A 55,620-nucleotide genomic window follows, 5' to 3' on the forward strand; every position below is an offset into this window, starting at 1 on the left:
GATTGAAGTTGCTCCAGTGGTCATGACTTGCATGGTTGTACTGCCGCTCGAATCAGCGTCGGAGAGTAGGGACTCTGAGTATTTCCTCGAGCTTTCCCCCCTTGATGCCCTTAGCGAGGCTAGGGTGATCACAGGCTCGTACCTCAGGTGCTCTTGTTCCTTTGACAGAGTTAATGCAGGGGCGGAAGCCACGGCAAAAAGATCTCTTGCCTTACTTCGGGTTATGATGCCCGAAATATCACCACTTGCGGCGATGATGTTCTTATTCTTTGCTTTGATTGCAGGAACAGCTTGATCCTTTCTTGATGCCATTTGCGTTTTTTGATGATTTGAGGATAGAGATGAGAGGTAGAGATAGTCCCACTGGGCGTGCCAAATTTGTAAACACGAGAAATTCCTGAAACAAGAGACAAGAATACGTGTACAAAATATATTTTTGTATTAATGATTTTGGGGTTACAATCTCTTTGTAATTTGATCCTCTGATTCTATCTTCGTAGGGTGTAGGTTTGTGGATGAGTTGTTGATCCAAAGGGCCGTCGGGGCTTAATCTAAGGATGAACAGTTGATGAATGGATCTTCAAGGGGCGTTGGGCTTGATCCTGAAGAATGGGTGTATGAGTTTGTTGAGGTTGTTGATCCAAAGGGGCCGTTGGGGCTTGATCTTAGGATGAACGGATGATGAGCGATGAACACTTTCTTCAAGGGCCGTCGGGGCTTGATCTTGAAGGATGAACGGATGATGAACGATGAACGAAGAGTGCTTTCTTGATTCTTCGGGATTTGCTTGAGAGCTTTAGAGTTTCAAGGCTTCTTCCTTTCTTCCTTTCTTTCTTTCTTCCTTCTTTTTTTCTTTCTTCCTTCCTCCCCCAAAATGAATGCCTTGGCTTCCTATTTATAGAATTCCAAAACTTGATTTTTGGATTTAAATAATCAGATGAAATAAATCATTTCTGCCAGGTATTGACACGTGTCCTATTTGATAACTTTTCCAATTTATTTCGATTTTTCGTTGAGTCACACGCTACATGTAAAATTTATGTGATACGTGAGCGTTGAAATTTTAATTATTGGTCAACATTCATTTCACCGAAATTTTGATGTCTACAATTTTCATTTGAAATAATTATTACATTCTAACTATTATTTAATTGGTACTTTTTGTTGTTAATTAATTTGTGCGCTAATGTTATTTCCGCTGCATATTTTTATCATGTAAAATTTTTTTATTTGATGCAGTGTGTAATTGTTACAAATAATTTTATTTTAATTTTTCCACCATGTCTTGGTTATAAAATTTATTTCTATAGCTAAGATGTGGCTCACTCCCTTGCTTTTGAATAGTCTTTATTCGCGAGTTGGGGCGTGACAAAATCAGCCCAACTGAAATGGCCCAACCAAAATAACATTCTGATTTGTCAATTTTACCCCTAATGTTTTAGGTTAACTTGTCTTAATTAATCCTTAGTTTAGTTATTTTGAAATCAGCACAACTGAATGGAAGGCTTCTTTTTTTTTTTTTTTTTTTCCAGAGCAGTTGTAGAGTTCTTCAATCTTTTTCCCATAACTCGTTGAAGGTTTTGAGAGTCCATTTTGAAATTCTAATCGTCGTGTTGTTCGTTTCTATTAGTTTAGGTTTTTCAAAATAAGCCTAGTTCTTCAATTCTTTTTCTAAAACTGGTTGAAGGTTCTGAGATTCTATTTTCAAATCCTGATTTTCGTTGTTATTCATCGTTTCACTGGAGTTCGGTAATTTAATCATCGTTCTTCATAGTTTCATTAGAGTTACGTTTTTTGTTTAGAGGTCATCAGCACTATATTACAGATTTGAATGTGATTTTGTTGTTTAGTTTTGCAAGTAATTTGTTTTTTTTTTTTTGTTTTTGTTAATTTGTGTTCAGATTACAAGATATCAGTTAGTTGATTCCTATTTTTGAAATTTTCAGTTTGGAGCTTACTATATTGAAGAATAGCACGTAAGTTTTGATTTTTTATTTTTTATTTTTGGTTTATATTGTATGTTTTTTTTTTACATATGTATTGGTTTTCATTTTTCATAAATTTTCTATGAATTAATTTTTGTACATTACACTAGTTCTATTTAATATTTCATAAATAGTAAATGTAGTATTATAATAGTTTCTGAAACAGTGATTATTATAGTAATTTTCATTTTTTTAATTTGTCTATGATTGTTTGTTTTAGAAATAGTGTTAGTTTTTTGTTCTTTTATCTATATTGTTTCAAAAAGCAGTTATTGTTTTGTTTTACAAATATTGAATTTAGCTTTGCAACAGATTAATAAACATTTGGGGTTGTGTTTACATTTTATTGTTGTTTATTATTATCTACATTAACTATTATGTATTGATTTGTAATTGTATTTTTTTTTTATTCAATAGTTATGGAGAATGATGAACTAGCACAATTTACATGGTTTATCCGTCATTAGTTCTATTTCATCAACTTCTACATTCGATCAAATTTGTATTGATCTTTATTATAGGTTTGAGGGTTTGAGACTTGGTTGTTTTGACTTGTGGTATGCTTTGAATAAAGATCCTACTTGTCTCTTAGATTGTGATGCCGATGTTATGAATATGTCGATAGTTCTTGATGTTGTTGGAAAATCCATCGTAGAGATATTAATTATGGATATTGTGATGGTTCTATAGTTCAGTTACCTTCGGATAACGTATCTTCTTCATGCCATATGTCAGACTGTATGATTATTGTTAGTGAAAATGATCATCTAGGGAAGTATGGTTCTCATGGAATCCATAATTAGATGTCATGTGAATGAGATGGTTACATAGTATCTGAGGGACAAATTTTTAGGGGTGGTTGTGTTGACTTTCAAAATAAATTGAAGAAGTTTTCTATTGAATGTGGTTTTGATTTGAAGTATTTGAAGAATGATAAGAATCGCACCGGTGTTGAGTGTTCTAGGAAGGAATTTGATGGTTGTCATTGGCGTGTTTATGCTTCCAAGTGTGATGTTAATGACTTTGTCATTATTCAAAAGTTACATAATGTGCATACATGCAAAGGTATGATTTGAAAGAAGAAAAACAAAGTTGTTGGTCGTTAATTTGTTGGTTCTCTCATCGAGGATAAGGTTCAATCAAATCCTCTTATAAGCCAAAGGAGACTATTTCAAACTTAAAACAATTTTATAGATTAGATATTGATTATGCTGCTGCATACTTTGGCAAAGAGAGGGCAGTTTTTTAGCTAAATGGTGACGATGTTGAATATGTCTGTTCAAGCAATCCTGGATCCGTGTTTGAGCTTGACGTTGTACCAAAAACCAATAGATTTCTTCTTTTGTTTGTTTCTTATGATGCATAGAATAAAGGTTTCATCTTTTGCCGGCCGATATTATTCATGATGGTATTTTTATCAAGAGCAAATATAAGGGCACACTTTTATCTTGATGTGCAAAAATAGCAATGGCAGTGAGTTAATACTTTCTAACTTTATATTCGATATTATTTGTTTTGTGTTTCTTTAGTATCTTGATATGCAATAACATTTCATAAATAGTTGAAGTACAGCTTAAGAAATAGTTCCATGACATTTATACTAGTAGTTCTATTACAGTTTCATAAGTAGTTCACACTTGACTTTATGTATTTCTTTTTGTTGTGCATATATCTTTGATTTTATTAATAAAAGGAATAAGTTGTGTGGAGCCAAAAATAATCAAGAAAATTATGGAGGCAACACGTGGACTTTAGGGTAAAAAGACAAAATTACCCTTGAGGCACACCGAGATGCCTACATGCATGCAACGGACAATAACGGCTCAATCAAGGTCAAAGGTGGTCAAAATGGTATTTATTCAAAACTCTTTCATCACTCCTCATCAAATCATCACCCACAAGATAACTCCCAATTATTCTTTTCAAATTGGGATTAATTACCAAATTAATTGCAAGATATTATTTGACATAATATCTTGCAATTATATTCAAAATACCACCAAAAGTGGCCGGTCCCTATTTCTCCAAATAAGGTTGGTCCACACCCTATATATAGCCCCATCTTCACACCAAAATGCAAGTCCAATCTCTCCCTAAAAATCTCTAAACACTTTCTCTCTAAAATTATAACTTTGACATCAGAGATTCTTTGGCCAAAGCCCCCCTTTCATCATGGGAGTGTGAGGCTCTTGGCCATAATCTTAGATGTTATTATTTTGCAGGTGCATTTTTATTAAAGGAGAAGAAGGTGGAAATTTGCATCCACCAATTGGTGCTTTCATTGTGAGCCTTGATTCACATGCTCGAAGAAGAATCTTGCATTCAAAGTTTCTCATTTCTTGTTCATTTGTAGATTTTTCGTACATTCATATTCTTAGATTTTTTTTATAAAAATTCTTTGATAAAACGTAAAAGAAAAGTACAATGACTAGAAATTTGAAAACCATAATGAACGAAACTTCCTATATTCAAGGATTTAGACCACGACGATCCACGAGGCTTAATGCAATGACAAGTGGAGTGGCACCACCCCTATGGAGTACCACCGTAGTAGCAACCATAGCAGCAGCCCTCAGTGAAGCACTGCCTACGGTGAGCAGTCCACCTTGCAGCAGCACGCCCAAGCTATGCCACAAGGCAGCTTGCCCAGATTCAGCAAGCCCAAGCAGCTGCGATAATTGAAGCAACCCAGACCTCATGGGCCCAAGGCCAGCACGAGCCTAATGAGTTCCAAGGCCGAGCCCAAGACCAGAGGGCCTAATTCGCATCACTCCAACCCACACAGGCCCAAGCCCAAAGCGAGCCAACCTACGTGCGCCCCATGCGGAGTAGCCCACTTTTGTGGCCCAGCCCACTCCTATGGCCCTCTTAGCAGCCCAAACCGGTCCAAGACTAGTTCAATCGTCCCGGCTTCAGATTTCTGGATCGACGATTGAATCGGGGGTATTTTAACCCCATTTTTCTGCAGATTTAACATTTCCTAACTCAAATCTCGTGCCCACAGTTCATTACACTTCCACTACTTAAGGAGACACATATCGTCCAAGCTCTTCCAACCTAAATGGTGAACCACACTTGTCTCGACAAGTCATAGAGTTGACAATCGCCCTCGCACAACAAATGACCTTGGTGAATCAGCTCTTGCAGCGCACCGAGATGCAACGTGCCCCAGATGAGATGTCCCGAAGTAGGACAAGCGCAAACGACAAACCTTTTCAGCAGCGTCCTGGCAAATAGCCACTCGACCAGTCATGAACCGAGCATTCTAGCAATGTACACTCTCGACTAGGCCATCGAGATACCGTATACTCTCATCTTAGCACACGAGGGAGCGTGCACTCTTAGCTAGGCCCACGGATGAGCATACACTCACGGTTAGGGCCACACTCTGATAATCAATATGAGCAACATTCCAGGCAAAGTGTTCATTCGAAGCTAGGGTCGCAAAGACCATTATTCACCTTACATCTGAGTAGGCACCACGAAGGACGGAGAGAAGTAGTCCCTCAATCCGGCTCAAATTCAACCAGCAACTTGCGAGGAATTCGCTTGCCCGTTAGGAACGTACCACAAGCACGGCAGCCGCGGCATAGACGAGCCAAACACATAAAAGAGCAACCAAGAGCTCCACTACCCCCTAATAAAGGACAAATTCAGGAAGAAGTAGAAAGGCTCATAACCAAGCAATTACGCGATTTCTAACGCAACGAGGTCATTGATGAGGCACTACAACGAGATATGACCAACATAAGCAGGTCATCCTTCACAGACGAGATCAAGCAGGCAGAGCCCGCAAATTCAGTATGCCACATTTCTCATCCTTTAAATGAGATGGAGACCCAAAGAGGCACCTAAAGCACTACCGTACCATAATGATCCTTTATCGAAACAATGATGCTCTCATGTACAAAATATTGGCCACCACTTTACAAGGCGAGGCGCAAGATTGGTTCTACACTCTGCCGCCACAATCAGTCTGGAGTTTTGATGAGCTTTCTTTGGTTTTCACCAAGTAGTATTCATCATATCGCTCGATCAAGAAGAAGTCTAATCACTTGTTCAACGTGAAAAAAAACCCAAAGTAGTCGCTCTACAACTATGTGAAAAGGTTGAAAGTAGAAAAGGCAAAGATAGTCGGATGCAATAATTCAATAGCTAGTGTAGCTTTCCAATAAGGACTCCCAGCAGACCACCCGTTATTTGGAGAATTGATCATGAAAGAAGATCTAACTCTGGCATACTTTTTTCACTCTGGCAGAGAAGCATGCACTTTGGGACGAGGCTCGCCAATGCACATTCAAGGCAAATTCGAGCGATCTTAAGTATAAAGTCCCCCACTACTCTGAAGGAGATTCAACGCCTTACCAAACGAGCAGCCATACTTAACCGTTTACCCTTGCGATCCACCGATCAACATGAGCCTTTTTTTTACTCAATCGAAAAAAAAAGCAACAAGACGAATAAAACGACGAGTGCAAAAAAGCATTCAAAGACTTGAAGAACTACTTGATATCACTTCCCTAATATCCAAATCGGAAGCAGCGGAGCACTTATTTACATGCTTGATGGTATCTGAAGTAGCAATAAGCTCTACCCTCATACAAGAAAAGCCGGAGGCCCAACTAACTGTATTCCACAGTTCAAAAGCTCTCCTTGATGTGAGAACCAGCTACCAGAAATTCAAAGCTAAGTTTAGCAACAATTGTTGCAACCCGGAAGCTCAAGTTATAACTTTAGATGCAAGCAGTCATCCTTATGATGCACTATTTTACCCAATCCAGACGCACGACGATAAAGGCGTAGACATTGGCAAATCCAAAGTTTTATAACAAACACAATAACTCAGCCCAAAAGGCATGCCAAGGGCAGACGAACACTAGAAGGATATACTTATAAACAAGTTTTTTCCTTGTCACCCCAAAAGATTCTACACATGAGCAACAGATATCGGCAGTTAAGCACTACCTCCTGCTGCGTGTGACACGGCCCTAGCCGACCTTTGCTCTGAACTCTAGAGTCACCCAATACTGGTAGTTAAGCATCTCCTACTGCATGTAATATGGCCCCAGCTTTACGGCTCCCTACCGCACATTCATGCCAAACCTAGGCGATGCAACAAAGCGACCGAACGACGCCTCAAAGGCAATCAAGCATGCCCTAGCCTCGCCTGTTTCACCCAATGGAGACTTCTAGCATTTGCATGTCGACTGATGCATCGAACTACAAGAGCTCAAAAGCAGGCTGTGGTCCTTGTCACCACAAGCAGTTTGATGCTCGAGCAGGCAATCACTCTAGTCTTTAAAGCATCTAATAACGAAGTAAAGTACGAAGCCCTACTAGTAGGCCTACGAATGGCAAAAGACTTGGCGGTGAAAAAGCTTGCAATTCATTCTGATTCCCAACTAATCACCAGCTAGACTACTAGGGAGTACACGGCAAAACATCCAAAGATGATGCAATACCTAGAGAAGGTATGAAAAGCAATTTGAGGTGTTTCAGACTTACACCCTCACTCAAGTTCCATAAGCAGACAATGCCCACGCGGACACGTTAGCCTGCCTTGGTTTCGCCCTCGACCACCAACTCAAATGCTCTACTCTAGTGGAATATCTAGACAAGCAAAACATAGAGGTGAAGCCAGCAGCCGAGGTATCACAGGTTAGTATAACTCCAAACTTGCAAGATTTTTGTATAGACAACCTGGTCAATGGCACACTCCCCATGGAAAGATTGGAGCCTAAAAAACTCCAAACAAAGGTAACACGTTACTACATGTGGAACGACATTCTCGTTCAAAGATCCTACACTAGACCACATCTCTGCTGCCTAGTACCTCCTGACGACCTAAAGGTTCTAAGTTTAATCCACAAAGGTGTTTTGTGGAAATCACTCCGGAGGCCGATCCTTAGCACGAAAGGCTTTTAACGCAAGCTACCACTGGCCTAGTATGCATCGTAAGGAGTTAGTACAAAAGTGCGACCGCTGCCAGCACTACAAGCCAGTGCCAGTACTGCCTCCCAACGAACTACACCCACAGACGAGTTATTGGTCATTTATGCATTGGGCAATCGACCTGGTAGGGCCAATGCCACCCGCTACTGGGGGTAAAGGCATAATGATCGTGGCAACTGATTACTTCACCAAGTAGGTGGAAGCAAAGCCCATGACAACCACAACTCAGACATACATAGAGTGCTTCATATGGAGAAACATCATTTGCCAATTTGGCATCCCTCAATCCATTGTCACAAACAACGGCTCGCAATTCGTAGGGAAAGATTTGGCGAAGTTCTTCCAAAAATATGGCATCAAGCAACACATGTCCACGTCAAAGTATCCCCAAGGCAATGAGCAGGCCTAAGTATCCAACAAGACGATTCTCGACTACCTCAAGAAATCCCTCACCAACAAGAAAAGAAATGGCCAAATGAACTTCTCAGATGTCTATAGGCGTATCGCACAACCAAACGATGAGCAACCGATGACAATCATTTCTCTTTGGCATTTGGTTCAGAAGTAATCATTCATCCCAATGTCATTGTGCCAAGTATCAGCACTCTACTGCCAAGCATCGAACAGAAAAGAAAAAAGATGGTCACAAACTTAGATCTGGCAAAAGAGAAACACAAGAAAGTCATCACTCGCATTGTAGCCTACCAGCAGCAACTCTTCTCTAGCTATAACAAAAAGGCCAGGATCCGACAGTTCCAACCTGGTCATCTAGTCCTAAGAAAAGCCTTCATCACTGCCCGCAAAGAAGGCACCAAAACGATGGATCCCATATGGGAAGGTCCATATAAGATTAGCACAGTAGGCAGCAAGGGTAGTTACACCCTTACCGCCATGAACGACAAAGAGATCGAAAAGCAATGGAATGCCTACAATGTAAAGAAGTACCATGAGGGACCTCCCGTTACATCAAAGCCTGAAGACTCAAGCAGCTCGACGAGCACACCTCACAAGCCTAGGACTATCCAGTTGTTATGTAGCTCCTACCTTACAACTAAGTTTTCGTTCGTTTCACTCGTTTTTCAATGAAGTATTCAAAAGTAATCTACAACTTAGCTCGGCTGCATACTTACAACAACTGATCACTCCTATACTACAAAAGAAGACCTGCGCCCATCTTAGGGACTTATCGCAGGAATTCCACCCTTTTGGGGACCAATCATGCTTTTCAGTGTGAGAGGGTAAACCAATTCCTCGACAATCACATGGGTTTGCTTTCTAATGCGGGAGGATAAACTTTACACTCCGAATATCAAGACGTGGATGAGTCGGGCTGCCCTGGTGTAACTAGGTGCAAAATGGCTTGCGCCAAGATTCCTAGAAGTAGCCACAATGGTCTTTTTGAAGGCTTGGCTAACTGAAGGATTTTGGGTCTCTTGGCCTAATCCATGGGGAACCGAACCTCAAAGACGAAGGAGGCACATTACACAGAACGGCATATGTCCACTGCCGACATGCTACTCTGTCGATAAGCTTCACCTCTGCCAAGTGCAGAATAATCGTTTAGATCTACACTTATTACTAAAGTGTTGCGATACTTGCTACACAACCCATGGAATTGGTTACATAAAAAGCAAGGAGTTCTCTCGAACCTTTGCTTACGAAACTCTATACAACCGCGTACTTTAGATACGAAAGGTTAGCAAATTTCATGACCCAAAAATCTTTAGTATGTTGTGATACAGGCCACACAGCTCAAAGATTAAAGAAAGCCAAAGTTAATAGCCAAGTGGTCACACGGACTCGTTTGCTTCTGTAAGTAAAGCACTTAGCTATCGACTCTATGGCTAATAGCTTTGCAAAAGTTCTACACCAACACCTACAGCTGTATAGGCTACGTGGGCCTGTATGCTTATAGAAAAGCAGCACGCCTGCCACTGGACTAAAGGTCAAAGGTTGGGCGTAAACAAAAGAAGCGAAGATGAAGAAAAGCAAAGAAAGCAAGTTTATTAAATTTTATAGCAAAATTGATAAACAAATAGCAAAGGTCGAAGGAGTTCAAGCAAAGCAAAAAACAACAAGGAAAACAACGAAAATTCTAAAGGCTACCTAGAAGACTACTCTTCAGCAGCTTGGACATCCCACGACTACTCGGTCACCACACCTTCATCAGTCACAACACACTCAGTAGTGACATCATCAGGCACTTCAGCCCCAACTTGTCCCAACTTAGGCTCTAACTACTTCACTAATGGAAGCCTTGAGAGTAAAGGCAAGCAAGTCTTCCAAAGAAATATAGAAGGTCTCAAAGTTTTTCCCAGCAAACTCAAAGTTAGATGGCCTACCGAAGAGATGATATACATAACCCAACTTGTAGAAATTAGCCTAACTCTAAACAAGCGAAGCCTTGAGCCTAGCCTTCTCACACTTCAGCTACTCGTTCTCCTATAACAGACCAATACGAACACACTGCAACTCATCCACTTATTTCTTCATACTTTCGTTGATCTTCAGTGCACTTTGATGTTCCAACACTTGGGGTTCAAGCCTATCGACAATCTTCTTGAAGTGGATCACTTGATTATAAGCAGCAATCAGCTCTTCATCCTTCGTGTAAGCAGCTAAATGAAGCTCAGAAATGGCACTCTTAAGATCATTGAATCTGAGGTATTAAACATCCAATCTCCTGCTGTACACTTTCATACTTAACTTGGATTGCGTCAAGCCTAGTCTTCAAGTCAACGATCTCTTGACGAACGGTATCAAGCTGCAGAAAAGTAAAGGTAGAGATATTAGACCCCTTCAAAGCAACGAGCTCAAACTCTAACCTCTTGATCTTCGCCACCTCCTTAGCAGCCTTGTTATCCTCTTAGTCAAGAGCATAGACTCGACTGCCAAAATCACCGTTTTCTGCATTATAGCAAGCAGAGCAGTCCTTCTATATTCGGTTGTATGCTTCGCAAAGGAACTTAGGCAAACAACCCTTTTAATTCCGTCAAAAAGTTTGGCACACGCATCCATGTCTTTAAGTAGATCTGGTTTCAAGAGCGCACAAATCTCAACAGCCTCCTCAGAAACAAACAATGGATTTCTCACAACTGCCTACGCAAGCAATCTTCTATTTCTTAGCAGACAAATCAGTCTCAGTAGTAAGGGGAGTGGGCCTTGGTGCCACTTTAGCAGCAGAGTCCACCTTATAGCTAATAGCAAACCTCTCCAAAGATGAATCGGTATTAGCTCCCAACTGCCAACGCTGAGAAATCCTATCAACAATCGTACTAGCCATTTTCGGCATGGCAGGCACCACAGGCTCAGATCTAACATCCTTATTTTTCTTTCCATTGGAAGAAGTCAAGTCAATTACAAGCCTCTTGGTAGCAAGCAGACCCTCACAAGCAATGGATGAAGTCTTCCATTTTTTCTCAACAGGCATCTCTTGAGCAGGCTGGGAATATCTCTTCTTTCCACCTTCATTCATAGTAAGTTCCACGACAACGATCAAACGAGCCAATGCATTCGCATTGATCTTCTTTATCTCCTGTCTCAGGAGCAACCCATATATCTCCCGGCGAAGAAGATTAAGCAGCTAATGCCATTTATAGTACTCAGCAGGTGAGCTCAACCCATGCTAGCTTTTCCCTTATTTTTTCTCTCAAACCAGCAGGCATAAAGCCTGCATGCCTAACATTCCAGCAGCCCATGAGGCCCGCGACCTCCTCATTTCTCTCTATTGCCGGCCTGGCCCTCATCAAATCAAAAAGCCAAAGAACATGAGCCATGTGGCTTGCCTAGCACCTTAATCTGTGGCCCTATCCACATAGCTGCCCTCAGTTCTAGCCAAGCCGAGCAGCCCAAGCAACGGTCTCTGCCACAACACTCATCGGCCCATGCTGAGCCGACTCCTAGCCCTACCAGCCGATGTGTCGCACCTACCCCGATGGTTACCCTGCAACAGCACCATCCAAGAAGAAGACAAAGAAAATGAAATTTTTCTTACCTCGATGCGGCGCGAAGAAGACGAAGAAAGCAACGAAAGACCGTCCTTTGTACGGGCAAGTGTAAAAGATTGCTATGAAAGAGGGAACAAATATCCTATAGCCTTCTCTCTCTTATAGGGTAGAATATATTGCTCTTTGAAGTTGATTTAACTATCTACTTACGATAGACTTAAATAGAATTTAGAAGTAATTTATTTTCCTTTCCTAGAAGGATCTAATTTCCAATTAAAGAGGGAATCAACATCAAAATAGAAAATAATCCTATGTTTCCTAAAAAAAAAAAAAAGATCTCTACACCTGCTACCCTTTCCTGTGAGCAGCCCAATAGGTGTGAGGGCATTTGTGGAGCCAAAAATAATCAAGAAAATTATGGAGGTGACACATGAACTTTTGGGTAAAAAGACAAAATTATCCTTGAGGCACATCAGGATTCCCACGCGCATGCAACGAACAATAACGGCTTAATCAAGGTCAAAGGTGATCAAAATGGTATAAATTCAAAACCCTCTCATCACTCCTCATCAAATCCTCACCCACAAGGTAACTCCCAATTATTCTTTTCAAATTGGGATTAATTACCAAATTAGTTTATTAATTACAAGATATTATTTGAGAAGAGAATATTTGGTCAAACTATTCATACAATTTGTATCCAAAGAAAAAAAATGAGATGAAGTTGTTATTGAAGGAGGGCATGCATTAGAGGATTAGTCGTTTTGATGTGGATGTTTTTCAAGTTAGGACGGAGTGGAATTGGTTTGTTATTTGTCTGGATGATAGGACATGCCCTTGGGTGCAATGGCAACATAATTGTTTCCCAAGTTCTCATGCATTGCAAGTGTTGCAACATGATAATCGTGATGTATTTGAGTATGTTGATGATTACTAAAAAGCAAGGTTTTTAGTTTGTTATGCATCCATTTTCTAATTTGGATAAGCAGAATGTTGATACTATCATAAATGGTAAGAGGCCTTCGATTACGAAGATTCCGTCTGGATGACCAAAGAAAAGTAAGATTATATCTATTGGCAAAATCAATGGGATTAAAAAGATTGTCACTTGTAGCAGGTGTGGATCTTCAGGACATAACAAGGTTTCATGTAAAGTTGTTATACAAGACGATTGATTTTTTGTTTTTGTTTTGAGAGACGGAAGTTATGTAACAGATTTTCATTTTGGAGATTGCTTATTTTGTTTTCAATTGAAGTTTTGGATTATATAATTCTGGATTTAGAATTTTGTTCAAGTATTACATATGAATGCAATGTTTAAGTATTTCCAGTTTTACGAAACAGTGTTTTGAGTTTAATAAACAGCTAATATATAGATCCATCTATAAATATCTAAGTTTATGGCTTTGTGGTTTCAATATCTATTTACTAGTTTGTTTATGTAAGTATATGTGAGTTGCATTAAAAGTTATAAAGTGAATCCAAGGTCTTTGTGGTAGGCAGCTATGTTGGTTTTCAATCTTGATCTACTTGATCTTCCTTTTTAGCTAAGAGAAAATGGAAAAAAAAGCCATGGTTCGACTCTTCATCAAACTTCGGTTGGCCAACAATTTAGTTAGATTTAAAATTAGTTGATACTTATGTGTAATGACTTTAATTTTAAAATATGTTTAATAGGTGGTTTGATTTTGATGAAACATATTTTCCAGTTTAATAAATAGTTGTTAAATTTTATGAAATAGTGTCTACAATTTCAGAAATAGTTTGTCTATGAAAGCAGAAATAGTGATACTTAATTTTAGAAATAGCCATGTTTATGAATGCCGAAATATAAATATTAATTTGCTATATAAATTTGGCCATTTTGTTGTTCCACATACATTCATACAAAGTCAACTATATTAAATTTTAGATTATATATATATATATATAGTTGCATCAATCATTTTTTTACAATAACAATGTAATATATGTGAAACCACATTAAAACTAAACTTGAACATTAAGAAGTAAATGCACATCGGAATTACATAAAATCCATATTATGAAATTTGATTCTAATGTCTAATGCTTGTCAGTCTCTGTGAAATTTTGGTAAATGCTTATTGTTCATTTGTCCAGCTGAATTCATGGTTCATCAAATTGGTGACGATATATTTGCGTGCTTTTATAACTTGGTAACTTTTTATGTGTCCTTGTACTTTCTGGTTCTTCATGAGTTGATCAAAGAAGAAAAAAGAAGTTTGTTATAAATTGGTAAATGCTTATCATGTATAACCCGCAGTCTGACTTGAATTTACAAATATATTCAAGTTATAAATGAATATGAGGATTGAAGAAATGAAAGCAAGACCAGTTAGCCGATGCGTCCAACACGAAGTGAATGGGTACGCTTTATGGCGGCAATATATATATATATATATATAGGTCGAGGCCCACTCAATCTCAAACAGGGCTTTCTAAATTCTAGATTTATTCCCGCCAAACTCACTCTCTGTCTCTCTCTCTCGATTAAGGTACGCTTCTCTCTCTTCTAAATTATAGTTAAGTGATCGATCCAAGAGCTATATATGGTTACAGATTCAATTGTTTTTTTTTATTCTCTATATTGGGTTTCGATTACTAGAAATTAGGGCACAATATTGCATTCAGAATCGTTGAATTTACTTTCATGTGTTTAAATGGGTATTACTCTAAACCCTAGCTCCTGGAATTACCGGGATTCACATTCTTGATATGTAATTCTGGCAAAGGGTTGGTTGAGCTTCAAATATTAAATCTCAAACTCTCAACGAGCAAGGTCAAATTCGTTTAATTTAACCCGGAGAATTCTCAAATTTTCGAAATTGGATTGTCAATTTGGAAGAGTTGAACTGACGGGAGGACAAGATTTTTGTGGTGCAGAATTTAACTGGCTGGTCATTTGTGTTTCGGGTTTTGTTTCGCGCGGGTTATTATGAAATCTATGTTTTGGGTAGAAAATTGCTGGAAACAATTTGGATAATATGTGTGAGAAAGGGCAGTGTAGCTTTCGTGTTATTCAAACGATATAATCTCTTGTTTCATATGGAAGAAAACGAGAAACGAAAAATTACACCAGTTAATTAGTTCTTTCTTGATATCCTATTTTGTTGAAGCCTGAAAAGATGCATTATTGTCTGACTTACGAGAAGGACCGTGTGACAGTAGGCTAAAGATCGGTGAAGCCAAACTAGCATGAAAGCTTCTAGAGAAACAAACAGGAAGGTGGTAAATGTTCCTATAGAGGGAAGAGAACGTATAGGAAGTACTATGAGAGAACAGAGATTTACAGGGAGAAATACCCGAGTCTGCCCCAAAGCAACAGGTTGGAAATCTCATCTGAGTATTACGTTTGAATGCTTTTAACTTCAACCGTTAATTGTTGTATTTTCTTGCATGTACTAGATTTGCCACATTATATTAGCTTACCAAGTAATTCTAGACAAATCTCCTCCGATTTGATTAGCCTTTTCATTTCCTAAGATATTGAATTTTTAGTTGCCCCTATCTTGGGCATTCCTTTAAGTTAGTCGCATCTTATATTTCTTAGGGAAAGGTGGCAATTTCTTGGTTGAAATGGACAAGAATGCCGAAGGCATGTGTCTGGAGCTTCCTGACATAGGTGTGCCTTTTTTAGGAACAATAAAGAGGCTGCCTGTTCTTGAGTGTTATCAAGGGCAAAAACTTATTCCGCAGTCAAAGATCAAGTTGCAGCTTTTCCCTGTAAATGAAGCCACACGCATAGGATTGGAAAAGGTAGATCATAAATCATGAAGATTTGAAAAATTAGAACAGCACTGTGTATTTGCAAGCTAGAAAGTTTGTCACTTTAATTTCTAAGTTTCTTTTCTTTTATGTCATTTTCATTCTTAGGATGGACATCATCCATATTTAGAACTCATTCTTAGACCACAGAAGAAGATTACTTCTGTACTAAAGCACCTTAATGACAAGTGCCAGATCAAGCATTGCTTTGGATCAGCCAGTTCTATTCCCATATAAGATGCCCGACAGTATGTCTAGTAACAGAAGATGGACACTGAATGATGGCAATATTAGTGCCGGAGCTGTCTATGCAGCTTTTGGAAGCCCTGCAGTTTTTCGCTTAAGGTATAAGTCTTCCTCTATTTTCTTTACTCAACGTGTCATTAATTTTTCTGACTTCATATGCTTTCTGGTGATTGTGACTTTAATGAATTGCGTTAAGCTGGGAATGCAATATATAGACGTGATGAAATGTCGGATTGAGAATACAAGTCTTGATAAATATTCTGTCCTTTTTTTTTTTTCAAAATTTAAAAGCAGAGATGGAAAATTTGTTGGGTAGACATTTTGAAGATTTACGCAACATGTATCTTTCATGGGTTTTAATGATTGTATGAAGTTTCTCTCTTATTGTAATTGGGAGGATATTCAGAGGAGGATGGGTAACCATGCTCAGGAACCACTTTTGATTGACAGTGTAACTAATATAAGCATTGGAGGCCTACTTTCTGAAGCATCCTTACAGGCCAAGTTCAATAACAGTAAAGAAAAACAAATTGGGAAAAATGAAGGCTTTTTATCCTACTGAAATAAAAAATGATTCAAAGTCATTTGTTTCGTGGGATTGTCCATCTATGAGCATTGGTGGCCTCATGTCTGAAGCATCCTTGCAGGGCAAGCTCAATGGATTTGATGCACAACCAGTTGAGAGGAATGCAGGCTTGCCACCAACTCAAGGTCAAATGCCATCCACTCATGACTCATGCTTATCTATTTTTGATGCCGAAGAAACTTGCCATGCATTTCCTTCTCAAAAGTTCTCTTCATCGGGAAAAGATGTTCTGGGGTTTGGTGGAAGTCGTGGATGTTTCAACCAGAATCCTGGTTCTAAACTATTCAAGTTCCCTGATGCAGCCAAGGTTTGCTAAGTTCTAATAATGCATTTCATTCTGTTATTGCACGTGTGCTGTTTAACCAGTTGTGGCTTCCGTCTCTTTTAAATAACTATGATTTGAATACCAGATTTTTGGATTGGTATGACAATAGATCGTCCTATTCTACAAATATTATAATTTGGATTTTAAATAAATATGAAATTGTTTTAATTGGTAGTCAGAACATGTCTTGAAATGAACTGTGCTGAATCTCTAGTATTTTGAAGTGTTGAAAGTTTCGGAATGTCTCGACATTGAAGGGTGTTATAACCTTTGATGTGTTGGTTAACTGAGTTATCAAATTTCTCCGTCATTTACTTTTTTATATTGTTAAGACTTGAAGAACCTTAATCATCTGTTTGGTTTGGTAGACCTTTCTAAATTTTACTGATCAGAATAAGACTATTAACATCAACAGATTGCTTGGGGTTTTTTTAGGGTTGTGCTTTCCACACACCACTTTTTACTTCATACGCACCCACTTAATTTACGGCCGTCGGGTCGACTGAATTAAAGAAGATCAAGGGACATAAACTAACAAGGGGCGTGTGGATAGCAGATCCCTTTTTTTAATATATGTGTAAGACCATATGGTGAGGCAATTTTAGGCTATATAATTCTCACTAGTATCTTACCAAAGTAATTAGTATAAGGGCTTTGTCAAGATTTTAAACAGCATGTAGCTGTGTTCCTTGCCGGGGGATATGGACACGCTTGGCCGTTTCAAGCCGTTGAAGTAAAAAACAAGCAGAATCTCAGTCGGATGTTTATTGCAGGCTAACAGTGTTGCTGAGCTTTTGCAAGACCAGCGTGGTTGTCAGGAATCGGATACAGCTCTCATGATTTGTTTGCGAGTGAACAACGATGAAAGAAGTCTTGGGCTGTCAGGCATCAAATGGGTATGTGAATTTCTTTTCGAAGTGATTGTTGCTTGGCCTCCCTTTCTCTCGGAAGCTGATCACCGGAAAGAGTGCAAGCAGCTGAATTTGTGAAGTAGCAGAATACTCAGATCAATACTTTGGTATGGTTCTGGAAGTTCGCTAAATTTATTTGCATTCACACTTCTTATTTCATTTTTTTTCCTATATTAGCGCGAACGACTTTATTCGAGCTCGACTTGGGAAAATGAGGTATCGTTTGGTATGCAGACGGGACGGGACGGGACGGGATGGGATGGGACGGGACGGGACGGGACGGGACAGGACGGAACGGAACGGAGCGGGAGCAAAGATGCCCTCGGATGGAAACAAGGAGGAAGAAGGAGACGGAGAGGTTATAATTTTATGTTCCACGGATGTGGAACGAGTCGTTCCAGGGGGGTGAGGTGGAACGAAAATTCACCCAAAACTCGTCCTGTGGAACAGCTCGTTCCACCCGTTTAAGGCGTACCAAACATGGGACGGAACGTCTTATCCTACTCTGTTCCGTCCCGTCCCACGTACCAAACGGTACCTGAATTTTCGATGACTTGATTTGCTGCCGAAAGCACTTTTAGATAACCAAATGAGCTTCTGATAATGTTAAAGATTCGTTTTTTTTTTTTTTTCCTAACGGAGAAAAGGTTAAATGTTTTGTTCTAGCAAACACTTGAATTTTTGTTAAAATTTTTGGGACCATTTGGAAATACTTCTTCATAAAGCACTTTTGCTTGTCAAAGCTTTGACTTACAAAGTGCATGTCAAAATTTGTAATCATAAACAAGCGCTTGGGTTTTCACAACCAGGGCTAAATCTTATTTACAGCCAGAGGAGGAGGCGAATAATAATCAATGTGTACAGGAATTAGAGTCCTGCTTAAATCACAGATGTCTTCCGTTGCTCACTGGTATGTCAAATTAAAGTGGGGTAAATAATAATTAACTCATCACCATCATCAACTGTATCATTCGCTCCTCGTTCAAAACCATCGGGAGACAAATATAACATTAATAAAGGATAAAAGGCTCATTAACAATCCATCTTCTCACATGTATAATAAATTTGACCTCTTAACCCCATACATGTATGATTTATTTTTCTGTTTACTATAACAATATTGACCTAAAGTCACAATTAAAATGTGGCGCAGACGAGTGGGGAAGCACACAATCGAAATAGGTTGGCAAGTAATCAACAAAATGCCTCACTTAAAAAAATTGATATTGCATGCGCTGTTTTTTGGATTCGACGAGGACATGCATCCACCACTGCTTAATTAGTTGCGCCCCAAGTGAAATAACTTTCTAGCATTGCCCCCGGTGAACACGCGTGTTTATTCTAAAACCACTTCAAAACAAGCTTTTGACATGCTTCGGATAAAATGATTTATGAACAGAAGTATTTCTTAGAAAAGCATTTTCAAATAAGTCCTAATGGAGATTTTTCCCCCCGTGTAAAATTTGTTTTCCTTTTTTTGGGTAAATGGAAAGAATAATGTTATTCATACCATGTTTTTGTACCGCATTTCCATGTCATCTTAGATGACATCTAATGTGAACAGCCACATCATTCAAATTAATCAGATCTTTAAATTTAGTTAAACATAATTTAATAAAATAATAATTAGGAAATGTTGATTAATTAAATGATAATTGTGGTATACGAATAGTCTTTCTTAATTATTTGCTTATTAAATAATGAATTAAATTAAAAAAATCTTATTAATTCAAATTGATGTAGATGTTCACATCAGATGCCATCTAAGATAATATGAAAATATGGTACAAAAACATGGTATGAAGTGAATGGATGGGTAACTATCCTTGCCGCCTGTAATAATGATTGTTGTGTTCTGGTCCTTCTGATTTTCTTGAGAACACAATGCAAGTCCTTTTTTTTTTTGCCCGTACAACAATATATTTTCCACTAACAAGCGGGGAGTTTGTCTAAACTACACATAGGCAATCTAATTTGGTATTGAATTCGTTATCCACGAGATTCGAACTTAAGACCTCTCGCTCACAAGTGAAAAAGAATACCGTCAGATCGTAGTACTGAGTGACCATCCAAGTCCTTTTAGAAAGAAAAAGATAAATCAAAATAAAAATAATTAAATATATTGAATGTTGGTTTTCCAATGCCCACCCCAACTCTGAAGGCGGAGAAAGCGGAGGGAATTACAAAGACAATGTAATGGTTGGTATAATCCCAAGGCAATGCCGGCCAAGAAACGGCAGTATCACTCACGCACTCTTGTTTCGGCTTCCTCATTGCATTTTCTTAAAAATTTTATTTACCATTACCAATTACAAACCATGTTCATTCATTGATTCACCGGATTTACTATGCAGTCATTCCTCACCACCACCATTGTCGCCGCCTAGGTGCTACCGTCCCCTCCAAAGTCCGTCGCTGACTTAATGGGTTGTGTTCAGTCGAAAACCAACTCCCCAAGTCATGACCTTCAAGTCCTTGACAAGTTGAAACGGGACAATGGCTATGTCAAGGGGAGCATCGGAGGAAAACCCGCTACCCTAAAACACTCAAGGAAGGATGTTAAGGCGGCATTCAATGGTGAGGATAAGACTGCTGATGGTGGAGGAGGAGGTTTGGTTGTTAGAGAGACAGAGAAAGCTAAGAATGGAGGGAACTTTTCGGGAAGGATGATGTTGAAGAAGATTGGAGGAGATGATGATGATATTGTGGATGGCTGGCCGAAGTGGCTGGCTGAGAACTTGCCTCGAGATATCTTGGTTGGTTTTGTTCCAAAGACTGCCGACTCCTACGATAAACTTGCTAAGGTAACTAGTTACTCCTTCAGACAGACTCTACTTACTAATTTTTTTGAATTAGGATGTTGGGATTTCTTGGTGGACAAGAAACCTGAATCTGGGTTTCCATATTTGGCTTTGGCATTGTAGATAGGGCAGGGAACCTACAGCAATGTGTACAAAGCTCGTGACAGGGACACCAAAAAGATTGTTGCTTTGAAAAAAGTCCGCTTCGACACATCAGAGCCAGAGAGTATCAAGTTCATGGCAAGGGAGATAACGATGCTACAGAAGCTAGATCATCCCAATATCATCAAGCTTGAAGGGATAGCAACATCAAGAATGCAGTATAGTCTATATCTCGTATTTGATTTCATGCTGTCCGACTTGACCAGAGTAATCTCACGTCCTGGACAGAGGCTCACTGAACCCCAGGTTGGCATTTGTCGGCATCATCTATCCCTACACCTAAAAATTTACTTACGTATATATGTTATGTAGATTTTGGGCTTATACGTGTGCAGTAAGTACAAATGAACTGAGTCTGTAACGGAAATGGTATGGAATTCATAGTACTCAATGATCAGACAGACAGATTTAGGTGTTTTTGTTTCGTTTTTTTCTTTCATACAGGTCAAGTGCTATATGCAGCAGCTTCTTGCTGGTCTCCAGCACTGCCATGAAAACGGGATTTTACATCGAGACATTAAAGCTTCAAACTTGCTAATAGACAGAAATGGGATGCTGAAAATTGCAGATTTTGGGCTTGCAAACTTTTTTCCTCCAAAGAAACGTCCTCTTACAAGCCGAGTAGTGACACTCTGGTACAGAGCGCCAGAGCTCTTGTTAGGTTCTACAGATTATGGAGTTGGTATTGATCTTTGGAGTGCAGGATGCCTATTGGCAGAAATGTTTCTTGGGAGGCCAGTTATGCCTGGGAGAACCGAGGTAAAATGATTTCGTCTTAACTTCATTTTCAACACCAGAAACCGCGATTATATTCACACAAGGAATCTTCGATTGATCCCACCATCATTTTTGAGAAATTACAGAGGCAGATTCATTAAGTTGTGTATTCAGGTTGAGCAACTTCATAGGATCTTCAAGCTTTGTGGTTCACCCGGAGAGGATTACTGGAAGAAAATGAAGTTACCAACAAGCTTCCGACCACCACAACATTACAAACCTAGTTTTGAAGAGCTCTTCAGGGACTTCTCAACATCATCATTTGATCTCTTAACAACACTTCTTGCTCTGGACCCGGCATCTCGTGGCAATGCTGCTTCCGCTTTCCAAAGTCAAGTGAGTACAATCATGAAGCTCTTTCTTCGTGTAATCAATATTTTCCGTTATTGCTTTTTAGTCCCGAGCTTCCCTTTTATTTAGGTCACCAACTGCAATCTGCATGAAATTTGATCGCTCTAAGAGAAAAGTGAGTGTAGAAACAACAATGCTTGAGAAAGTAAAAGACGTCTTAGTGATCTATATATTTTAGTACTGCTCAACATGTATTTGCAAATTGTAAATTTTTTTCTGGTTTCAGTTTTTTAGTTCAAGTCCGTCGGCATGTGACCTTTCAGCTCTACCAGTAATGTATAAAGAGGAGGACGAACGAACTCACACCAAGGACCAGAAGAAGTATGTTATTTCAAATTTCAACTAAATACATTGCAATTTACTTTCATTGATTATTTTGATTATTTTGATTAATTTGTTCTTATGAAGTTTTCAACATTTGATCGAATCTTAATTTTGCATAACGCAAAGATAACATTAGTAAATTTTCAATACATCCTTCTCGCGTACAACTGTACAAATTCATTAGCGTATCAGTTGCATTTTTTCCATCATTCATTAGATGCTAGATGTGCTGTTTCTGTTTTTCAGGTTCCGATGTCCCATTGATATTATGGTGCACTATGTTCATAGTAAAATGTTTTTCTGTAATGGAGAAATTGCAGAAATGGAACCCTCACAACAATGACTGTCCTGAATCTTACAAAATCTTCAAGAAATTATGAAATGTAGCAAGGGCTTTTATTTAATTGCTACCAAAACCACAATGGCTAATAGCGTGCTTTTCCATCTTAATTACATGTAAGGAGGACTTCCAAACCAAAGCAATTGCCTCAAACAAATCGCGGACTGGTTCAGAGAAAGGTTCGAGAGGTCAGAGGAGAAGTCGAATCTTCTAACGAGGTAAGTTTTGCACCTTCATAGATCTCTGATCTTCAATCATAAATTTCATTTGAATTATCCAATATTAATCCTTTTCTTAGTTCCACTTATTCGGGTAGTTCAGTTAAGCTGTTATGTGTTTCACAAGTTTCTTTGCGGTGTCTCCCTAATTAAGTAGTTTTTAGAAGTGAAATGATTTGCTTACACACACCCTATTTGGTTCTGTCCTTTGATTTCCTTTACTTTCGTTGATCCAAATGTTAGAATTAAACAGGGTATGCTTGAGGAGAAAAACGGTATGTGATAAATGAAACTAGTATCATCCTTAGACATCATTGAATTTCTATCACCCTGTAAAGGGGAGTTGTAAAATTGTACTGCATATGCATGTGATTGATATATATAGTTCAAGACGATTGAAGTACATATATGGTTTTTGTACTTATTTAGTTTTCGCAGGTGGAAAAGAAGGCAGAACCAAACATGTACCGGCAAGTACTGGAAAGTTGGCACAGCCAGGATATGGGAAGCATCCATAGCGAAATGGGAAGCTTGCATAGCCAAGGCCAAGACCAAGACCAAGAGACAGGCAACAGTGCATGCAGCAGCGCTTCCTCCACTACTTTCAAACCAAGCAGAAGAAGCAACTGCATATATGACAACTTGCATGCATCTCTTTCGCCAATAATCCGTTCTCATCAAAAACGATTCCCAACCACCGAAGGTCATCCTAATGCTTTGAAGAACATCAATCCTGACATTCTGAAGAACATCAACAATTTCGCGCTCTTGCAGGCCTCTATAACAGATATCATCAACCATACAGAAGGCAGTGCACTGTCTCAGTTCCGCAGATCTCATTCAACATTGGACTTCCGAAAATATTGATCCGGACAAGATGTAATAACTAGTATTGTTCAGATCGGACTGGACTAAGATCGACTAGACAGACGGAATTGAGATGTTATATTCTTCCATGCGCGCAACCTACAAGCTTATAATTATTTTTCCTCCTTTTTTCGGTCTGAGTTTTTCCCTTAATTAAGTTTGTTCAATAAATAAATCTTTGTATGTACCCTTTCTTTACTCGATAATTTATGCCAAATTCTCTTGGGAATAACAAGGAAGGGAAATTAATAATTTTTTTATTTTTTGGTGAAGAACGGGGAGCACAACCCAAAGAGAAAACTACAGCAAAACAAGTCCGAGGTACTCCAGCAGCATCATCTATGAGAGCTGGTCTAATCCAAACCGAAGGCTCATCAAATACAAGAATGCCAAGATCCATATTAAAACTACAATTAGCCAACTGATCCACCACAATATTCTTCTCTCTGTAAATGTGTTCCAGCTGACACCTCCTCAGTTGTCTCATCATTAATCTGCAGCTGTGCATAATTGTGTCAAGAGGATGGAAATTATCAACTTGGGTTTGCTTCAACAACATAACAATAGCCTTGGAATCCATATCAATATGAAAATCAGTAGCACCCTTATCAACAGCAAGCTATAAACTCCATAATTCAGCATCACAAACCTGCCCTTGCCCCAAATTCACAACAAAACCTCCTAACCAGTCGCCATTATGATCTCTAAGTACGCCACCAGCTCCAATTCGACTAGAATTTGTCCTTCTTGGTCCCTCCACGTTTAGCTTACACCAACCTCCATCAGGATGATCCTAAGAAAGAGAAATGTGTCTCTTGACAATTTTACAGGAATAATTTACAAGAGCCTTCATCCATTTAGTCACATCTCGCACAATGATCGCTTTTGAATCGATAGGCATTACAAAATTGACATAAAAAATCTACTTGTTTCTTAACGGAAATCAATATTGAACTCAAGTATACAATGACAGAAAAGTAGTAATATTTATTATTCTCTTGTATCACAAGCAATGTTTTCCAAAAGGAGGGTTGAGCTGTGGACAAAGGTTTGCAGGAATGATCTCAGAATCTATATATTCTCGGCGGAACATATTTCTCAATGGCCACCTTCTGCTTGGCTCTACAAGAATCGTGACACTAGAAGGATTAGAAATGTTTAATTAATAATTAAGTATTTAGTTACGGTGATCCACCCAAAATTGAATGATTAATCCCATAATAATTTTTTTATTTATCCTAATTGATAAATCAATAATAATTGTTGTAGGCATAATTTCCTGAACAATTATGGAGGCGATAGAAAGAGAGAAAGGTGCAGCAATAGTAGAAAGAAAGAGAGAGATGTGTAATTGTAGGTGTGTTTGATTCACCCCATTGTGCCTTTATTTATAGTAGTAGAAAGGGTAAAACCTTTCTCTTTAAAATTACAACATTTAATAGGTAATCTAATCCTAATAGGAATATATAATACTTTCCCAGATTCCCTAGGATTTACGCAATCACATTATTCTAAATATGACTGCAACACTCCCCCTTGAGTGTGTAAATACTCAACAAACCATCACATCAGATTCTTCAACAGATAAGGTAAAATAGTTGATTGAGTCATTGGCACAACGGGTGATCGTGAGTCTCAAATTTACTTTGAAGTATGCATTTGTAAAAACTCACAAAAACCTGGCTATGGTAAAGCCCATGGAATGGAGTAAACCCATAGACTAAGGAGAAAAGTAAGAAAAATATGCATAATGTCTAAAACGCTCGTCAAACTGGACAAAGGTAGTGAACTCAACGGAGTATGATCATACCGGCATGGGTGCCTCATTAAAACCTAGTTAGGTAGCAAAAACCCAGTGGGAAAAATGCTCCTAATCGTAGGGAAAAAGAGTACATTAAGATCATGTGAGTATGCTTCAAGATACTCCTCCTGAGTTAGACATAACTTTTAAATAAGAGAACTACAAGCGATTCAACTCAGATAATTTACGCATACCGATTTCTTAGACAAGCTTCTGAAATGTAGACTTGGGCAATGACTTGGTGAAGAGATCGGCCAAGTTGTCTTGGGAATGGATTGCATGACTTCAATCTCCTAATGCTTTGCTGATGTAGATGTAGGCGCAATATGTCTTGGCTTTGACTTCGTTAATGTATCATGGCTTGGTCGAGTTGATACATGCGGCATAATCTTCATGGATCGTCGTCGGGACTCAACGATGGATGAAAACACAGCAAGTACTTCGAAATTCTCAACAAGAACTCCTAACCATGTCTCATTTGTGGCGTTTGAAGATTTCGCAACTAAGGTCATATCGTGGACCTCCAAGATATTACAATATCCCTAACGGTAAAGACATAACCATTTGGGGATTTTGCCTTGTGCAGGTTTGATAAGTAACCAGCGCCAGCATAACAAACAAGGCAAGCATCATTCCAAGGATCAGGGGGGTTGGATCCATTGAGATGCATTGGGATTTGCCCATGTAGTACCTTTAGGGTACGTCTTTAATACCAATTCAATGGATGCGTGTAGGTGCGTTGCTGCATCTTTACCAATATATCAACAGCAAAGGAGATGTCCTGTCTAAATACAATGAGCTAAGTACAACGAAGCGCAAAGTTGAACTTTAGATATGGAATTTCGGATTCCATAATCTCTTTAGGGTCTCATGTGTATATAACGTACGGACGATCAAAGGTATACTCAAAAGTAACACATTCGGGGTGTAGTTCGACTGGTAGACCAAAATACCATCAAAACAATGCTTGCAATTCAGGTTAAAGCATAGACGCGTTTTCCCAAGATCCTTCATCTCAAATTCCATCTTCAGGTGCGAGGCAGTTTTCTCAAGCTCTTCCGGAGTCTTAGTGAGATTCGTGTCAACAACATAAATTGTAACTCTAGCAATTTGGAATAAGACTTCATAGTTTAACACGCAAGGGCATAATTCATCCCTGACTAATCAAATAATTACGTAGACGGGTATACCACATCCGTCGGATTTTTCAATCCATAAGTGAACGCCTTAAAACGAGTTACGAGGGTGTTCCGTGGTTTTGGAACTATTTGAACCAGTCCATGTAATTCTTCAGGAACTTACATGTAAATCTTCGTATCTATATCCCCATGGAGAAAACACTAACCACATTTCATAATGCTGCTATTAATCACAAGACGTTTGAGAGAAACCTTGCGCCGTAAGGCGTGCATCATATCGCACTATTTCATTCATCTCATAACGCTTCCTTTCCCACTTGTAACACAACAGGGTTACCTTGAGCTGTGTAGGAAAAATAGGTCCAATACACACTTTGGTAAGGAATTTGACCTGGATTGTAACTTTAGTTGTCCAATCAGTTTTACGTTGTCACTTAATCAACGGAACACGGTTCAATATCGTTGCTTTTCATTTATGTCGGTAGCTACCATATAAGTGAAAACATCATCAATGATAATCTCATTTCAATTCCATTTAGCTCATCCAAACTAGTATACTGGACTAAGAACTTTAAATCTCGGGAGAAATCTGGATTAATCTCATGAGATGGAAATGATTTGAGACAGCATCGAGTTTAAATTCATTGTTGTGTCATGTCGTGTCTTCCTCTTCTAGGGAAGTGAATCATACGAACTGAGCGATCTATCATGCTCCAGGCCAAGACAGATTGATTGGCTATCCACAGATGTACCGGACCGTCCAACAAGGGCGTCTAAACCATCCAATGGGGGCGGCACAACCTCCAGGGATGTTGACTCAATGTCCATTAAGTATGTCTATCCCTGTAGGCATGTTTGCAGCTGGTATATGATCTCGTCACTTTAGCTAGATCAGAGGAATGCATTTGGTGCAACATTCTAAAATCTAGAATTCATCGCACTTACTTATCATACATGTGCGGTGTGGGGATCGAGATGAGACATAGTGGGTAACGTCCATGCAAATTCACGTCGTTCTACATGAATGTTGACGTTCTTATCTCCACCTAACGGCGGGAAGACCATCTCATTAAAGTGACAACCTGCAAATGAGCAGTAAAGAGATCGCATGCAAGGGCTCTAAGAGAGCTAGTGTGAAGGAGAATCATGATTGACAAAAGATACACATCCTTCTTTGAGGACCCATGGTGGTACGTTGCGGTGGCGCAACTTGGCACATGGAATGCACACCCAAATACGTGAATACGAAAATTGTCAGGTTCATACCCAGTAACCAACTGTAACGTCATATAGGTTGGGTGGCAATGGGCCTCAAGCCAGACCAACATAACTGCGTACAAGGATTACATAGCCCTAGGCAGAAACTGAAAACTTGGTATGTTCACCAAAATTCGGGCGATCATTTAAATTGCGCTTTATGATCACTAGGCGAGGCTATTTGGGGTGAACACGGGAATTTGATGTTTCAATTAGAAACTCAAAACGACATGCAATACTTTAGCAAAAACCTTTGATATAAACTCTCCGACATTATCCAGTCTCTGAACCTTAAGGGATAAGTAAGGTGGTGAACCCATAATCGGCCATGAGGTTTAGCAGCAATGTGTGTGGACAAACATGTGACCAGTTTGTCGATTCATTAACCAAAACCATAAGTATTTATATGGTCCGCATTTTGGTTGGATTAGTCCACATATATTCCCTTGAATCCACTGTGAAAAGAGAGTCGTGTCGTATCTTTGCAAGAAATGATATAGAAAATCAATTTCCCTAATGAGCATGCTTGGCCAAGTGTGCTTGTAGGCACAATATCCTTACTTCAGATAAGGAGATGCATTGTAGCATCAGTGTTCGACCTCAATGTCCCAAAAGGTCATGCCAAAGCAAGTAAACTGCTCAATCACCAGGCTTCAAGCCGGCCATATTCTCAGTTGGTAGACAACCCATTAGCCCCAAATCAAAGCTTCAAGCTCATTTTTGGAGGTGGTGCAAAGATATTTCACTCTATTTTCTTCAATGGTTTCATTTATGATCATTGTCATCTCGAATATCCTTAAAAACTCAACGTCAGGGAGAATTTAAGGTCCCTTAAATGGTGATGCAGTACCATTCATACAACGAGGAGTGTGTCAATGTTCTTAATCAGGTTGGACAGACTTGAAGTTGTTGTTAGAGATGTGATTTAGGTGTAAAGTTAGTGTGCGTAGTAAGCATTCATCCACACAACCAACTTTCCCACATTCCAACCTAATCACGTGTTTAATTGAATCAGTCACATGTATTAAGAAACATGATTCAATTAACTCATATTCGAGGACAATATCAATAAGATTATTCATAAGTAAAATATACACCAAACTTGAATCCAAGAACATGGAAAAATGTTCACAAAGTAAATGGTATACTAAGGGGATTTGGCCAACAAGGCCATCTGTATCAAAATTCAACTCATCTAATAGTGTTTGGTGGAGCAAAAATTAGTCTCACATATTGACTACTAGAATGGTACTCCTTAACAACATTGGTATGGGCACGAACAAGTGCATAACCAATGATCTATTCCATCAAGACGGAAAAAAATTTTGCAGGGTTAAGGTTCAGGAATATTATCCCTTATTCTTGAAGTTTTAGGTCTTAGGTGCCAAGGATCACACTTCGGGCATGATGCCACACCTTGGCAGGCCCTGATTCTACCATATGTTTGTGGTGGTAATCAAATTCGAGAATGTGGTAAACTTCCGCTTTCTACACTGCTGCTTCAGGGGTGAGTTAGAAACATGGAATGACGAGAAAAATATTCTCTAGTCAAAATTTGATCGGATTTATAAACTTCAAAATTGTACTCATTCATGGACGTAATCATGTGTGCTTCAGGCAATATGTCGCATGATCACACGGTCTATAGGAGCGAGCCAAAGAGCCATGGAATCCTCGTTCAGAGGTATTTCCATTGATAATGCTTCGCGCATAAGTCTTCGAATGAAGATCATGGCGGAGGCTTATTCAGCTCTTCTTTGCCATTGTTGGCTTCAATGGTTTCTCAGCTCATTAGTTCGACAATCCATTGAATTTGAGGGAACAAGATTGTGATTGGTGTTATGGGAATAAATCATCCATAAGCATCAAAGTTAGAACATTCGGATTCTAAGACATGGTTTTCATGAAAAAACGTCAAGTTTTTATGGGTGTATTGTTTTATGAAAACTTCGGGTTTCAAAGGCACTAAATTTAAAACTAAAGGTTCAATTTAGTTTATGAACATTTAGTTCATAAAAGAGAGGTTCCTGTAAGAAACACATAATGCAATATGTTGATTTAAGTATAGTGGATTTGAGTTTCTTCGAGAACTCAAGTGTGAGAGTTTCGTTACTACGAAAGTATGTGACGGTTCAAAGTATAAAAATAAATTATTGAATCATTAATGTCCAAAAGTGATCTTCAGGTCAATAATTTTGGATTCATTATCAGGTTAATGGACTACAGGTCACTTTTAATTAATTCAATAGATCGGGACCATTCGGGGTCGATCGTAGAAGCAAAAATAATAATAATAATAATATTCAGGTTAAAATTATTTAAAATGCCAAAAATAGCATTGGGTCGAAAAAGGGATACAGCCCAACACACTTTGGTTGGCTGCAATACACGGCCCTGTAAAAAATTGCAGGCCTTTAGTTTCGGGTCATGGTTGCAAAACAGCCCATATAGGCTACAAAGGTGGGCCATGACTGAGATGAACAGCCCATCAAAGCAGGAAAAAAAACTTGGCTGCTTTTGGGCTTGGGCAAGTTTGCGGTGCAGCCCAGCGTACCAAGCAAGCTGCAAGCTTGCAATTGAAAGCAGACCGAGTTGGAGGAAGGCCCACTAGCGCAAAGGCTACTAGCGATGTGCTGAGGTGCGAGAAGGCCAGCACGTTTGCTAGCTGCTGGAACTGACAAGGGGCTTGAAGCCCATGCAACAGTGGACCCAAGTTGCAGGCTCGGTCCAATTTAAGCCTAAAAAAAAAATAGTCCAGTCACATACCCAAGCTTCAGGCTTGGTGTGTTTCGAGGCTGGGTTCAGCCACAAAAATTTTCCCAAAAGTTTTAATTTTTTTTTTTTTTGTTCGACAATCTTAGGGTTTGAAAAACCCTAATTGCTTCGAATTTCTTTCAATTCTTTGACTCAGAAATTCCACATAACAATTTAATTGTGCGATGCATGAAACAAATATATATATTGACAAATATATGAACATATACAATATATATATATATATATATCGGAAGGAAAATGTAAACATAGGGGGTTCATGCATCATGGGGAATGTTTTCATGCTTTGTGGATGTTCCAAATATCTTCCCTTATTTTAACCGTACCTTTATTTTAAGCGTGCTGATAACGTGTTGTAGGCATAATTTACTGAACAATTATGGAGGCCATAGAGGGAGAGAAAGGTGTGGCAATAGTAGAGAAAAAGAGAGAGATGTGTAATTGTGGGTGTGTTTGATTCACCCCATTGGGCCTTTATTTATAGTAGTAGAAAGGGTAAAACCTTTCCCTTTAGGATTACAACATTTAATAGGTAATCTAATCCTAATAGGAATATATAATACTTTCCCAGATTCCCTAGGATTTACACAATCACATTCCTATTCTAAGTATGACTGCAACAATAATATCTTTTTTAGAGAGGATATTCTAGGAGATTGGTAAGAATATAAGTTTCATCTCCAAGTTATTCCGTAGTTACCAAAATGCCCTTGGATGATCACTATACAAGGAGATCATGGGTGAGGGATTTAACATAAAATTGAAAGGAAATAATGTTGAATTCATCATAAAATTAAAAGGAAAATTTAGTTTAGGAAAAGCTTGAAAAATCCCCTGAACTTCCGCACTTCTATCTGCCAATTTCATCTCCAACTACTTGTCTTTTTCTTGTTCTGTTGAATTATGACCAAGTTGCCTCTTTGATTCCTCCAATCAGCCATTTCTTCTTCTTTTTTGTCTTCCCCTTCTGATTCATCTATTGATAACAAATACTAGATAAGAAACTGAACAAAAATTGAACTCTTCACTAACCGCTTTCTATATTAAAGTACCCATTAATTTCTTCATCTGTTAACATCACACTTGTGCCTTTGATCTTCTATTGTGACCTTGCAGCCTTTGATAACATCCCCCAATCTAGAATTTCCTCATTCGCATAATTCGATCAAGAAAACAAATGCACAAACTGCCCCAATTCATTCCTCATTTGCAAAACCACAACTAGAATGGGTTTTAGCATGATAATTTTCCATCTCTCTGACTTTTACTCTGTGAAAAATTCCTCTTTTGTTGAACAGTGTATGTCAGCTGCCTTCTTGGAATTGTGAAAGAAAAGATGCTAATCCCCCTTTCCTAGGCCCGGGAACGAATTCACTGTCATATGGCTGACCGACGATTACTAGCAATTCCAACTTCATGTAGGCAAGTTGCAGACTACAATCCGAACTAAGGACTGGCTTTTGGAGTTAGCTCACCCTCGCAGGAAAGAATTCACTCTTTTATTTTGAAAGAATTCACTATTTTATTTTGTTTAATAGAGATTTCCTAGTTAGTATTAGTAACCAGGAATATCGATAAAAAAAACGATCCGGATGGTATTTTTTGCAATTCAATCTTATGTTACCAAAGTCAAAATCCGAAGAAGAGACAACGACGAAGGGGTTGATTCCTTAAAGATCTTGAAAAAAGTGACAAGGTAGAGAGATGTATGACTATTCAAATCTTCTTTTTGGCTAACAAGACAATTCAACATATTCCCACACCAAAAAGAAATGAAGAGGAAATGAATGAGTTGTTGACTAGAAGTTAAACTCCATCAAACCCACTTGACTAGAAATTACAAAAATATATTATAAACATTTCATTCTCATTATTCTAGTCACAAAGGCACAAACCATGTAGTTCCTTTCATTTACTTCTAATATCACAAGAAAATGTAACTTTCGAAGTAAATTAAATAGTAAAACATGCGCTCATCACTAGACTCTTGCATATGATCCCACCATAAACGCATGTCACCATTTAAAGAAGAAGCAACCATCTTTACCATCTCTCTTTCTAGAATTGGTAGCCAGCATACAACTTCCTTGTTGAGCACATAAATTCTTCAACTCGAGAAGCCAAACTTTCAGTGTACTTAGGTGGAATAATCATGAAGTTAATTCCACAAACAAGATTAAAATATGGCAAATGATAATCAAAATATTTTTCCTTCTCCAATTTTCTGGGTTGGTATACAATGACATTTAACTCCAATTTAATAAAGGGAAATTTTATTTGAACCCATGTAACCTTTTTATGCACCCAACTTACTCTCTTCATGCATATTGTTTTTTTATTAAAGAATTAATCTCTCTTTAAACCCAAATTTATTACCTGAACTACCCTCTCAAACCTAATTCAAAATGTTAAGTTATCTTTACACTCATTCCCTTTATAAACTAACATCTATAGTTGAATTTTTTTTTTTAAAAAAAAGAGGTGTCCTTGCCCCCCCCCTCCTCTTCCCACTAGCATTTCCATGGCTACTTTTTTTTCTTTTTGCCACCAAACCCAAACATTTGCCTTTCTTTTATATTTCTATTGATGTGCATAAGTAACAAATCAAACAATTCATCCCCTTATATTCATCAACAAGCATGGAAGTTTATAATCTAAGAATATTGGTAAGAAGTTTTTCCTTAGAATTTTCCAATTGCATAAAGTTTGACAAACCATTTGGGATTGATGAAAAAAATTGAAACCCAAATACTCATCTTCTAAACTTTAAAAAAAATTGAAATCAAACGAACAAAATATTCATAAATTGAGTCATACCTTAGTTGTAGGATTTAAAACTTCAAAATCACCGTCCATCAATAAAAAAGCTTGTTTTTCTCTACAAGACCTATTAGAGTTTTAGCCAGAATGAACGTAGGATAAACAAGAAGTGATGGTTGGGTTTAATGGGTTTATTGATAAATTTGAGTTTTATTATTAATTTCATTTTGTACTTAATAGTAATTATGCAATAGGGTAAAATAGACAATTAACAATTTAAATTTAAATTGGGTGTAGAAAGATGTTACATGGGTTCAAATAAAATTTCTCTTTAATAAATTGATGTTTATCACATCTCGGCCTGGGGTCCACCACATCCTGGGCCTGCTCCACCACCATAGCACGATATTGTCCGCTTTGGGCCCCGACTATGCCCTCACGATTTTGTTTCTGGGAAAAAAAAAATCTCAAGTATATAGGTATATACAGAAAACCAAAAGCCCACTCACTGGTATGTGGAAGGGTCGTAGCCCCCAAGCATCGATTGACTACGCTATGTCCGGCTGAAATATCATTTGCATTGATTTATATCACCTGGCTTACATATATTTTTATGCTAAGATATTCAACATGGCATATTTGTGAATTTGGGCTATTCTGAGCATGGTTATGGTATATATATGTATTCTAGTTTCTAGGAAATTATACAGGTTTTACAGTGAGGGGTTAGAACTTTTGAGAAATAAAATGTTTTTGAAAAGTTTTGTTTTTGCCCACTCACACTTTCTGTTTTGCGCCCCTCCAGGTTCTAGTTAGGAGTGCTATTTGGTGGCTTGCGAGGAATCCACGGTAGCTCTGACAGATTATCACCATTGTAGGATTACCTTTGGTGTTGTGTAATTAGTATTCGTCCTGCTAGGCTGCACTTAGACTACTTATGCTCTAGTTGTGAATTCACACTTATTTCGTCTTACACTTGTTCTTATTTAGTGCTCTAGTTAGTTTGGTTTTTATTTATTCGCATTTCTTATATTAATATTGCTTCCGCATTGTGCACATGGCTACGTCACCCTCACATGACGGCCAACACGCCTTGATTTCGGTCAGGGTGTGTCAATGATTCTCGAAAGTGATAACAATTTCAGAATCACCCATACCTTGAATTTCTTGAGTCTCCACTTGTGAGTTGTTATGTTCCAGGAGGTCTTCTTCAACATTATTCTCAACAAGCAAAATTTTTTGTTCTTTTTCGTCCACCATGATCTCTACTGTTTCTTGGCAAAATGAAATTTCAGTCTCCATCATTGTAGCTTCTTTTCTAATGAATGTTTGACCTGTTCTTACCAAATAGAATTTGTAGAGATCGGGAAAGAATTGCTTACACCTAGATGCTTCAACCAACGCCAAGTTTAGGTAGGATATTTACCTTGTTGTCACCTAGACTCTTGCATTTGATCCATCATTAACACACATCGCTATCTAGACAAGAAGCAACCATCTTCACCATCTCTCTTTCCGGAATTGGTAGTGTCTTGAAAAGTTTCTCTACATCCTCAAATCCGTAATAGAAAACCTTCAATGCAATTACTTCCTAAGAAAATTTGAATACCTTCAACATCAACTAGATGAGGTTGGCTTGGGGCAACTCCCTCTGCGTACTCCGCATCTATCATAACAACCTTGTGATCAACGTTGCTTAAGTTACCTTCTCCCACGATCGATTGTCATTAGAACAGAGAAAATCCCTACTCTAATACCAATTGATGCAACACAAAGCTAGTAGGGATTAGAAGGGTAAATCCTTGAAGATTAAAATTCTAGAGTTCACCAATTTAATAGAAATTTCAAAGGATAATTTGATTGGTTTATTGAAAGATGAAAGATGCTTACAAATGAGAAGCCAACTGGCTCAAATAAACAAATTACAACCCCCTGGGCATCTCAAAAGACTTAAGTAATTAAGACGGAAACTAAAAGACAAATAATAAAGCCCTTGAAACCCCAAAAGACAAACAATAAAAGTAACGTTCATCTAAACACATTAGAAATAAAAGTAATGTTGATCCAAACAACCTAGAAAGTCCAAAATATCAACTTTCAAGAGATGGCAATAGCAAATAATTTATTAACACGTGAATTACCAATTCTCCAATCACTTTTCTTTATTGTTCACCACTTCTTTCTTTTAATTTTAAGGAAAACTAATGAAAAGGGCTTGAAAACTTTGAGTTTTAATGATAAGGACAAAATAAAGGGTAAAGTGAATAGTACCAGGATTGACTTTTTAGTGTAAAAATGTGGTTTTTCGTTAAAGTGAACTGTACTGTAGACTTTTCGTTAAAACTCCCTTAATTTTATTGCGTTTGAAATAATCAAAATTTTTTCCTACATCAGCATGCAATGGCTGCTGGGCAGCGAGCTGGGCTGGCGCTGCCTAGGCATGCAAGGGTTGTTAAGCAGCAAGCAGAGTTGTTGTGTCTGGGCTTTTAAGAGGTGAACCTCTGCTGCTACAGTTTCTTGGGGTTGCTCCTGGGTTTGGGCTGCGTCAGTGGATGTTGTGGTAGTCCACGATGGTTTGGCCATGGTATTCAACCGTGAGGATGGCGGTGCGAGGCCACATCGTGTCCTCTATTCTTGGTCCATATCCAGGTACGTAGAGCGCACTATTTATCGTGTTTTCAAAATTTTCAGCCATTGTATCTTTTGTCTAGGATCAAACAATTTTATGAAAAAATTCAAAAACTAGGAGCTGTGAGAAAACCAAGGTGGTTGAAATTCCGAAAGGAGTAAGAGCCTTCTAAGAGAATTAAATTAGGATCTCAACCAGAGCACCAATTTATAGTAACAAAAATCATCATTAATCCTAATGAATTTGTACCTACAAAATAATTAAACACTTTTGGTCAAAGACCAAAGCCACGAGCTCCGATGTAAGTTAGTTTCTCTGGAAAAGGGAGTTTAGACTTAATTGTGTAGCCAGAAGCTTACAAAAAATTGGTGAGGAATGGTAGGAATGGAAAAAAAACACCGAAAATCCTAAAATGTACCGAAACAATCTCTCTCCTAGTCTCTCACATTTTGTCATTCTCGAACCCTCCCTCATTTCTCTTGAGTTTTTCCTCTGCCCACATTTTGCGAATCTCGACTCTAGCCACCACACCATACCCTATCAATCTCACTCCAGCCGCCATACCATACCCTTTCTCTCGAGTTCTTAACTCCGCCTCTCATCTCTCTCTCCTTTTCGATCTAGTGACTTTCGAGCCCCAAAATCAAGGTATATGTTTCAAAACTTATGGTTTTGTTTCGGATTGGGGTTTTGATTCGAACATGAATCTGAGCATATGCATTTGGGTGTTGAATTTCTTAGCATGAACCTAACTATCTAAGTTGTTTAGAATTTCATAACGAAATTGCATTTGGGTGTTGAATTTTTGAGCATGAATCTATGCTATTTAGAATTTCAGAATGAAATTGCATTTGGGCGTTGAATTTCTGAGCATGAACCTAAGTAATTTAGATTTTTGCATTTGGGTGTTGAACTTTAGTAAAAAGTTACTTAGATTTTTGCATTTGGGTGTTAAATCTTAATCGATGCTGAATATTTTTGCTCTTCAAGACCTCAGGACCTTTTATTTAGGATTTTTGCACTTTAACTTTTCTTCACCCTCTTCTTGCTCAGGATCCCATTCCGAACCGTACCAAAATACCAAAAATCCCAAAATTCGGTGTGTGATCGGTTTTTGGAATCCTATCCTGAAAGGAATCAATTCGGAATTTAGTAAGACATTTTCGGTTCAGGATCAATTCGATCTTCTACAATTGGACAAGAATTACTACAAATCTAATTTGACTCTTTGAGAAGTCCCAAAGCTTGGGAAACTACACACATGTAACAACTAAAAAGATCTTTTCCCACCTATTTTCAGGAATTTCAAAGTGATTCATGATTAGGAATGTGTCTCAGTTGTTTATGAGTGTTGGTAAATACTTAAATCACTTGAAATGAGTGCAATTTTCATTATTCACATTCTATTTTCTTCACCTAAACCTGCTATCAAAGAGAAAATTTGAGAAAGAGAAAAAGATGAGAGATGGAAAGTAGAAATGATCAAAGGAAAGAAATGGAGGTAGAGAAAAACAATGTTTAGTGGTGGGGGGCTAATTCTCATAATTTGTCGGATTTGGTTTCGCCAGGTCGTAAGGATGTGGTTCCGCCACTTTTTCATATGTACTTGTAAGGATGTGGTTTCGCCAAGTTTTTGCCGACTATTTCCCGTCTACTATGTTAGGTGACAAAAATACTTGTGCCATCTATTTCCCACCAAATCTTTAAAAAAAAATCAAACTATTATTGTTTTTTTTTAATATAATAATATATTTATATTAAAGGGTGTGAGAAATTTTCACGTATAAATGAAAACATTGTGGAAACTATATTGTTTCTTAAAAATAATTAAAAAAAAAAAACTAAATCTTGATTATCAAACTAATCAAACACTATTGTAAACTCATCATATCACCTTCATCCTTACAGCTATTTAAATGTTCTCTTAGATTAGTATGTTAAGTAACTTTATTTTACAGTAGAGGATTTTAAACATTGAATCTACGGTACTCTTACCCATCTCCTTTACCCACCCTCGTCACTAAGCTAACTCAAGTAGCTTAGTATGTTAAGTACTTCATTTAGATGAGATTTATCTAGCTACTTAATATTATGGTCTGGTGATATTTATTTTCACTTTTAAGTGAGAGGTTTTAGGTTTGATTATCTCCAAAAGTGAATTTGAACCATATTATTGTTGGTCCATTATGAGACTTAGCTCATCCCTCTCCCCTTTAGTATAGATAATATCGTTTGTTCAAAAAAAAAAAAAAAAGAGATTTATCTCTGAACATTTTATATTAGATAGAAAAATGCATTTATGAGGAGTACACAATTAAATTTTTAGAGTAACAATAACAGTTCCCTTATTTAATTATATTGTGAAAAAGGTTAGTGAGACTATTTAGATGTGGTCTACAAAATATTGTTACCTTAAGATTTTTCAATGCCTGAAATACAGGCACAAGACATTATAAAAATAGATGGACATTTTAAAAAAAAATCTCTCTGCTTGTATAAGGAAATATGGCGTACCGCCCCATGTTTCAGAGACATTGAAAAATCTCTCCACTTTAATATCGTTTTACCGCAACGGCCAGAAATAATAATGTCTATGAACCTTGGTGCAGGTTTGATTCTCACCAATCCCACCCTCTTAACATTTAATAATTTAACCCACTAATGCTATTTTTTTGTCATAAGATATAGAACATTCATTAAATGAAGTTCAAATGAATAGATTACAATGCAGGTAGCCCTAGAAAGAACCGACATTTAAAAGGAATATGTCACTTGTACAAAAAAGAGGAAATTGTAGCAATTGTCTCTTAACTTTAACCCAATTGGATTATGATCCTTCAACTAAAAATCCATGACTATTGGTCCCTTAACCCATCAAAATGTGTAGCTATGGTCCTTTTTGTCAATTCCGTTAGAATTTCTATCAAAATGAGTCACATGTTATGCACATGAGGCTGAATCAAAGGGTTAATATGAGAAAAATTGGAGAAATGGTCCCTCAACTTTAACTTAATTGGAGAAATGATCCTTCAACTTTAACCCAATTGGAGCAATGGTCTCTCAACTTTAACCCAATTGTAGTAATGGTGATTCCAACATGACTCATTTTCACAGAATTTTGAAGGAGTTCACGAAAAGGACCAAAGTTGCATGTTTTGATGAGATAAAGGACCATTGATCATAAATTTTTAATTAAGGGACGATTGTCAAAATTTTCTCTAAAAAACCAAAAAAAATTATATTTGCGGTTTTCTTTTCTCTTTAAAAAAAGAAAAAAAAAAAAACAAAAACAAAAAAAAAGAATATACGATAGCACGAAGCGCGCCTACCAGACCAAAAAATTCCTACCAAACTCATCCCTATTTAGACTCCTACCAAACCACTGTGAGGTGCAACGCAGCGAACACCCGAAGCAGCCTCTCTCCGACGGCCGTCAAACTCTACGATGGATTCTCCCCAAGACGTTTTGGTAAGTAAATTCTCTCAGCAATTACAACTATCTCTGCACTGCGCCTCTGATTTTCTCTTCCATTTGGCTGCCGGCACTAACCAAATGAAGATATAAAACCCAAAAAATTGGTGTATATTTTTCTTATTTTCTGTAATTTCTATCAGCAACTAAAAGATGTGAAACTTGAAATAATTGGGATGGTCTGGTTTCTGCCGTAACTTATTCTGTTAGTCTGATTGGCTGCCAAGAAAATATATAGGAAAACGTACAAGGTTACAGATTGTCAAACCTTTTTCGCATTTTTCAGCATTCTTGTCTTTAAACTAAGCACATTCTTGAACTTGTTTAGATTAGATTCAAAGCAATTTTACCTGCAATAGTGTGAATTTTGTCTAATTTCTGTATTTTTTTTTGTTTTTGTTTTTGTTTTTATTGTTTTTGGGGTTCAGCTTGCTTCTGAGGGCCTGCGCGTGGGATTTGATGATGTGAGGAGGAGTTCGACCCTAATTTGTGCTCCGATAATGGCGGAGTCCGTTGATAAGATGGTGGTTGATATGGGCAATGCCAAAGCCCTTGGTGCTGACCTTGTGGAGATTAGATTGGATCATTTAAAAAGCTTCAATTGCAGTGAACATCTCAAGATCCTTATTAAAGAATCCCCTTTGCCGACGCTTATCACATACAGGTATTTTACCATGAATTTCTTATATGATTCAGCTTGTTTGTGGTATACTCTTATTTTAAGGGTTTGATTCATTTGAATTGGTTATATTGGTAAAGATATAGGGATGAATTTTACATTATTTTATTAAACAGAAGAAATGATACCTATAATAAACGAAGCTTGTTTTCCCCTCCTCTTTTCATAATGCTGAAGACACGAGTTTAAGTCAAAGGTTGCATATGACGATTTATCACTCACATGGATACAGAAATTTTCTCATTAAATTTCACTGCATTATCTTTCGGTTTATCTAAGTGTGGCTTTGCTCATTATTTACAGTTTTTGGACTGTTATGACCCTAAAAATCTCCCAGTGCAATAATATCTGATAAGACTGATATTATGTACTTTTGTAGACCAAAGTGGGAAGGTGGTCAGTATGATGGCGATGAAAAATATCGACTGGATGCACTTCGATTAGCAATGGAGCTTGGAGCTGATTACATTGATGTTGAGCTTCAGGTTTCTCTCCTGTGTTTTCTGTTTGGCATTATGGAATCATAAGATGGGTAACATGATCTCATCCATTTCATCCTTCATAGATGCTAGATAGTAAGGAAACTTATTATGGCCTTTCTATTCCCTTTTTCTTTTTAATTCCTCCCTAGTCCAAACTGCCGAATAATTGTTCAAGAGCTGCTTATGGTTGCCAGATGTGTATAACAACTCTAAACTTGTGCAATGCAATGAAGTATCAATCAAGAATCATGTGAATACATTCTTTTGTGCTGCAAATCTAATCAATGTATCCTTACTACTGCCACCGTCGCAAACATATTGGACAAATCATTTATCTTTCCTTTTCTATGTTAAATTTGTCATACTAGAATGTAAAACCTGAATTAGGTTTTTTTTTTCCTCTTTTTATGGTTATTGAAAGATATTGAACGTTTGACCTATTCTAATCCTAACCCTTTCCGAATCCTCCCTCACACCACTTGGACTAACCCCAAGGGTTAATCATGATTCCCTTATTCTTATGTTATTAACTTTCTTTGAAGGTTGCTCATGCATTCATTGATTCCATATATGGGAAGAAGCCTGAAAAGTTTAAAGTTATTGTCTCTTCTCACAACTATCAAGAAACTCCATCAGTTGAGGCTCTTGGAAATCTTGTTGCAAGAATACAAGCCACTGGAGCTGACATAGTTAAGATTGCAACCAGTGCTTTGGATATCACTGATGTAGCACGCATTTTTCACATAACAGTACATTCTCAAGTAAGCAGTGTAGGTGATATGCTTTTGCATTGCAACTTTAAATTTTAGCCCATTGTTTATTTCCATGGTGAGCTGAATTTAAGTTTTATTTATTTATTTATTTTTTTGTATTTCACCATTTTAGAATGTTAATATATAGGAGTTGAACTTGATGTGTTTCTAATCGACTTTATACATGGTGTATACATACATACATATGAATGGTTGACTGAGGTGTGCAGTTTGTATGATTTATGCTAGTAGTTACATCGGAAGCATGAGATGTGCCTTGGCACAAAGCTAAGTTACTCTGTTTTGAAATGGAAGACAACCTTTCCAAAAGTGAGTATAAGGCTACTTTCTTCAGACTTCCCTAAATCCTACAATATTTAGAGCCCGCCTTATTTCTCTGTGATACCCATAGTAGCATTTCGTTTGGTTGGCAGTTTACAGCTCTAGTTTAATAACTGATCGTCTCTTGGTTAGTGATAGAAAGTGTGACATGTTACTCTGATGAAGGGAAGGAAAATAGGATGAAAAAGGTTTGCCTGACCCTATTGATGCAGTAAACGGAGTTGATTTTCAAACACCCTTTTTAGGCTCTCACACACCCCTCTTTATTTCTGGCCATCAGATTGAATAAATCTAAAGGAAACAATGGACAGGTTTAAACAGGGTGTGTATGAAGAGGAAAAGGGTGTTTATTTTTCATTTCCCTAAAAATATTGTTATTATGGTTGCAGATCATAGAAGAACACTGTCCATTTCTGATGTGTGGGAAGTCTAAGGGGTTCTCTAGAGGAAAAGGATTCGTATTGTTTGTCGGGCTTACCAAGTATTAAGTAATTATAGTGTGCGGGAAGTCTAAGGGATTTTTTAGAGGGTAGTTGTTATGGAGAAGTTATTGATATGGAGAACTTAAAGGGTCAATCTAGAAAGGTCGGGGGGAATTTAGTAATGCACTATAAAAGGGTCTGACCTAGTTTTGGAGGGAGCAGATCAGTTTGGATGAATTTTACCAGTCAAATCAGTTTCTCCCTAAGGCTTTTCTTGGTTTCCATTTAGAAATCTAGTTTCCAACGGTAATTGAAGGAATTCAGTTTACATCACTGTCTCTTTTCATCTGTGCACTCACAACAGGCTGGCGCCAAATTTCTTCTCCTTAGTTCGATTTTTTTTTTAATTCTCTATATGTTAAAAGCAAAATTGACTCCTTCGTGGAATTTCAGGTCCCAACAATAGGACTTGTAATGGGTGAGAGGGGGTTGATTTCACGGATCCTTTGCGCAAAATTTGGTGGTTATCTTACTTTTGGTACGCTTGACTCAGGAATAGTTTCAGCTCCTGGTCAACCAACTATGAAGGATATATTACATCTATACAATTTCAGGCAAATAGGGACTGACACAAAAGTGTATGGCATTATTGGGAAGCCTGTCAGCCACAGCAAATCACCTATATTGCACAATAAAGCATTCAAGTCAGTAGGTTTCAATGGAGTTTATGTACATTTGTTGGTAGATGACATTGCAAATTTTCTCCGTACTTACTCTTCAGTGGATTTTGCTGGTTTCAGGTTCATCTTCTATTTCTCTTCCCTAGTGTCAAATAAAAATTGTAGCATATCTATTTAGAGTTTTTTCTTGCTACTTATACATCATGATCCCATCTTATACACTTCACTTCTAACACAGCGTTACAATTCCGCACAAGGAAGCTGCACTTAAGTGTTGTGATGAAGTTGATCCAGTTGCAAAGGTAGTGAAGAAAGCATTCATAGTAGTGAAGAAAGCATTCATATTATGGTGCTTCCATTCTCCATTTGAGTAGTTAGCATACCTCTGACTTATGCTATCCATATAATTGATTTTTATCTTTATTAAAATGTTCAGGCCATAGGAGCTATTAATTGCATTATACGGAGACCAACTGATGGGAAGTTATTTGGGTTCAACACGGACTATGTAGGGGCTATCTCAGCTATTGAAGACGGACTGAAAGGTTACTATTATGTTGTACTAGCTAAGTTTTTTCTTCTTTCTTTATTCTGACAAGAATCTTTTTGTTTTTTAATGTGTTCTGGCTTCCCACTTTTACTTTGCAGGTTCACATAATAATGGCAGTTCAAATGTTTCACCTTTAGCTGGTAGGCTGTTTGTTGTTATTGGGGCTGGAGGTGCTGGAAAGGCACTTGCTTATGGTGCAAAACAGAAGGGTGCAAGGATTGCAATTGCCAATCGCACTTATGGTTGGTTTTACTTTCTTTTGTTCCATCTTTTATAAGCTCATAAGCTATCTGCTTTCTTGATCTATTTTGTCATGGCATTTCGTTAACGGTTATTCATTTTTTTTGTGTCAATTTATATTATCCATGCTCATGTTTGCTCTTTCCCATGGTCGATTAGAAAAAACTCCACTTATGCAGCATGTCAGCATGTCAACTGCGATCTTTCTTTTTCTTGAAAATCAAAATTGAGATTATAAGTAAAGTTGGTTGAAGGGACATTTTATTCTTTGGAAAAGCAACCAAGGATACAAAAAACAATATGAAGATAAATTGGTTTGAAGGAGCTTGCTGTCAAAGATAGATCCTTTCTAATTGAGAGAGCTAAAAGAAACACTCTTTCTTTTTCCTTTTTGAAGCCTAAAAGATTATATGGTTCTCCATCATTTCAATTTTCTTATTTGACTCAAGTGATTATTTTATGTGTATCCAGCCCACATTTGAGTAATCAGTTTGATTAATTTTACTAACATGATTTTGTTATTTAAGATATTCTTGTGTATATGTCTCCAATGTTAAATCTTTAACCCTTTGCGCACAACGCAATGTTCTTTTATTTTTCTGTGTGGCATATTCTCATAGCCTACCTGGACTTTGATGTACTTTTATGCGCAAACGAAAGCGAATTCTAACAAAGTACCAATATCAATGTCAAGAAATTTCACTAAACAAACGGAGATTACAAAAGAGTGTTTAAACTCTCACAACCCAAATCCCATAAATTGACTCTCACCAAATTGCCACACGAATGAGCCATGCGTTTGCCACACACTCATGATTCCAAACGGTGACCCACCCCAAAACCCAATTAGAGAAAACTCTCTAAGCCATGGTGAGGCACACAAAATACACTAACCCTAAGGTCCTATTTATAGTGCATAGGACTTAGGTTACAATAAGATAAGAATCCTAATAGGAAGTAAATACAAGTCCTAATCAAATAGGTAATTAACAAAATCTCTCCACCAAGGAAACCAACTAAGAAGTCAAAATCCAAACCCAAATAGGACACCTAAACCAAATAGGTAACACAAACCTAATTCTTTGCATCATCCTAATTTTGAGCCGTAAAACCCAACAGACTTACCATGCAATTTTAGTTCAGTGCTCGGTAAGTTTGCCTAGGAGTTTAATTTAGGATAGAAAAGCTCAATGCTTACTTCTGGAATGGTAGTATTGTTGACGCCTTTGGTGATTAGCAGGGGCGAAGCTAGAAATAACGTTCATGGGGGCACAACGAAGCAATAGCAGGTGCAAGTCCTCATGGAATTCCAAAAAGAGCGCATGCAGTGCCAATTTTTTTTTTTTTTTTTTTTCAAGTGAGGCATTTTGTCGAGCACTTGGCCAACTTATACCCATTGTGTGCTTAGTGTACATCTCCAACCTTTGTTCCTTTATAATTGTATCTTTAGGGTCAATATTGTTAAGTGAACAAATAGATAAATTATATATGCATAGGGCTGGGAGGTCAAATTTAAACACATGGAAGGAGGGAATTCTTTTTCGCGAGCTGCTAGAATCAACTCTACAACTAGACATTATTGTTATATCTGCCTCCTGGTGGTTTTGGATGAGGAGTGAGTGATACAGTTGGTGGTGGTGGTGGTGGTGGTGAGTTGATTATTGTTCACTGTAGTCCGATATGACGTCATATGGAGCGACAGAAGGCAGCTGCGATTTAAGCAGGGCCCTGGTTCCTGCACAGACCACCATTTTACAGGTCAAAAACTTTAGGGGAGAAGAGAGAAAGAAAAGAGGTTGGGGGGGGGGGGGTGGGTGGGCAGAACGTGCCTCCTCTGGTTGCTAATGAGATTCACCCCTGGTGATTAGATGATTGCCAGGATGTACATCTTTGTCATATTTGGCGGGAATGCTAGAGTGCATTCATCTGGGTATAAAGATTTGATTCATTTGGTTGAGAAATTTCTTTATTTAAGCAGGTGGTGTCATCTGAAACATTTTCGTTCACTTTATAGTTTCATGCAGTGATAAATCTTGAGTAAATGGTATCATATAGTTTATGTAACCAATCTCTTAGAGGTAAATGCACATATTTAACATGACACCATTGAGCAGATTAAACTTGCATCCTTTCCTATCTTCTCCTGAGAAAAACATCAATCCATTTTACATGAATATTATGAGATTTGAAGCTTTACCCAATTGTTGAAGTGTACTTTATTGTAATTTGCTGTATAGATTCATGCTCTATCATGCTTTTTGATGTTCTAGACATGAAGTCTGCTGCATGAGAAAGTTTTGCTTGACGTTTCCGTACTTCGGATTGGTATATCATGTCAACTACAGCATTTGTTGCTTTGTTTCTTATCCTCTCTTCTCCATTTTCATTTTTCCTTAACCTGATATAAGCAACATCACTGTGATTTTTTGTTCTTAAGACTGATTTTTTATTTTGTTAAAGATCGAGCCAGAGAACTTGCAGACACAATTGGAGGAGATGCTTTGTCTCTTGCTGATTTAGATAATTTCCACCCAGAGGATGGGATGATTCTTGCAAATACAACATCTATTGGCATGCAACCAAAAGTTGATGAGACACCCATTTCTAAGGTTTGCTGCCCTCCCATTTTGCTGAATTATTGATTATGGGTTGTCCTTGTATTAAAATACTTGATCATATTTAACATGTGTACAAGGGATATGATCATTATGTTGAGAAATTATGGGCAGCACTTGAAAGTGTTAAATTCTTTAATAACCATCAGTTCAAGGCAAGTTATGACAGAGATCTATAGGTTCCTCTAAACCAAACTCCAATTCTAGGCTGTGCGCGCCAAGAATAGTGTGTTCTTACACAAAACTGTGTAAGTCAACAGCGTTATCTTTTGTCTTTAGTCTTGGTGTTCTTTGATTCGCTCCTCATTTTCTTTATAACACTTAACCCTCCATTGGATGTCAATTTTTATGTCTTGACCTAAGAAAGCTCACACCATCTTAGCATTAAATCACAAAATGACTAGTCACTAATGACGTTGCTTATTTAGCCCACGTCAACCTAGTACGTAAGTGTTGTGGGACTCAACACACGCTAGCAAAATCTGGGAAACACACACTAGTACATACTCACCATGCTAGCACAATATGGAGTATCACAGTTCAACATTGCTAAGTGTAATCAAATTTGCCAATCTGAAAGTACCATCTCCTTCTTTATCAATTTAATAACAAACCTGAAGTTTAGGAAACCCATGCTTTTAAATTCATCCAAATAAATCCTCATTCAACATATTCACTCATACCTAAAATAGTATATCTGACGTGACAAGGATGAAATCTATAGTGTGTGAACTCTGTTAAGCTATGTGAGAGGTAAGCAGACCCAAAAACGTTCACTGCATCAGTGCTAACAAAGGAGCTCTTTATTGCCACATTTGTAGAGGAGGGGAACCACCCTTCACACATCCAGAGCGTTTGTTAGGCATTTTTGTCAGTGTTTCAGATGTGAGATTTCTAAAAGGATGGGTTTGCTGGGGTAAGTTACTGGGGTCAAACCCAAGGTTTGATCAACTCGGGTAAATTACTGTTTCAACCACAAAAATTGGTTGGCACATGGAAAAACCTCTAGGACTGAGCTTCTGTGTTTTTTGTATTTTATTTATTGGAGAGCTGTTTTTGACCGGTGGGTTGGCTTAGTTGGACCAGTTAACCAGCCAATGGCCCTGTCGACCAAAATACCGCTGGTTGACAAAAATGTCGCTCTGGACTATCTTAACTCTATTTCAACTGAGGTTGCTTTGTCATGGTTTTGCCTTTAATGTTGATGCTATTTGTTTTTAGCCGCCTGGTTTTGGTTGTATTTTTGTCTGGATAGGTTTTATGTTATGTGTCTATATGGTATATGCTATAGTTGTTCTATTGTATTTTGGGTAGTGACTGTCTTTGTGCTAAGCAAGATAATCTACCTGAAGGCAACCAGAGTGAAAAATTAATTATGGAAAAACAGTATCTCAAGTTTACCATCTGATGAAGTAAAAGGAGGCAGACTCGATAGATTTGAAGTAAGGAAATTGACTAGTTAGGTCCTTGGGTTTCATCAGTTTGAAGTTTTTTTGTTTTTTTTTGGCTCAGTTTACCTGGGAACCCATACATCTATGATGGTCTTGGAACATCAAACCTGGGACCTCATGCTACCAATCCAAGTTAACTTGCACCATATTCTATTGATGTTCTACAACTGACAAAGTTACACCACATTTACATAGAAAGAGATTTAATAGATTTCTGTTTTCGCAGCATGCTCTGGGATCTTACTCGTTGGTTTTTGATGCCGTCTACACCCCCAAAATGACCAGACTCTTGAAAGAAGCGAAAGAGGCCGGGGCCACAGTTGTTAGTGGGTTGGAGATGTTCATTGGACAGGCATATGAACAGTTTGAGAGGTTCTCTGGGTTGCCTGGTAAGATTAACTTATACCACTTGATAATTCGGTATCAATTAGCATAGGAGTCACATTCTCTTAACAACACGGTATCAATTTAATTTTCTGTTAATTGCAGCCCCAAAGGAACTCTTTCGAAAAGTAATGGACGGTAGCTTGTGAGGTTTGTTTGGCTAATTATTAGTTTTATATTTACATATATAGTTATTGTCTCACCCATGTATTTCAATTTGCACTCCTCAATTGATGTTGTTTAAGAAATGTATTATAGATGCTGTTGAGCAAGTTTGTGCACATCTTTGTTGACATCTTTTCTGTTCAAATATGCTTTATCGTTTCTTTTTAGTGTTCATGCCGAAGCATTTATACGTTGTACACTACATCTCCATCAGGCATAAGGATAGGAAGGCACCTCATTTATGGATATGTCGTCTGGTCGATGTTTATGGACCAAACACCGTGTTGTTATTTGTCCTAGTTTAAGGCTTTAAGGCATGCCCTGCTTTCTCAAATGGCGACCCAAATTGCATAGGAAAGAATGTAGACCAGGTTCAGGTTGGGGTAGATTCAACGTAGACCAGGTTCTGGTTGAGGGAGATTCTACTGCAATTAGTTAAGCCATGCTCTGACTGCGTTTTTTCTCTCATGGAAACATACAAATTATTACCCGTTTTTGGATCCAGTTTAAATTGTTGGTGTTTTCTACAGTGCACCGGAGGATTAGATCCTCCGAGTATTTTAACCGTTGAATTTTCGTTTAAAAATACAAAAATTAAAATCTAACGGTTAAAACATTTCCAAATATGAAACTCTGGAATATCATTAGTTTCTTGTTAAATTGGCTACAGTACGTTCATGCACACACGTACGGTTAATTTAAAATTATGAAAGAAAGGCCTCAGATTGGAGGTCGTGTAAAACTATTTAGGAGGTAATCAGTAATTGTGGGGTCTCTCCTCTGTTACTCTCCATGGGGAGGGAGGACTCAGATCGGAGGTCATATCATCTCTACCAAGTTCTCCGGGGATAGAGGGGGAGAAAGAGGGAGAAACGGGAAGCGGCCCGACGGCTACATGTACAGGGAGATTGCCGGCGACAGCATAGGGAGGAAGGTGGCGCAACGGGGGAGAGAGACCATTTTCTTCTGCAAGAGAAAAGTGCTTTACAAAACAAATTTTTAATGAACACTTCAAGAACTTCTACTAAAAATAATGACAAACAAGGAAGTGGTGATAGGATTGTAAATAAGTTGAAGTTTGAATGTGATGGCAATATCGTAATTATGTTGAAGCTTGGTGGCATGGGCAACTGTTTCTTTATAATTTTTTTTTATTAAAAAGAAACAGTTACAGGTGTCACCAAACTTTAACCAAATTATGATACCGCTACCGGACCCAATCTTCAACTTAATGACGATACTATCATTAAGGGCGGAACCAAGATTCAAAATATGGGGGCAAACATTAATACAACAAAAGTTAAATAATAAATAAGTCCTTTCTTTCACCCTTAACAATCTGGGAGATAAAAATATAACATTTGTTGTGCATTAAATTTTCAATCAAAATACAGATTGACGTTCAAACTTTCAAATTTGGAAAGTTGTCTGACTGAATATAAAGATAATAGGGAAATTGACATAAATGGGTGATGATTTTGCTCTTGGGATCAAAATAGGACAAATCGACCATTCACACTCCATGCTTCTATGCACAAAAGTGAAATGAAGAAAATACTCACATATAAATTGTAAAAACTCACAACTCATTGTGTCATTTTTTTTTTGTAATTTCAAAGTTGGGGATGTCAAGAGAGAGAGAGCTATGAGTTGTGGACTATTGGGTTGAGCTCAGATGTGTGAGCTTTGATTTTGAAGAGAAGGATGTCGAGAGAGAGGTGATAAGAGTGAGGTTGGGGTTTTTGGGTTTGAGCTCAGATTTGTGAGCTATATGTGTTATTCTTCCATAACCAAACACAACAAATTCTTCTATCCTTAAACATAGGACGTTTGTACCTTATTTTCTATTTTGGCTAGAAAGTTCTATTTTTTCCGGCAACAGAAGCTTCGGTAGGCATAGTAAGGTAGGGTGTTTAATTCCAAGTTCCTATATCAATAATTTATGGAATATATGGGTTTGTTTGTAAGATGAATTAATACATAGAAGTTCAGTTAAGGTTTGTGTTTCATGTTAGGGGTTATGGGTTGTGGAAATTTTTTTATTTTTGACATGCTAGAATACTGGGCATGTTCCAATTTTTGTTTCAAGTGTTAAATTGTAGAAATTTGAGAAAATTTTTCCGTTATGTGCAAATGGTATGCAAGGATATAACTTAATATGAGAAACGGAAATGTTCACTAGTTATGATGCACGTATGTTGTGCCTCAGGAATTTAGTGAGTATCACCACAACTTAGTTATGGCCTGGCCTCAGTTAAAAACAAAATTAAGAAAAAGGTTAGAAGACGTCAAGGGTCATGCATGTCCACAAAATAAGCGACAACGAATTTTATGTTTTCCACGTGCTCAGTTAAGTGGTAGTTGATATACGAACAAGACTCGCAAACTATCACTGTAACCTTATATATATATGATCGTTGTGGATTCCAAGCCAATTGTATGCACTACATGTCAATGTAACCTTATATATGTAATCGTCGTGGATTCTGTTTTAATTGTATCCACTATACCAATAGCATGCCGTTAAAGTGTCTTATAAATATGAAAAGCAGCTTGCTGCCCGACCTCTAGTTTTGTGCATAACATGTATATGTAGTGTACATATCATGTACTTACAGTGTATATATTGCATATATACATATTTGATACTCTTCAGTATTAAGGTAGTTTAGGACATGGTAAGCGTTGAAGATAACAAGGATACATAGTCCTCATGTTTTTTTTTTTTATCATATAATAGTTAGCAAATACATTGGACAACTATATTACATTGCTTAACATATAATTAAACATTACAAGTCAACCACAAGCTAGGCTATGCCTTCAAATTTATTCTACCATAGCTATTAAGCATAACCCTCACCGAATGATCACTGATACCAAATTTTATTAAATGATTCGACCTCCTTCACTGTCAAGGAATCCCATTGTGATTGACGCGATTCCTTTCCCTTCGCTACCTGACGAAAATCCTTAAACCCCTTGTTGTGTTCCTCCTCCATTTCGATCTTTCCCTCCTAGGAACGCTTGTATTATTCAATATGGCCATGACGCTTTTGTGACAATTCAAATTTAGGAATGGGACCATTTCTTGAGACGTGTCAGCCTTCATTTTCTGCTTGCTTGCACGGTAGAGCGCTTCATTGGCTTTATCGTTAAGGTCCACAAGTTCTTTTGGTTCCAATACTTGGAGACGCCCATCTCTTACGGACTGATGTATATTTTCCAACGGCATCTCCGCGTTGACAGAGCTAAACGATGATGTAAGATTTGCCATGGGTGACCTCGAAGTGGAGGAGGTTCCACGTTGTACCACCTCTGGAACTTGGTGTTAAAACCCTCAGTTTCATGTTTGAACTTAGACATGTTTGTGTTGTGAATTTTTTGGCTATCTAAGAAGTGGAATGCCTTTTTTTCCTATGAAATTAATGGTTGTGGCAAATAAGTGTGAAAAACCTATTTATACAAGTGTGGCATTGATTTGGATGAAAACCTATTGGGTAAAAGAGGGAATGTATTGAAGGTGTTTTTGTGGTAAGGATTTGATGCACGTGATGTGATGACCTGTCCCTAATTTTCTATGTAATTTCTCCCCTAGTGTGTAAATTGACATTTCTGCCCTTGTTGGCAAAGTGATGTGGATGTAGTATTTAGCGTTTATTTTATTTTCCTAGTAGCATAATTAAATAGTACTCATCGTTACGAATGCGTGAGCGTGAGTTAGACCCGAATCGGAGATGTAACGAAAAAGTTACGCACAATAAAGTACATTAACAGTGGGTATTGTACACGAGTGTGCAAATTATTTCAGTGTAGGGAACTATTGTTTTTGATAGGGTATGTTAGATTTCATAGGATTTCACTTGTGCAAACCCTATATTTTATCCCCTTTTTAAATGGGATCCATGTCTTCCTTTCACCTCACCAATCAAATTATTTCCCTCAAATCCTTTACATTCACTCATTTTCCCCTAAAATCCTTCACCTAATCAGAACCACTCCTCAGACCTTTCTCCCAATCAGAAACTGCTCCCTCACTCTCTCTCTATTTTCTCATTCTCTCTCATCGAAACTCTCCCTTTCCCTGTAATCCTCTAGAACGACGTCAAAACTTCATAGATTGAGCTCACAAACTCCACCATTGTACTCCTCTCGAACCCACGAACGCAGCCGTACTAGCCGATAGTGAAATGACCAAGTTTTGACTCGCCAACTCGGAAGGTCCGACTTGGTGAGCTTTCCTCCAATGAGTTTCACGCTGAGTTACAAGGTTTTAGGACGGAGGGAAGCTTCTACACAACTCCCTAGGGTTTCTAGACTAGGTTTGGAGTGGAGTTGACATTGAACCAAGCAAGTTCGAGGAGTCGAGTTTTAGGCCGAGACTTTCATAGCATTTTTAGGCCATTTCCTGTCCATTTTTGGACTTCCAAAAGGTTTAGAATTGTTCTACTCCTCAAGAGCTTCAAATCCATATAAAGTTTGTTAAAAATGGTTGAGAAATGAAGAAGATATGAAACTTTGAAATTTTGAAATTTTTCCCAGTTTCCGGCGAGAATTTCTAGAAACCGGCAAACCAGACAGCGGCACTGGATAGCGAAGCTCACCAGAGAAGATGAAGAATATTCCGTCAAAGTTGACAGAATATTCTAACAGCATCAGGTAACACCATTACTATTTAACGAAATATTCTGTCAATTCTGACGGAATATTCCTAACGTCTGTCAGTCTTTGTCAGGTGTGTGGCTTGCACGTGGGCGCGTGTGTGGCCGTGGGCTAGGTGGTGCGTGAGGGCGAGTCCGGCCTATGGCCCGTGAGTGCTTGACACGTATGGGTCCGTGACTTCGTGTATATCATTTTCGTATATTCAAACTTTTCGTTTGAGCAAAGTATGGGAGATTTACCTAGCCTTTTTGAATATGTCCTATGTAATTTATTAGTTTACTTATTTCACATATAGGTTAAAATTATCCCAAGGACGTACGAGGTCAAGCGAGGCTAAGAGGCTACGATCCGACCACATACCAATGAATGGGCATTTTGTTTTCGTATATATATAAACTTGATAGTTTCCACAAATGCGTTTGAATTGATTTATGCATATCCTGCCATTTTTTTTTAGATTGATGCTAAGCTTGTTATGCCAGGATTTAATATGTTATAAGAAATGTTATAATGCGTGAAACGCTAAAATAATCCTACAGGACGCTCTGGTAAGCTTACTATGTTGATTAGAAATTATTGAATTGTTATGGCATAGTTATATTTATGTAGTTTGCTCATCATTGCTGCATCCCAGTGTTGGTGCTCTCTTGTCGTACAGGTTGCATTAGGCAACTCTGACTTGTAGGTGACCGTAATTATCCCTAGTCTTCACATGATTGTAGCATTAGAGCATACTTATACATTACACCATAGTCCTGTTCATGTCAGAAACTATCTGCATGAACTTATGTGCTAACGTAGATTGATGAGCAACCTATTTTCATTATGCTATTGTTTAGATATTGTAGTTTGGCATATTTCTAGTATTATTGTTATTGAGATATTTTAGTTTGGCATAGTCTGGCATTATTAATTACTTAAAGTTGGAATCATGCCACCTCATAGAGAACCATGTGTCCCTTCTGAGACTAACTTTCCGGATTTTGGGCAATTGGGTGAAGTGATCGCCAGAACCATTCAATCCATGCTTCGTCCTCTTGAGAGACCACCTTAGAGACTGTATCCCACCTGCAGATAAATAATTTCTTTGGTAATGAGGGACCTAAGAAATCCAAGATTTGGATCGACCATGTTGAGAAGATTTTCTGAGTTATGCAACGGCAGGGAAATCTTCCAGAGGAGAGACGGGTTAAGACAGTGATTTGGTTTTTCCGTCTGGGAGCTGAATCTTGGTGGGCTCAGGAGTCACGCTCTTTGTTTGCTCAAGATGCCGTGAATTGGAATGTGTTCAGACGCCTATTTGAGGTGAGATTCACAGATCCGGAGTATAAGGACTGAAAGAAGGAAGAATTTATATAGTTGAAACAAGGTAAGATGTCAGGCATAGAGTACCATCGAAAGTTCAATGACTTATCCCACTATTGTCCCAAGATCGCTGAGAATCCCAGGGAGATGCTTCGTTATTTTAAAAAGAAGACTTGTAAGCAGTTGTGTTTTTTGGCGACTTCTACTCTGTGCTCTACCTACCAAGAATTCTTTGAGGTTCTATTTCATGTTGAGGATTCTGAGAATGCTCCTAATGATGGCGATGATAATGAGGATAATAATAATGCTCAGAGGAATAATAACAGAGGGCAGTCATCTTTTTACCCTAGAAAGACTCAGAATTTTAAGAGAAGTGGAAATAGTTCTAGATCGTCGAGCGTTGGTTCAAGTTCTAATACACTGCAAAGGGGCGGCAATTCCACCGATCATTCACGTTTTCAAAATCAGAGGAACCCTAGCAACTCTAGTGCTCTACTCTGTCACAAAATCAATAACTGTCATCATGGTGACTATAAGAGGGGGAGTAGTGGATGTTATACATGTGGCCAGATGGGGCATATGGCTAATTAATGTTCGCAGAATCAGCAGAAACCTTAGCCTCCTACTGTACCACCTACAGTTCCTCTCCAGCAAATTCCAAGTTCTATTACATACCCGTATATAGGCTATGGTGGTACTTACCACTACCAGGGTGACATAACTCAGTCTCCAGGAAGAACATATCAGTACCTACTTGATCCTTACTACCAGAGCGGTTATCCTCAGTACTAGGGGGTTATATGCTGTATACGCCGTATAAGGGCGGCAGAGCTCAATGGTATGCCAGAGGGCAGTCCCAGAATCTTGATGTAGCTTCCAGCAAATGGTGCATCAACCAAGCAAACTAATCGAAAAAATCAAGGTCGAGGTAACCAGGGACGTGGGAACCAGGGAAACAGGGGTTTAAGAGGCCGACAGAAGGCATAAGGTCGTGCCAATCATATCACCTTACAGGATGCTCAGGGTAACCCTGACTTGATTATTGGTACGTTGAATGTTCTTAGTCATTTTGCCAGAATATTAATTAATTCGAGTGCTACTCATTTTGTTATTTCCTATACTTTCGCTCAAAGACTCAACCTCACCCAACTCCCTTCAGTTATGAGTTGGAGTTTTTGATTCCTAAGGGTGAAGTTTGTTATGTTAGTTGGGAGTATCGAGGATGTCTCGTCCTTATCGAGGATGTCATAATGGCAGCCAATCTTGTTCCTTTGGATATTGTTGACTTTGACATCATCTTGGGCATGGATTGGTTAGATTACAACCGAGCCATGCTGAATTGTCACCAGAAGATTGTTGCCTTCCATTGACCGAGCATGCCGATAGTAACTTTTATCGACGAACGTAGCAGTCTGAAGCATAAAATTATCTCTGCCGTGAGGGCTAAGTAGATGTTGAGGAAAGGTTGTCAAGGCTACTT

General features: G+C 38.1%; 3 protein-coding genes across 4 annotated transcripts; all 3 read left to right on the forward strand.

The window, feature by feature from the left end:
• The first annotated feature begins 19,987 nt into the window (after window positions 1–19,987).
• On the forward strand, window positions 19,988–22,496 carry LOC125471058 (probable serine/threonine-protein kinase At1g54610). The gene is made up of 6 exons (XM_048570923.1): window positions 19,988–20,542; window positions 20,663–20,947; window positions 21,146–21,460; window positions 21,593–21,814; window positions 22,056–22,150; window positions 22,400–22,496. Exons 1-6 carry the CDS (start codon window positions 20,162–20,164, stop codon window positions 22,494–22,496), a joined length of 1,395 nt encoding a protein of 464 aa, XP_048426880.1. The 5' UTR covers window positions 19,988–20,161.
• Window positions 22,497–23,160: 664 nt separating this feature from the next.
• On the forward strand, window positions 23,161–24,056 carry LOC125471036. The gene has a single exon (XM_048570885.1). The coding sequence runs from the start codon at window positions 23,174–23,176 to the stop codon at window positions 23,576–23,578; it is 405 nt and encodes a 134-aa protein (XP_048426842.1). The 5' UTR covers window positions 23,161–23,173; the 3' UTR covers window positions 23,579–24,056.
• A 15,193-nt stretch (window positions 24,057–39,249) lies between these two features.
• On the forward strand, window positions 39,250–48,340 carry LOC125471046 (bifunctional 3-dehydroquinate dehydratase/shikimate dehydrogenase, chloroplastic-like). 2 transcript variants are annotated; one of them, XM_048570914.1, is made up of 11 exons: window positions 39,250–39,408; window positions 39,840–40,075; window positions 40,470–40,575; window positions 41,115–41,342; window positions 42,542–42,888; window positions 43,007–43,070; window positions 43,205–43,313; window positions 43,417–43,560; window positions 46,019–46,167; window positions 47,851–48,013; window positions 48,114–48,340. In XM_048570914.1, exons 1-11 carry the CDS (start codon window positions 39,385–39,387, stop codon window positions 48,155–48,157), a joined length of 1,614 nt encoding a protein of 537 aa, XP_048426871.1. In that variant the 5' UTR covers window positions 39,250–39,384; the 3' UTR covers window positions 48,158–48,340. The 2 variants fall into 2 exon arrangements, with proteins under 2 accessions (XP_048426871.1, XP_048426872.1); XM_048570915.1 differs by having other exon boundaries at window positions 41,115–41,333.
• Window positions 48,341–55,620: the final 7,280 nt, after the last annotated feature.

The sequence above is a fragment of a genome, unplaced genomic scaffold (assembly GCF_019419815.1).
Source record: "Pyrus x bretschneideri cultivar Hongxiangsu unplaced genomic scaffold, Pyrus_bretschneideri_v1 Contig56, whole genome shotgun sequence".
Classification (NCBI taxonomy): domain Eukaryota; kingdom Viridiplantae; phylum Streptophyta; class Magnoliopsida; order Rosales; family Rosaceae; genus Pyrus; species Pyrus x bretschneideri.

Bases quoted from the DNA above. Each gene is read 5' to 3' on its own strand.
- LOC125471058 (XM_048570923.1), top strand. From the start codon at position 20,162: ATGGGTTGTGTTCAGTCGAAAACCAACTCCCCAAGTCATGACCTTCAA. The intron at 20,543-20,662 runs GTAACTAGTTAC...TTGGCATTGTAG, and splicing joins CCTACGATAAACTTGCTAAG to ATAGGGCAGGGAACCTACAG. The intron at 20,948-21,145 runs GTTGGCATTTGT...TCTTTCATACAG, and splicing joins AGAGGCTCACTGAACCCCAG to GTCAAGTGCTATATGCAGCA.
- LOC125471036 (XM_048570885.1), top strand. From the start codon at position 23,174: ATGTACCGGCAAGTACTGGAAAGTTGGCACAGCCAGGATATGGGAAGC.
- LOC125471046 (XM_048570914.1), top strand. From the start codon at position 39,385: ATGGATTCTCCCCAAGACGTTTTG. The intron at 40,076-40,469 runs GTATTTTACCAT...GTACTTTTGTAG, and splicing joins CCGACGCTTATCACATACAG to ACCAAAGTGGGAAGGTGGTC. The intron at 48,014-48,113 runs GTAAGATTAACT...TGTTAATTGCAG, and splicing joins GAGGTTCTCTGGGTTGCCTG to CCCCAAAGGAACTCTTTCGA.